Below are 72,089 nucleotides of genomic sequence, written 5' to 3' on the forward strand. Positions count from 1 at the left end.
TGTAATCTCCCAGACCTATCCCTTATAACCACAGTATTCCTCCGCCATAAGTGAGGGTAATTAATAAAATTTTGATATTTTTCCTTAAGGTTGGTAAATGTGATAGATAGCAAATTTCAAGGATGAAATTTTTATAAGGAAGGGAGAATGAAGAGACCTAGAAAATTTTAATTAATGAGAAAATAAAGAAAATAAGAAAGAAAATATGAAAGGGCAACGTAGGAAGAACTCGTCAACAAGTGTTGACCTCGTTGACGAGGAGATCCCAAGAGCCAGTAAATCTGATATTTAAAGGCTCGTCGATGAACCCCCTGTTCTCGTTGACGAGTGTCCTTCTTTGATTCGTCGATGAATATTTTATTCTCATCGACGAGTACAGCTGGAATAGCAGCCTATAAATAGGCCTTAAATCATTTATTTTTTAGAAAATTAAACATACTCTCTCTCTCTCTCTCTCTCTCTCTCTCTCTCTCTCTCTCTCTCTCTCTCTCTCTCTCTCTTAGGGCTACGAACCCTCCCCCTTCTCTCTTCAATTTCTCTCCAATTTCAACCCAATTCGACGATCAGACATCAACATGAGGTTCTAGGGACGATTCTCTGCAAGTTAATCGGAATGAATTCGTGTTTTGGGGTTCCTGTAAGGGTGAAAAATGTGTTAACTACTTAGAATTTAACTGATTAAATGGAGTGTATAGGCATAGGGATGTTTAAATGATTATAATGCAGGATTTGAGCTGATTGAACTGGGAAAAATATGATTTCATGATTTTAAGCTCCGAACATCGTGGGCATTGGTTTAGAGATCCTAGCAAACACCTTCTCAGTAAGCAGGTAAGGGGAATAAATTATAACAAATATTTTGGAAAATTAATTGGTTGATTAAAGTATGTAAAAATGAGCATATGGTATATAGTTTTGAAAACTATGATATGGATATTTTTCCTGTGATTATTATATTATGATTACCAGTCTAAAAATGTGTGGCATAAGTAATATGAAATAACCGTTTTATACTAATATATATATGATTTGCATTGAGAAATAATGATATGAGTTATATAGATGTTTTATACGGAAATGAAAACATGAGTTATTGATATGTTTGATACGGATATAAAGATATGTTTTATAGAAAATAAGATATATGTATTTATTCAGTAATGATGAAATAAGATACACATACTGGGAAATGATGAAAATGTGTTATATATAGATATGTTTCTAATAAGAAACGATGAAATATGATATATAGTTATGTTTCTATTGAGAAATGATGGTATATGAGAAATACATATATGTTTTATACTAAAAATGATGATATGTGACATATACAAAGACGTTTTACATAGAAATGATGAAATGAGAATTATACTGAAATAATGAGAATTATACAGACATGAAGAATATAAATACAGAAATATGGAAATGAGAACCCTGATGGACCAGGGTTATTCAGGGCATGGTACTATTGCTAGCATTGTGTTAGTGCAACCACACGGCTTGCATAGCATATGGAGAGGCAGTCGATTGGGCCTATGAAGGGTTGTGTTACCCCCCTAGGGTCCGGACCAGGATTGGGTAGGTCATTCGTACTACAAAAGCATTTCATGTTTTGATCTAACTGGGTAGGCCAACCACAGTTAGGTCCAGCTTTTGAGCCGCACAACCCGATCATGTGGGGTGAATACATGACGATGTGATTATCCTCAGGATGGTTTCTCATTACAAACACAAAAATGAACCGCCATGTGCTACAGACGCGTAGTGTATTTTATACTAGTGGATCCTCATGAGTTAGAAAATGTTTATGAAAAGTGAAAAGTGAAATGATCAGCCATGAGTTACAGACGCATAGTGTTTTTTATACTTGTGGATACTCATGAGCTAGACTATGAAAATGAGATATGATATGAGAAATGAACAATCATGGGTTACAGACACATTGTGCTATATTCTAATGGATACCCATGGGTTAAAATGTGATTATGAATATGAGAAATGAAAGAGTGCTTATATGATATAAGAAATGAATGAGTATGTATATGATATGAGACATGAAAGCTTATGTATATGATTATGAAAATGATATGAAAGTTTATGACACTATGTTTTATATTTATGATTATGGGTACATATCGGTATATTTTCTCAGTTGTTGTAATTATTTAAATGAATGTGATGATATATTAAAACTCGTGTGCCACACACTGTCAATAATTTATTCCGTCTTACTGAAAGGTGTCTCACCCAAAATTTAAACATTTCAGGAAACCAAGACAGGCCAGCAGAGAGAGCTCTGAGGTAGAGGAAACTATTGTACCCTGGGATTCAGGGTAAGTGTTAGAGTTGGGGTATGTAGTGTAAACCCTAGAGTACCTATGGATTTTTGGGGTTGTACATGTATATGTGTGTTGATATTATAGCACTCTGGTATTGTATTGTATTTTGGATGGTGTTATATTTTGGACCCAGACACAGTATGTATTCAGTTGTGTGGATAGTAGGTTTGATGGACTGATTACCTGGTACCCACTATGGGTTGGGTTATGTATGATATATGGTGTCTGAGTTTTTGACAGATGATTGATTATTATTGTTGTTCACTGAAAAAAAAATGGTGGAGAAATCAGGTCGTCACATAGCTCCTCCACTAAGGATGAATATCCACCCACTGGTTGATGTATGATCATTACAATCAGTGATCCAACTAGCATCCGTGAATCCTTCTAAATTAGTAGGATATCCTTCATGATGCATGCTATAATCCATAGTATTTTTCAAATACTTTAACACTCTATATATAGCAGGCCAATGAATAATCTGATATTATGCAATTTTGTAGTATTAATATGTCCTAAACGATTATGTCATTATGCAAGTGAATCAACAATATAAATAGAAACATTCACTTTATTGATATAAAGCTTAAACATGCCCTCATACATATAGCCTTTTCCCACAAAAACTCCACCCTTGGACAATACAAATTTGTCATATTCAAACACTAACTTAAAGCCAAACTTATTAAGTAGACTTCCAGAAACTAGATTCTTACTAATTTCTGGTACATGGTATACATCAGTGAGAGTCAAACTTTTTCCAAAAGTAAATTCAAAAGTGACATCTCCTTTGCCTTTGACTACAGTAGTGGACGAATTTCCCATGTAGAGAACATTGTCATCTACCACCGGTTCATACTTTGAGAATGAACTCTTGTCTTTGCAAACATGTCTTGTTACACCTGAGTCAATCCACCATACACAATCATCTTCAACAACATTGATTTCAGAAATCATTACCACAAACTTGTTAGAGTTTGTTTCATCTTACTTTTTCTTGAGAAGACAATATTCACTTTTGTAGTGTCCAGGTTTTCCAAAATGGAAGCATGAACCTTTCTTTTTCTTATTTTGATTCTTGACAGAATTGTACTTCCTCTTCAAATTCCCTTTTTTTTTGGGATGTTGGGTTGTTTAGAACTACCTCCTTCTTCCATCATATGCACCTTGGAAGTATGTTCTTCTGCACCTTTTTGGTTCTGCCTAAACACTTCCTCAACTTGGAAATGTTGGCCCAATTGTTCAAGAGACATATCATCCTTCCTATGCTTCAAAGATTTTCTAACACCTTTCCATGATGGAGGTAACTTATCAATAATAGATGAAATAGAAATGCATTCAATTATTTTCAAATTATGTTGATTAAATTGGTTAAGGATATGCATAATTTCATGAAAATGCTCTACAACAGACCTATTATCAACCATGATTAAATTAGTTAGAAATTTCTTACTAGTCGCATCATTTGTGAGATACTTAGCCTCAAGTGCATCTCACAACTCTTTTACAATAGCCATATTCTGATACAGATCGAACAGATTGTCTGACATTGAATTTCATGTGGCATTTGCAAATATAATCATCTTGTTCCCATTTTAGTCTTGCACGTCCTTCAGCCAAAGTCTCATTCTTGTTCACAACAGGTTTGGGGGTGGTCAGAACATACATCACTTTGAGACTTGCAAGAAGAAAGTGCATCTTTTTTCTGCCAGCGCCTGAAATTTCTTCCATCGAGTCATTCAAATTTGACAAAATCCGCAACGAATTCCCTCAAGGTTGAAGAACCAGCCATTTTGCAAAATAAAGTTTTAAGATTATAAGAATAAAAGTAGAGAATGCTGCAATGCTGAAAATGCTTCAAGGCACGTTACAATGTCATTTTCCTTAAAACGTTAGTTGCCCCCACCAGATTGGTGTGTATTGAGTCAGCAAATACGTTTCCAAGATACAATGAAGTCCAGAATATAATCTGATATCAGTTTGCATTATACACAAATAAAAACTGATCACAAACGCCCTTAGAGTAATCTAAATAAATTTTGTGGAATTCTATCTCTGTAGAAAATAGAATCCAAATTTGAAAAAGATATAATTTGTGGAAGTCTTTTGTAAGAAAAAGAAGGAGAGAACGATGAATTTTATGTGTCTTTTATGGAGTTAATCCTATCTTTATATAGACAAAATTATATCTTTTCCGAAAGGTTACATCTGTTCAAATCGCGAAGCAGATTCGACTTGGTCGCAGTTGGCATCGACTTGGTCGAGCCCCTAGTCAAGACTCTCGAGATTTCATATTCAATCAATGGTACCGTCGACCAGGTCGCACCACTTGGTCATGTCACTTGATCTTATAAAATATAAGATTAATTATTAACCATTCGATCATGATCAACGGTCACGATCTCACAAAGTGCATAGTGCTAAGTGCTTGTGCGCCAACTAAATGCATCACTAGCGCCCTACAGTCCACGCCGCATGCGCAAGTGTGTGTGTGTGTGTGTGTGTGTTCTTAACCAACTTTAAGAGATTATTTCACCTTATCATTTATTAATGACCTTTCCTTTTTCACTTTTTTCAATGTGAGACAAACCCACATAATATTAAATGATTTAGAAAATTCATACTTTGAAAACCCCATAAAAGCATATATTTTAGAAAATATTTCAACATGTAATACATCGTTTTACACAATGAAAAAAGCTCGTAGGAGTCTCAATGCTAACTAGAAGCCCCTGTCAACATAATCAACGGCCTTTCTAAGATCAACTTTCATAGAGAACCTTGGAGGAGCATTATTCTATTGTGGTTGTGCACTAATTCATCAACCAAGAGGATATTGACCAGTATTTTTCTTGCTTCAATAAATACATCTTGATTATTAATTAGAAACGAAGACATGTTTGCAATCTATTAGCCAAAATTTTCATCCAAATTCTTGCAACAAGTACAATCAGTCGGCTTGAAACCAGAGACAAAGGAAGGATTTCTGACTATTGGAAAAAGAGTACGGGTATTCACACGCTTTGGGAGCTTAGAATCTCTGAAAGAAAACTCAGTAGCTACGCGAAAATCCTGATCAACAATTCTCCAACGCAGTTTGAAAATTTTGACATTATATGTATAGATCGGAGGCAGGGGTCTTGTCAATTGAAAAGGAGAATATCCTATGTTGAATTCATTTTCATGCATAGGTTTGCTGAGAGACTCTATCAAAATCAGACTGCAAAATCTCACAAGTCTCTTCATATAATCAAGATGATTACAGCGTTCCTGATTAGCTTAGCCCAATAAATCTCGATCCTTAGCACGAGCTAACGACAGCCATGCACCACCTGTGTCCGCGTTCTCGAAGGCACCCCTCTCTTTCAAGAGGATTCGCGGCATGTCAAGCCCTGGTAAGGTTCTTCGCTTTGCATCAAATTAAACCACATGCTCCACCACTTGTGCGGGCCCCCGTCAATTCCTTTAAGTTCCATTCTTGCGAACGTACTCCAAGGCGGGATACTTAACTTGTTAGCTACAGCACTGCCCGAATCGATACACACAGCGCCTAGTATCCATCGTTTACGGCTAGGACTACTGGGGTATCTAATCCCATTTGCTCCCCTAGCTTTCGTCTCTCAGTGTCAATGTCGGCCCAACATGTCAAACTTCATTCTTAATACTATGAGGATTGTCAAGCTTATCACCATCCTATCATACAAAAAAACTAGTAAATTTGTCTTCCTGAGACTAGACATCGAGGGCAAAAACACTTGGCGTATTGGAACCCTAATTTAAGCCACCAAATTCTACATTTCTGATTCAAAATAGAACTGAGAAGCTCAGACAGATCCTCTGTTTGTCTTTTTTGCTTCAGATACATGTTGTGATTCATTGCTACTATAATTAAAGGTGGTTAAAAACATAGGAGTGCTAGAATTAGGGATTTTAGCATGCCAAACTCTCAACCGATGGGAGAAAATCAGAATGCATAGGAGCAGAGCTGAGTCTTTAATTGAATAAAGCACAAGGCAATGGTCACATATTCTTAAAGGAATTCAACACATGAAGCCATTTAGTGATGCACGAATTATTGTCACTGCACTGCCACAAAACCAAAGTAAAAAAATATAAATAAATCGAGAGAATAGGAAGAAGCCCGTAAATGTACTCGATAAATAGTGACATTCATTGGAGATTTATTTAGAGAAGGCCAAAAAATCCCTCGTCTTTGAAAAGTTGGGGCAACCTGTGTAATGTGTACCACCTTTGAAAGCAGAGCATGTCACTTTCTATTCATGATCGCTAAGCTTGGCTGTTTGATGGAACCCGACTCTGCATTAATGCCGTATATCACTGTAATGGACTCAAATTATGAATTTGTTCTCAAGTATAGATCCTCAGAGGCTAGGATTTATCTACCAGAGAAAAATGGAAACATTTCTAGTAGATACGTTATTGTTCACTATTTTTAATTATAATTTATGCAATCATCAATTTAATTCTACAACAAATTTAATCATTCATGAATATGGGAATAAAACCAGCAAAGGACAATGGGGCTTTCCAAATTTCCAATGATAGGAATTATTTTGGATAAAGACAAAACTACAGGTGCAGAATCCTGGAGGTCATTTTTCTATCAGCTAATCTTTCTTTCTTCACACCCTCTCTGTCCTGGCCATCCTAATCTATAATTTTACAGTAAGGCTACATTTTATGAAAAGAAATCAATAAGAACAGAGACGAGCTGAAGCACGCGGGAAAGGAACTGTCACTCTGTTTATCCACCTCCATCAAATTGAAATCAAGCTTTGCCCATGCTATTGCATGGATCTGTAGCCAGTATAAATAAAATACAAAACCTGCTCTTGCCAGACAATTATAGGGAAAAGGCTTTCCATACTACCCTTCATTTGTATAGCTGCTTGAATCTTTTGCAGGCTTCTAAAACATTGCCTCTGTGACCAAAGGCACTAACCCTAATAAAACCTTCACCACCAGGTCCAAAACCACTACCAGGTGTTGTAACCACATGGGTCTTCTCAAGAATCTCACTGAATACGTCCCAGGAACTTTGGCCAGGGAAGTGGACCCACACATATGGAGCATTCCTTCCTCCATACACCTTGAAACCAAGCGAATTGAATGTCTCCACTATTATATTAGTATTTTCTTTGTAGAAACTGACCACTTCATGCATAGCCTGCAAGAAGCAAATCTTAAATATAAATCCAGATAAGCTGTACAAACCACCTCAGGCATAACACTATGCTCAGCCTGAAGCTGACAAAATTGGGAAAATAGACAAATTGAGAAATACTAGAAAATTCAAGAGGACTTGAAAACAGTCCTCGAGATTATTCCGAGTTTCATTTCTTCAACATTTTGGCAACCAAATTAATAAAAAAAACCAAGACAATTTGACAAACCTTCTTGCCCTCTGGTGAAAGGCAAGCCAGACCACCAGCTTGGGCAATGTTGGAGGCACCATTGAAGCAAGTACACACAATACGATTGAAGTCTCTGGCGACAGGGTATCCATCAGAATACTTAAGCTCCTTCGGAACAACAGTCCAACCTAGACGAACTCCCGTGAAGCCAGCATATTTAGAAAATGATGATGTCTCAATTGCAAGCTGCAGAACCCACCACATTTCAAACACACACATATATATATATACTAACTAGACAGTTGGTGACGACAATAAATAAATGTAACATGCAAATACGCTCATGCCAGTCATGTCGGACCAAAACTTCCATTTGTGTAGGCACAATTGTCCTATCATGCAGAATAGAGGGATCCTAACCTTTGGCTGTCTTGCACAAAGAAGCTTCTCTCATGGCTCAAACCTGTAGTTTCGACAGCCTAAATTTTAACCTATGCACTAAGATGATCCAAGCATGCGTCTAATAAAAGTGTCACTTGGAAAAACAAACACATCATTTTGCAATGCAACATAGATGCTTAAAGGATCCATTAGTAGTTTCAGCCAATGCATGTCCCATGAGCAGGCTCTTGCAGAATTGGATCTGGTGACTCATAAAAATCATGAAAATGAGGGGTAGGTAACAAAGCATTATAAATCCAAAGAAAATAAATATATAATCATTGCCTCTCTTTCTCCATGCACGACAAGCCATAAATCCTTGAAATTATTATAAACAAAAGATGGAATCATTCACAACAAGAACAAACAACGAAAACAACTTAGCCAGGTCTAGAAACTTAAGGGACATAATAATAATAATAATAATAATAATAATAATAATAATAATAATAATAATAAAATAAGATAAATAAAAAGATACAACAATCCCAATTTGATTGTCCACTGGAGAAGATCATTTTTTTTATGGAGCTGTATTAAATGCTTTGGCAATTGGTACCCAACGTTTCAAAATTTATTTTTCCTACACTCTCATCCAATTGTTTTGGCAGTAAATAGATTTCGATCTCTAAAATATTTTATGACAAGAATTACAGCACGGGACAGTAAAAAGTTGAGCAATGCTATACTGTCAAACTGGATAGCAATATCAGGATGTTGTAGCAATGCTATACTGCCAAACTGGATAGCAATATCAGGATGTTGACACGTACACTCAAGTGGGTACTCATCAACATCGTGAATAGTTCGACTATAAAGCCCATCTATCCAGTCTAGTAAAGAAGTATTTTCCAAGTGCAAAAGGTGGCTAATGTTTGTGCAGCAGAAGCATAAATAGTAAATAATTGCACAGAAATAAATAAATAATGAAGATAACAGAAAGAAAATGCAAATTGCAAGAAATAATAGAAGAAAAATTATCCGAGGAAAGTATGATAGTATTTGGAAGATCATTGATAAATGTGGTTGGCAACTCCACATGCTACTTCATGAGGCAATATATTTTCTTAATCTAAAGTGCATGTCCAAAAAAACAATTTGATTACACGCTAGCCCATTAATTATGCGTGTCTAAAAATAAATTTTGATTACATGCTAGCTCATTAATTATTCATTAATCTCTATTACTTTTTTAAGGTAGGTTTTCAATATGGTGAGAATTTAATTAGGACATGGCAGTAAAAGTTTCTTTATACCACATAATTGAAGGAATGTAACAGGATGTTTAGGCAAGGATCATATTGATCAACAATTTCATAAAAATCAAGGGTTATTTGATATAAAAAATGGCTACTTAAGAGGAAGAAAAAAAAAGTACAACGAGAACCAACCACCCTATTTTATTATGATGCACAATTTGCCTTTGTGCCTTTGTGATAATCTTTTCAATTTTTAGAGTTTTTTTTTTTTTCATTAGTGTTAGGGCTTGATATATGTTGTTGCCCCACAACCTAACTAAGCTTTTGAGCAGCTATGTAGCATGGTATCCGAGCCATGGTTTCTAGGAGATCATGGATTCTATTCTTGTTGCCCACATTTATCATGTTGTGTTTAAAAAATTATTAAATTTCCTCGAATGAGTGTTATTTATCCTTTGTTTTATCTCTCCACATGCTGTCGGGCTGCACGTGCAGTGGAGTGCTAAGGCTTGATATACATTGTTAGCCCACAACCTAACAGCTTAAACTTTTAGATAAAGTGGTAATCTAACAACTAACATAGAGAGGGAACTTGTTTATTCTTTCTTCAATAAATATACAACTTTATAGTGGAGGAGTTATGGAGACAAGTGCAAGGAGCTTCGAAGGCTTGCAATATGAGCCTTTCTCCTTGCATACTTGCCTTACATATGTGAATGAAATTGGAGCACCTTAGACCATGTCCACTTCTAAAAAGGGAACTAGTTGGGACCATTGTTGTCAACACGTTCCGAAGACTCACCTCTACCAGGGTTAATCTTCAAACCACCTCAACACAAATGGCAAACTCAAATTGAGAAATTGGTATTTGGGGAATGAGATATGGGTTAAAATTTTCAATGAATCGCCACTAACCTACTTTGTCCTGGGTAAGGTTTGAATACCTATTTAATTACTACTAATTAATTTAGTCAACTAGCCATCCCTAGGGCCCAAACAACCAATAGTTGAAATTCTACCAACCAAAGTCTAACTTTGGGAGTACATTTATGCTAAGGGAAGGTATTAGCACCCCCTACATACCCGTTCTACAAATCGTACCTAATAAGCTTCATAAGATCACCAATCCATCATTATTGTCCTTTATTTTAATTACATTACCTTGCCATTAGATATTGTTCCACCTTGCATTCCCATAGTGCTCCAATTTAGAATGCAAAGCTTCCCTAATCTCAAGAAAATGATAGGGAGTTATATTGCATCCCCCTATGGCATCCATCGTCGGATTCTTTAATTAAGATGTTCCTCAAATCTCCATTTACCCAATACATTCAAGATCAAGATAAGAGTTAAAAATTTGTTTCACCAAAGGTTCAATCGCACCACGTGCATAATGGCATCACATATCATTGAGGTCATATCACACAATTCAAGCTAGCATGAACATTTCTAATCAAACCAAATAGGAGTGCTTTTTCATATAAGTTAACGGTATTTAAGCCCAACTTTAACATCTTATACTCATGAATGGAAAAATTCATGCAATACGAACACCGAATTGCCCTCAAAGCTCACTGTTTCTCATGTTGCCACCCTTCATACTCAAATTAAGACACAAATTAGGTCCAAATGCTTCAAAAATTTAAAAACTACACTGGATAATGCTCAGAAAATTTTTGGTATTTTATGGGAATTTTTCAAATTTTTTTTGGATTTTTTAACAATTTATAAAGACCAAAAAAAAGAGAAAATACAAGAAAAAACAATAAAATATCTAATTAAAAATTAAAAACCCTAAAGAAAACCTAGATCTTAGAAATAATTCCCCTCATAGTTTAATGCAACAAACTAAGTTGAACCCTAAAAGAGAACCAATGTTTTAATTAAATAACTTCAAATTAAAGGAAACAAATAATATTTCAACATATTAATAAAAAGGGCTCTGCAGTAAAATAAAATAAAATAAAAACCATCTTTTTTTTTTTTGCAATTAAAAACAAATTTTTTTATTTTTAAAACATGAAACAAAATTTAAAAAAAAAACTAAATAATTTTTAAAAAGGGGTCACCATTCGACCAGTCCAAATGAGCTGGTTGACCGGTTCACTAAACTCTAAACACGCATGGCACGCATAAGTCTATTGTTCATTGCCTTCTTCATGAACTAAGGTTTCCGTCGGAGCACCAGTTCGCTACAATTTCAATTTTGGTCTTCTCCGAACATTCTGCGGCCATTGAAATCATTTACTAGCCCCTTGCCTGCTGCCCACTGCTATACTGACGTTCGGATTCGTCTCTGTGCGCCAGCTACCAAAGACTTCTCTGAGTACAATGTCACTTTTTTCATTCAGAGAGTTGCTATCTGCCATGGCTTCTAGCGCCCCCTGCCAGTGGTCTCTACCATAGATTTGTCATCATTTAGATGTTCTAGTCACCAGGAGGACAACAAAACTTGAGAAACTATCTTCTCACCCTCTTATTCTTCTTCTCCTTCCTCTTCTCTTACTCCTCTTTCTTTCAGACTCTTTTTCTTATTCTTCTGATCATAGGCTGCCTCCAGTGTTGTTACTGTGGCTCTCCACTGCCAGCTACAAATATATGCAACCCTTTCTCAACTTTTTTCTTCTTTCATGATTCTCCATGGATATTGAAGGATGGTATCAAACATGTATTCACATGGAAATCCAAGCTTCAACATTAAGGGAGTTTGTATGCATCAATAGGGGTCTCATCCTTAAACCAACATGGAGAAAATCAAGCAAATCCAGTATGACCATGGGACAAAGAATTTGACACAATGAAATTGCAATTGTGGCACCCAAACAAAAAAGTTGTAATTTAGACCTCACTATCATATGAAAAAACCTGACTTTAGCCAAAACAAGGACTGTTTCACAGCTTTCAATCCAATCCATGGGAAAAATTTGAGCTTTAACAAACATAAGAGTAAAAAATTTCAACTTTCACACTCTCAATGCAAATATTCATGCATGCATCATATTTATGCATTGATTCTAAACATTTTTCTAGTGAATAACCAAAGTGGTACCTTGAGTTTTCTTTCAAAGCTAGTACTCAAGGGTACGTGCTTCCTTTCTCTCTCTTTCCTTCATGTTGAGTGTGTATTCTCTCTTAAGAGCCTCAATGTATGACCTATGAATGACTCAATGTGTCTTCATTGCTCCTTGAGCCTTAAACGTATGCTCCTTGTTCCTTGCCCTCTCCTTTGAGTTCAACATGTGTCTCCTCTTTTGTGCTCAACGTATCCTCCCTTCTTTAGCTGGCAAATAATCAAAGAGGTACCTTGAGTTCTCTTTCAAAGCTAGGACTCAAGGATACATGCTTCCTTCTCTCTTTTTCCTTCTTGTTGAGCATGTATTCTCTTTTGAAAGCCTCCATTGTGTGACCTTTGAATGACTCAATGTTTCTTTGCTCCTAGAACCTCCTCTTTGCCTTGAACGTATGCTCCTTGCCCTCTCCATTGAGTTCACCGCATGTCTCCTCTTTTGTGCTCAAAATATCCTGCCTTCTTGTGCTCCACCTCCCCTTTGGGCAAGAGCTATAGCTTTCTTCTTATAGAGAAGTCAAGTGAGCTCGTCCTAGCCTCAGATTTCCGAAAATGCCTTTTTAGAACAAGGAAACCCCTTCCTTGTCCTAAATGAGCTTTTGGCAACAAGAATTAGCTCTTCCAAGGATAGAAGCTTATACTCATCTAGGATAACTTCTAAATCAACCCAATTAAAGCTCAATTAAAGAATCAAATTTGAATGACATCAAGAATGGTCTAGGCCAGGAGGAGAGAGACTTCAATTAACCTCTCCTATTCTCCAATTAATTTCAATTTGGACAAAATTAGGTGTCTACAATAATTTCAATTCCAAGACTGTTACAGAATTATATCTCAGAGGTTCTCTAATTCACAATGTTACAATGTTAGACCACTTGCAAATGACAAAATAGGTTTTTAAATCCTTTTCTTCCATTTTTTTTTTTTCCACTCTTGTCCCTTTATTGAAGCTTAGAAACTCAATTTTAAGTTGATTTATTTCAGTCAGTAATTTTTCATTAAAAAAATCATTTTTGAGTTTATTTTCTTTGACATTTAGTTTGCAAATCTTTACTAACTAGGATTCAAATAAACTCAACTTTTTCTCTCATTAAATTACATATGTTCATATTCTAAGTTCTTTCATTTTTTTTTTTCTGTGTTTTTCTTACACCTAATTTGAATATAAAAATGTGCTCCATTGCTATGGATTTTGTTCTTGTTTAACATATGAATATTCTTTTTTTATTTTTTTGGATAAAAAAATCTCTATTAAAGACTAAAAGCGTACAAAAGATGGCATTCTCTATTTTATATTTCTTTATATTCATGATTTCTTATATTAGTCATTAAACTTCTATTATAATCTATGTAGTGAAAAGTAGTAAATGCACGTTTCTTCTCGCCAATAGCAACCAAAAAAAATCAAGATGACATTTAATACTTGTAATATATATATATCAGCCTATCCAAGATCAACTATTAAAGCTCTGTGCTGAAATCCATGATCAATTTATTCATTAGAGACCTCTTTGGAAAAATCCTGATTTCTTTATCAAGTTGCCTTTCCAGCTCAATGAGGATGTAAATCCAACAAAAGCCTCTCATCCGGGTATGACACCCTCAGATCTGAAAATGGCACGAGACGAATGTAAGCAGTTGCTTAAGCAAGGCCTTATTGAGCCCACAGACTCTCCTTGGGCATGTCAAGCCTTCTATGTGGAAAAACATTCAGAAAAGGTCAGGGGAAAAAAGAGATTGGTGATTGATTATAAGCCCCTAAATGCCTTCATTAAGGATGATAAGTTTCCAATTCCAAAGCACAGAACTTTATTCGTTCATCTTGCAGAAGCTTTTCGAAATTTGACCGGACTTCTTTGTAGACCGTGTGATAATGCTTATTGATTAAAATTTACTAAAAATCATTTTAAAAAGCACTGGTATATAGGATATTGGGATGACCAAAACATGCGAGTTTTTATGTTTCTTAACAAGTTTGTTAACGCAAAAAATGAATTCACAGTTACTAGTTACACAACATCTACAACGGCTGCAATTGTTACACTGCAATCATGGACTCACTGTAAATTTAAAACCAGGGTGGGACAAATGTAAAGAAGGCATAAACCATCCAAGGAATAAGGCCCAATGCTCCCCAATAACACCAAACAGACTATTCCAAATACTCTAGGAGAAGGAACAAATGCAAACAACTCTCCCCACTCTAATAGCATAGAACACACATCGGGAGAGTACTTTATTTGATCTTGTTCTCTAAAGCAAGTCATTAGTATTCATCCTATATAGAATCACAAGCCACATAAAAGCCCTTATCATTAAGGCAACCTAAGGGGCCGTGGTATCACTATCAAAAATTAGAGAAACAAAAACCAAAAAACCAGAAACAGAAACTAAAAACTAGAAATCAGCAACCTGTTTGGTTAGCATTTATAAAACTGATACAAATTAAAATTTTAATTTTAAAAGGCTAATTTTCATCTTTAAATCAAAATATTATAAAAATAAATGATTAAAACAACAAACTTACAAATAATACACATTAAAAAAAGTAATTAATAAAAATAAAATTTATTATAATTATTTTACTTAATTGTTCTACTTTCAAAGTTTACTATACAATAAAAATTTTATTAGACATGACAATTGAAAGATGGTAAAAGTATTTGGTAATTGGCTTTATTATTATTTCTTAAAATTATGTATATTTTTATTTTAATTATATTTAAATATATGTGATTTTTTAATTTTGATTTTAATTTAAAAGTGTATAAAATGAATAATTTAATCTAAAATTACAATTTCTGGATTTTAAAATTTCCGGCAACAGGTTGTCAAAACAACTGAAAACCATAAAATCTGGTTTTTAGTTTTTTGGCAAACAGCTAAAAACCAACAATAGAAACAGAAAACTGACAACAAAAACAAACACATTTTTATAATCTGTTTTTTCACTATAGAGAAACAAAAACAAGAAATGGGAAACAACAACGATACCAAAGAGGCCCTAAGTTTTCCAAATAAAAAATGCTAAGTAATAGAAATACATTAGGAGCATCAATCAAATGATTGAACAAAGACAAAAGAAAATTTCCACAAGCAGCCAAGGCTCAAATACTGCCACACCTTCCAAAAAAACATAGGGAAAAAAAACTAAAACTAAAACATACAACAAAAGAATCAAGCCATCAGCCTCTCACTCATTCAAATTCTTATCAGAATAAAGACACCATGACCCCACATTCCCTTATGTAAGAAAGAAATCATAAAATTTAAGCATTATGTAGAGTAGACAGAATAATAATTAACAGGGGGGAGAGGGGGAGCTCAAAACAAAGGTGCATCTTCCTAGAAACAAGCCCTCTCCCCATTCCCAATTTTTTTATTATGCACATTAAGGAGAAAACAAGCTAATAGATCTAAGAACCAAATTTCCAAGGGCCCCCATAGGTGACTTTTCCTCCATCCAAAGCACCCAACCATTTCTATAGAAACTCATACTCACTATGAATGACCTTATGCCAAAGGGAGTTAGGCACTCAAGGAAATAGCAATAATCATTTCCCTCCAAGGAAATGTTTTTGGACACCTAATTACCCAGATGCCTCCTTACTTCAGATTTACAATCCATATCCCAAGTCACAAGGTGATCTCTACACGTTTCCCTTACCCAAGACCACAAGAAATCCCTCAATAATTTTTCTAGCTCATGAGCCACGGGCATGACAATTCTAAATGAAGACAAATAGTACAAGGAAATAGAAGAACAGCAAGCTTGAATGAGAGTAACACAAATCCCTAAATTGAATAGAGCCTCCCTAAAACCATCCAACCTCTTAAACGCCTTGTCATACATCCGCACTCAGAAATACAAAGTTGTAGGGCTTGGATTAACCCCCAAAGGCACAACATCATGAGCCAAGATTGTACAAAGCCTCATTCTTGCCTAAGACAGCTTTTCTTGTACCCATTCACCAAGTTTAGGGAGTAAAGTATGATGTTTCCTTGTGGAAAAGTCATAATTTCTTAGAAAGCTCCTTCAAGATGGCTAAGTGTTCATCAGCTCACTAGCATCGTGTCTATATTTAGCCCACTCTGCATCCCTCTCTAAGAACACATTTTCTATAAAGGTGTAAAGAAATGAACCACTCTCTTTGCTTTCCACCATGTGATTCACCTTTTTCCTACATGCTTTGCTTACTGTTCATAGATAAGCAATTAGCCTTGGGCTAACTGGTTCAAGCTTTGCATGCCACAGCTACTACTGCACAGCCCTTACGCTAAGGTTTAAGTGTTCGGCCTATGACACACAGCTAGGTAAAGGGACCAATTAAAAACTGCATCAAATGCTTATGAGTTGGAGCTTCCTAACGGCCTTTAAATCTCTCCAACCTTTAATGTTCATGATATTTGAACGTTCCATGGCTCAAGAGCTAGATAACCTAAAGCGAGGGGAAGGAATAAAGTTCTTCAGAGGAGCAGCAAGAAATTTCCTGGGCAAAGGACAGGCTTGTTACTGCTTCCTTGCATAGAGGGAAGAGAAACCAGATGCAGAAAATTCATGGATATGTGAAGAAAACTTTAAGAAAGTACACGTACAGAGTGCTCATTCAGGCTTTCAGAATTAATCTTTCTAGTGCGATTCACTGTCTGCCTAGATTTGTGAGAGTCAATGCTCTCTAGGGGTCATAATTATGACCATTCAAGTACTTTTCATTTCCCAGAGTCAATTTTTTTATTTTCAAAGTTCAGTATACAGGTCTGGGTTTTCTTGCAGAGAAGTCTGAGACAGCTGCATTCAATAATAGCCATTTTTTCTATGAGAACTTAACGACCAAGGGCTGTCATACAACGTATACCTATACCTATATATTTGAGTCCAGATAATGAGAACTCAGCACACTTTCCCTCCCACTTATTTGTCAGTTCTGACCTGATCAGAATTCTCCCATGATCTGAAAATGTCAAGGACTCATACTGACAATTTCTATCTTCACCACAGCATTCCTGAGTGGGAGGATCCTACTTTGCTACCCAGTAACACATTCCAAATCCTAGTAGGGGTGTACAAAATTTACCGAAAAACCGAGAACCGGACCGAAACCAAACCATTTGACACTTCGGTTCGGTATTTCGGTTTCGGTCTTCGGTTTCGGTTTTGAATTTATAAAAAACCGAATTTCAGTTATACTTTTAAAATAATTATTTTAAATCTGGAAAGTCAAACTTTTAAGGGAGTGGGAAAGGATTTTATATAAGATGCATGAGATTCATGCTCCCCATTTTGGCAATGTGGGAGGTGTTTTCCGTTTGGTGGAGTGGAAGAGCCGACTATTGGGTTGAGGACTCGGATATTGGGAAGACTGAAAAGACACTCACTCATGCAGCAGTCATGATCCTTCTCCTTCCTGGTAGGCTGGTAGCTGCCGTGCGGCGCCCTCAGAAGACCTCCCATTCCCTCCCAGCCCAACGCTGACGCTCACGCCCACGCCCACACCAACCAGCGCCCACACCTTCCGTCTTCGGTCTCCAAATTCTTTCCAAGAACAAAGGTAAATTCCATCGCATTCTCTTCATACCTCCCATTTCACCTATATTTTCGCTTTCTAGTTCTGTTTTTTGTTCAATTTCTCCTCGATCCCCTCCGTTTTTGTTGATTAAATCCCCCCGGGTGTTAATTTCCTCGCAACGACTCTGCTTTCCTGATGATCTTCTCTGTTTTTTAAAGTTTTGATGTGGCTATGGTCTCCTCTTCGCCTCTCTGTTCATGCTAGATCTGGCTCTTTTTTTTGTTCACTGCAAATTTTCCCCTTCAGAACTCTTATTTTTTATATGTGCAGTTTGTTTCGTTGCATTCTGAAATTGCTGCTTCTTTAGTGTATTTTACATCAGTGATTTGGATGTTTGCCTCAAGCAAATACAAATTCTCTCATTTTTTATTAAATTTCTCTCGTGTGAATTGCCTGGTTTAGACGTGGGGCTGGACTTCTAAGGGGCCTGGTTTTTTATCAGAATGTTGAAGCAAATTTTATTATCCTATGATAATTGTTAGTGCTGCGATGATCTCGGGCTAAACACTGACAATTTTGCCTGAGCATTTAAGCCCTTCTCCCAGTGAGAAACATTTGTTTTCGTGGAAATGTTTCTATGATTGTTTAGGCCTGATCAGTGATCACTGATCAGGTCGATTATTTGTCCCACATTGGTTGGGGGAAGAATAGAACCTCCCTCCCTTCCCATATAAATGTCCATCTAGCCTCATTGATTCATTGCGTTAAGTAAGCGGTAAGCCCACCATTCACATCGTGAGGATGGGCCACCGTTGGGCCTTGTCTACTTTCAGATGGGCTTTATTTAGGGCCGGGCTCTCTTGGGCTTCAGTTCTTTTATTTCAATTTTTTTAAACCTCAAAAACAGAGTTTGATCTGAACCGAACTGCAAAAATTCAGTTTACGGTTATTTAAAACCGTCGGTGTACGGTTTAGTAACGGTTTTAGATTGTGAAAACCAATTTTTCGGTTCGGTTACCGGTTTTGGTCAAAACCGAACCAAACTGAACCGTGTACACCCCTAACTCCTAGTGCTGATTTTCTTTCATTACACAAACTGCATCAAATTGTTTCATTTCCCTGGACCTCCCAAGCAGGTGTTCAACAAGTAATCAATTTTACTTAAGCATCCATGAATTCTCCAATTGAGAAAGGCAACTGATGTTCTGAATGACCATATCACACAATCATGCGCACCAGATTGCTTATAACACTTATAATAATCATAGAGATTCCCCAAAACAGAATAAAAATTGAGTAGAATGAATATACTTATTTAAGGAAAATAATAGATTATGCGAGGAGAACAGTCAAACTAGAAGTATCCTAGGATACAAGTATTACCCCCATGGCCCCATCAGAGCAACACACAGGATCAAACTGTCAAATGCAAGAGGATAAAACACAAACAATTTAAAAGCACAAATGAACAAAAGAAACCACAATATGCATGGACCACACATACCTCTTTTGCTCCAGGTATTTCAAAAATAGACCGAGGATTGTCATCAGACATGTACATGGCATATGCAGAATCGTAGACTATAATTGACCCATTATCCTTGGCAAACTGTACCAGTTGGGTCAGTTGTGCCCTTGTTGCAGCAGAACCAGTAGGATTATTTGGTGAACAGAAAAATATGATGTCTGTTTGAGAAACTGTGGATAAATCAGGAAAGAAACCATTCTCTGGAGTACATTTCATGTATTCAATCCCTCCATACTTCTCAACATCTTTCTGAAACAGTCCAGTCTGGCCCATAATAACACTTGAATCTACATAAGCCTGCAAGTATGAAAAAAATATATACACTTAGATAGGATTTTTTTTATAGAATGAAAATATATTGAGAGAAGAAGAGAATTGCAAATAGGATAAGGCATCCTCCTAGGAGAAAAGAAAAGAAAAGAAAAAGAGCAAGAAAAAGGAAAAGCAACGAAAAAGACAAAAAAATAATGCTAATAGTTCCAATCAATCCCACGGAAGTGTCTGAAAAACACATTCCTCTAAAACAACCAGCTGAATAAGGCAACTGAGAAGTGACAAAAACAACCATCTCACAAAGAAACTGTGAAGGCAAAGAGCAAGCCAGTGTAGTAAGAGGCTAAAGTGTGATGCCAGACATTCTGACCATAATGAGGTAAAGTGTAAGCCTCAAGGTCTTAAGGTGTAATCCTTTTTGGGCACTTTATGTGAATATAAACTATAAAGCACATGAATATACTGCATATATATTGAAAAATAATAATAAAAAACAGGAAATTACAAAAAATAAATTGGAAAAAAAAAAAAAAAGGCAAACCCAAGTACAATTATAAACTACTAGTTGGTCATTCGAAGCATACACCATAGTGCCTCAAATTCACTCAAATAAGCCATGCTAAGTGATAATCATAACATTGCAAAATTCAAGTTGTGTCCATGATCGAAAATCTAACGCTTAATTGTTTTGGAAAGGTTTAGGATTAGGACTTAAGAGATTCACTTAGATTAGAACATTCCTCAATCTTTTCATATAAACATCTGACTAAATTGTGATGGCCCTAATTTACTAACCAAATCTGAATTAAAATTCAAAAACTCATAAGACATAAGCCTCAAGATAAAAAGCACAAAAAGTGAACATTTTCCATGATTTCATAAGCATTGATACAATGTGTGTTCACCTTTCAGGACTTTGGTAATTTAGACAGCCTCAGGGCGCTTTTAGGCACATCTTGTCCCGGGGCGAACCTTGATTGTGCCTTTTAAAACATTGGAGCAAACATAAAAATAGGACCATTCTTCTCTGACCAAAATGTGCAAAAGCGCTGCAAATACTGCCCGAATCAACAACTTGCTAGCATCCTTCTACTTACCAAAACATCTAAAAGAAACCAACAAGAAAGACTCCAAAGAATCTGGATACACTCAACTTTAACTGAACTAATCAAATAACCAATTCCACAAACTTCACGCCCTGGGACAATTCAAAGATGGGTGAAAATGTGACTCAACACTGCCAAAAAACATCACACAGCTATCAATAGATAAAGCCTTACGGGGCCTCCTAATCTGCAGTAGATATCGTTAGTCTAAATTCTAAGGGCAATCAACCAAACAAAGCCTTAAACATCGACAGGAAACTTAGCTCTGCAAATACAATTGACAAGAAGTAAGGGAATAGATGGACGGATGAGAATAGGGCTAAGAAGAAAATACTACAAAAGCATCCAAAGTCCAAACACCTTAGAATCCCTTTACTACAAAGACAAAAAGAATCCAAATGACTCTCTACAAAAGAGAGTTTAGCAGCCTTCTTATTATTCATGTTCCTACAAAATTGAAAATCAAAAAATATATATCACACACACACACACACACACACACACACACACACACATATATATATATATGTTGGGCGACGAAGAAACATAATATCTAAAAAGTAAAAGTTGCCGAGATGAGGATACTTAGATGGATGAGTGGTATAACATTGAAAGATGAATTAAGGAATGAACATATTCGTGGTAAGTTAGGTGTAGCTCCTATAGAAGATAAGATAAGGGAGGGACGACTCATATGGTATGGACACTTGCAACGTAAGCCAAATAGTGCACCTGTGAGGAAGAGTGACTTAGTTATTGTGGGGGGCAATCATAGTAGTCAGAGGCGCGAGGCGAGCCGAGGCGCAAAGGGTCTTTGAAGCCGAGGCGTGAGGCACGAGGCAAAGGCGCGCGCCTCGCGAAGGTGAGGCGCACAATTATTTAAATGGTGTAAAATATCTATTTGGGGTAATTTATATATGAACATATGAATATCTAGTGATATTAGAATTTAAAATGCCAAAACATTCAATAACAAAATTGGAAATTTAATAAAATTGCCAAGACGAAACCCAAAAGCATCAACAATTCAACATCAAAAGAAAAGAGTACAATAAAAGATTTCAAAATATAAAATCTAAAAATCCTCCTCAATCATCACTCATCACTCATCATCAACTAAGTCGGCGAAGATATCATCATCTTCCTCTTCATCATCCGAACTGTTTTCTCCAACATCTTTTTCCTCTTCCGTCTCCTCTACACTATCCACTTGGATTTCATCCTCATCTACAAGTTCCAACATTGTGGTCCGACCCCTAGCACTGGTTGCACTACTAGATGAAGCCCTTCCTCTTCCTCTAGACAATGATGGCATATTTGTACTTATTATTCATCTAGTGTGATGCGGGGGGTTATTTAGTCCAGCAGCTCTAGCAACAGAATCCCAAGTCAAATTATCATCTTCAAACACAAGTTCATCATCCTCATTAGAATCACCATCCATCCTACCAATCAACCACTCATCACTATCATCAATGTCCTTTAGGAGGATGGGATCAAAGGTGTCACGTTTGTCGTATCGATGCCTCAGAGTTCGATTATATTTCACAAATACCAAATCATTCAAGCGTTGCTGGGATAGCCTATTTCTCCTTTTGCTATGAAGCTACAAAAAGTTTAAAGTAATATGGTTAATAATGATTCTAAAAAGCAGTAGATTGGTAGTTCTTGTTCTTTAATAATTAATCCATGATATACTAATGACTTACATGTTGGAATATGCTCCAATTTCTTTCGCAGCCGGTAGCACTACACGTGAGGCCAAGAATTTTCACAGCAAACTTTTGCAAGTTTGGAGTTGTTGATCCATATGCCATCCACCATTGCGCTGTTATAAAAAAAAATTTAAATGAATACCTACTAGGTAAATAGCAAAAATAATTTTCAAAAATAAAGAGGAAGTACAAATGCCACTTTACCTAGTGCTTTTGTCTTCCTTTGTCTCACTACCAAACTAATTCCAAAGACGCCACTAGCGGCATTGTATTTTTCCAACTCATTTGAAACTTTATCTTGCATTTCAATAGTTGACAGTAACCTTGCAATACATTTGTACAAACCCGTCATAATTTCTTCATCTTGCAAAATGTTGGGGTTTAAATAGAAAAATTCTGGATTCAAGTAGTGTGCAGCTACATGCAACGGTTGATGGAGTTGGCATCCCCACCTCGTATCAATAATTTCAAATGCCTCCTTGAATTTATCCTCTCTCTCACCAAAAGCCTTAGCTATGGCTTCCTTAACCCTATCGCTTCATAAATGTATCCCATTGCAGGCTTCTTTTCCCCATCAACCAAACAGAGTACACGAACAAGTAGACCTGTTAACTTAAGAGCATAGACGATGGTACTCCAAAAGGTAGGCATCAAAACAATAGTAGCTGCTCTTTTGCCAGCCGCCTCCTTTGCCCATTTAGTAGTATTCCAATCTTCAGAAGTAAACATCTTCCTCAAGTTGTTCTTTTGAAGATGGATTGAACGAAGGGTGATGAAAGCAGTTGCAAATCTTGTAACTGCAGGTCTTAGTAACTCCTTTCCACCAGTGAACTGTCTCATCAAGTTGACAACGCCAACACAATTATAGATATAGCCATTCAAAAAAATTGCCCTTTTCAAAGTTGCATGAATTGAAGGCATCTTCCCAATATCCTCCAAAATTAAATCAATGCAATGAGCAGCACACGGTGTCCAATATAAATGTGGCCTCTTTGCTTCCAACAATCTCCTTGTTGAAAAATCAAGGAATGAAGCCATTAAAATATTAAAATAAACAATATATACACTATAGAAAGTGTTCTAAAAATAAGTTTTTACCTGTTGCAACATAGTTTGACGCATTGTCAGTTACCACTTGAATCACATTTGATTCTCCAATTTCCTCTACCATCTCATCAAGTAATCTATACATTCTATCTGCATTCTTGACAATATTAGAAGCATCAATAGACTTGATGAATACTGATCCCCTTGGAGAGTTCACTAAAAAGTTGATTATGTCCTTATTAGCAACCAAATCTCTCCAACCATCAGACATAATTGAGCAGTCATATTTTGTCCATTCCTCCTTATGGACCTTCAACAACTCTTTCATTCGACTAACTTCCTCCTTTAGGTAAGGAACTCTCACTTCATGATAGCTAAGTGGCTTTATTCCAGGACCATATTGTCCAATCGATTCAAGTGCCACTGCAAAGCTGCTCAAACGTACAGCATTAAATGGTATCCCAGCATCATACATCCACCTAGCAAAATCTCCCATTGCCTTTTTTCTTAGTTCTTTCTTGCACGCTTCATTTATTGATGTTTGCTTCATCTTCCCTTCTTTCCTAGCTTGAACCGCTTTCTTTGGATCGGGAGTAAAAAACAGGTCTATAGGCCCCTTCTTTTTTGGTTTCTTCAAGTTGGATTGGTATGATCTTTTACTTCCATCACTAGTAAGCACTCTCTTGCCACGAATGTCAATTTTTTGAACTTCATCTTCTTCATCTTCACCGTAATGATATATATCATCAAAGTCGGGCAATAACTCATTTTCCTCTTTTTCCATATCTTTCTTCAACATATACTCTTTAATCTCCTCACGTACATGAGCAGGGCACTTAGAGCATTCTTTCACATTTCGAAATCCTCCGACAATGTGTTGTTTTGCCCGAAATATTCCTCCCCTTGTGACTTTAGCACAAAAATTGCAAGTCAAATTATTTCTATTTTTTTAATCCTCCAAATGTGCATACTTCCATGCAGGATCTTTCTTTGCCGAGGCCTCACATCCAGAACTAGAATCCATTTAAGATTTTAGACTTGGTATCCCGTATCCTAACTGAAAAAACAATGCATCATATATTTAAAATTTAAGACTTACATAATGCATTTCCAAAAAAATTAAAAAACTGTAGCTAAATTTCAATAAAAAGAATAAATATTATGTATTAGTTATAATTTATAAACTTACATTAATTAAACTAAATATTATAAATTAAAAAACAGTAGCTAAATTTCTGTAAAAAAAATAAATATTATGTATTAGTTTGTAAGCTTACATTAATTAAACTTAATATTATAAATTAAAAAACAGTAGCTAAATTTCTGTAAAAAAAATAAATATTATGTTATTAGTTATAATTTATAAGCTTACATTAATTAAACTAAATATTATAAGTTAAAAAACAGTAAGCTTACATATAAAGAAGAAGAAGAAAAAGAGCAGGCTGCAGTCAGCAGCACGCAGCAAGCATGCAGCAGGAAGAAGAAGAAGAAGAAGAAGAGAAGCAGCAGGCAGCAGGACGCAAGCAGCAGCAGCAGCAGCAGAAGAAGAAGAAGAAGAGAAGAGAAGCAGCAGGCAGCAGGACGCAAGCAGCAGCAGCAGCAGCAGCAGAAGAAAAAGAAGAAGAGAAGCAGCAGGCAACAGGATGCAAGCAGAAGAAGAAGAAGAAGAAGAAGACTTACAAAGGTTCGAAGGCTTAAAGACGATCTCCAGCTGGTTCGAACTGTTGAAGGCGACGTGACAAACTCACGTCGTGCTCGAAGGCAGTCATACGAACTCACGACTGCTTCGAAGGCAGGCAGACGAACTCGCGAGGGCTCCGGCTGGTTCGAAACGAAGTCGCGCAGGTCGTGCTTCTCCAAAATGTCGAAGATGAACTCACGATCCTGGTCGAAGCTCGAAGACGAAGTCGCGAAGGCTTCCAGCTGGTTCAAAGGCTCGTAAACGAACTCACGAAAGGCTTCAAAGGGTCGAAAGGGGCTAGGGCTCTGTTCGTTTGAGTCGAATGAGGGATACGAGTCTAGCTTGGGCTATTTCTCTCCTTTAAATGGCTTAAAAATACACAAGGCGCGCCTCACTGCGCCTCGCGCTTCACTGCGCCTCGTCTCGCCTGGGGTCGCCTCTTGCAGGTCGCCTCGCCCCACTTGGTATGAGGCGGTAGACTCATCGCCTCACTGCGCCTTGCGCCTAGGTGCGCCTTTTAACTACTATGGGAGCAATAGAAGGGGTAGGGTAGACCTAAAATAACTTGGAAGGAGATGATGAGTAAGGATTTAATATCCTTGAATCCATCAAAAGAAATGGTCCATGATCGCATAAATTGGCGGAAAAGGATTCATATAGCCGACCCCACTTAGTGGGACTAAGGCTTGGTTTTGTTGTTGTTGTTTTGTTGTAATTCCCCTCAACAACCATGAAAGAATAAATAGGCGCCTTCTGTAGAATAGACAAGCGAACAAACTATGGAAACAAGAAAGTGAGAAAAAAAAAAAAAAAACATCTTCCCTCAAGGACCCCAACCATATATCCTCCCAACACCGAACCTAAGAGCTACCTCCACAGACTCCCAAAGGAAAGAATACGAAAGAAATCTATGAAATGAAAACTTCCAAAGACTCCCATGAGCCATCCTATTGTCTATATCCGGGAAAACAAATTAGCCACCTCCCACTTTTTATTTTGACAAAGAAAAAGAGTACAAAAGAAATCTATGAAATGAATTTCCAAAGACTCTCATAAGCCACCCTAGTGCCAAAATTAGCATCCCACTCACTCTCAAAAAAACCAAATATTTTATCACATTATGCCACAGAGAATTAATTTCCAAGGGAATCACCACAACCATTTACGACTAAGGAAATATTTTTTTAGACACAAAATTACCAACATTCAACCCCACATCCACCCCTATCCTCCCAACCCATTTAAATGATTTGTCCTCTCACTAGCATCCAACCAAAGTCAGTCCCTCACCATGTAGCCACCTAAACAAAATCTTAAACCAAGACAAAATAAAAGAGCAATAAAACAAAAAGAAGCTTGAATCAAAGTAATACGCCCACCCTTCCGACAATCAAGATGCCTAGGAACCATGGTTTTTAAAACCCGGAACGGTGTCCAACCCGAAAAAGGCACTAGGTCGGTTGGACCAGTGGGTCAAACTGGTGGTCAAACCGGTGATGTTAGCATGATATTTTATATATATATATATATATATATATATATATATATATTGGTGGTACCTCAATATCAACGGGTTTATTCGCTAAATGGCAATTGGCACATACAATACAACCAGTCGCTTCTCACGGATTTTCATAACCTTGTTGTGCAAAAATGGGATATGCATTTGAAATGGATCCCTGAGTTACTATATATATTATGAGTGATACGGAAATAGATCGAGAAATCTCTTTCTTATCCAAGAAATCCACGACAAGGTATATATATATATATATATATAAATAGAAAAAAAAAAGTGGTTTCATTAGAAAGAGGAGAATAAGACATCTCTCATCAAAATTCTGGAAAAATTCAGAAAAAAATATATATAAAAAACTAAAAAAAAAAAACTTTGAAGTATCAAACCAAAAAATTCTTCCCATCTCGCTGAATTTCCGAAAAGCTCACTCCCTAAAAAAGACACCAAGCAATGAATATTCTCCAGAACCAACTTGCCTGTTCAATTTTTTCCCTAAAAAAACTGTGCATTGTGCTCCAACCATAAACCCCACAACATTGCAAATATTCCACATTTCCAAAGAGCAGCCCTATACTTCCTTCTTCTAAAACCCTCAAAAGAAATAGCCAACATTCCTTCCACCAACACTGGACACACCCAAGATTCTCCCAACACACCAAATAATTTAATAATACTCCAAGCAAAACCACAATGTAAGAACAAATGAGGAGACGACCCAAAATTCATATAACAAAGCACACAAACATCTCGAGAAAAAGCCTCCAAAGGTCTCCTGATTTGCAACAGATTATTAGTATTGATTCTATTAAACAGAGTCAGCCAAATGAAAGGCTTAATCTTCGGAGGATCTTTGGCCATCCAAATACATGAGAATAGAGGAAAACAAGAGTTAAGAGTGGGTCAAAAACTCAGAAAAATATTTACAAGATTATACCCCCGAATGATCCAAAACCAGACCGAGTATCCCTAGCTGAAAAAAGATGAAAATTGTTCGATAACGACAACAATGAAGAGTGTTCCATCAACTCTCTATCATTTAAAGATCTTCTTAAATGAAAGTTCCAAGAAATCAAAGGGCTAACAAAAATCAACCACAAAGAAAGAAATCATACTATCTTGCCCTGAGCTCAATCAAAGGAGGTGAGGATAAGATATGGATAGAACTCCTTTCCCTAACCCAAGATCTTTCCAAAAGCGAATCTGAAAACCCCTCCCCACCACAATGGTGTCCCACCCATTCACACCCAACCCATGCTTATTTCTAATTAATTTATGCCAAAGGAAATGATCTTCTAAGGGAAAATGACAATCATTTAGCTAGGACAGCAATGTTTTCAGACACCAAATTTCCAAGACCCAGCCCTCCCTCCATTTTAGACCTATAGAGCTCCTCCCACCTAAATAAATGATCCCAAAAACCTCCAACTCAGAACATAAGAAATATCTCATTATTTTCTCAATCTTATCTACAATCCCCACTAGAATTTTAAAAATTGACAAATAATCGAAGGGAATACTAGATAAACAAGCCTAAATAAGAGTGATTCTGCCCCCAAGGGGAAAGAGTGCCCCCCCTTCCAACCATAGAACCTCTTGGCCACTCTTTCCACCAGTGGGTTCCAAAATTCCATGGATCTAGGATTGCCCCCTAAAAGGGATCCCTCGGTAAGTCAAAAGCCACTCTAAAAGACCACACCCCACCTCAAAATCTAACTCCCTAGCACGTTCAAAAGACATATTAATATTGCTAGACCACTTTTCCCAAAATTATTTTAAGCCCCAACACCCTCTCAAAGACAGGGAGGATACCCAAAATACATCGGAAAGAAGGCCTATGATCCTCTAGAAAGAAAATAGTATCATCTGCAAAATGAAGATGAGAAACCGCCACACCCTCTCTCTGCACTTCCAAACCTTTCACCAGCTCCCGATCCACAGCCTTATCCACCACTCTACTCAACACATCATCTACTAGGAAAAACAGAAAAGAGGAGAGTGGGTCCCCTTGTCTAATGCCTCTTGAATCCCTAAACCAAGACTTTGGTTCCCCATTCACAACAACCAAGAACCACACATTAGACAAATAACCCCTTAAACACTGTCGCCAACGCTCTCCAAAACCCTTTCCTACAAAAAATTTGTCCAACTAACTTTGTCATAAGCCTTCTTAAAAACCAGTCTGAATAAGAATCCCCTTTTCTTCCTCCTTCAAATATCCTCCACCACCCCATTAGCCACCAAAATGGAATCCACTATCTGTCTACCCCCCAAAAAAGCACTTCGAGCTATAGAAATGGTCTTATCAAGCACTGCACTCAGAATTTTGGTGATAATCTTATAAACAGTAGAGACTAGACTAATGGGTCCAAAGTCCTCTATCTTAATGTACCTTGATTTCTTAGACACAAGGGTAATCAAAGTAATTTAATTATATACCAATATAAGATAATAAAAAACGGTTGTTTGATCATTTATTAGCCAACTGAAATAAATAAATAATTACTAATACATTCTTGGAAAATTTGTATTTAAAAAAAAACTTAAAACTTATTATTATTAGAAGTCAAACAAATATTAAAATATATTTGGTGCAATTTTATTATTTAAATTTAAATCATTTAATTTTTTGTTGTTAAAAAATAAAATTTGTATTTTATAGAAAAATATTTTTAAACTTATTATTATTAGAAGTCAGGCAAATCTTGAAATATATTTGGTCCAAATTTTTTATTTAAATTAAGATAGTATAATTTAATTCGATGAGAGAGTTTATATTTAATTTGGTCTGTGTTTACTATTTATTTTATAATTCCTAGATAATGACGCAACAACAAATTTGGGGTATTGGCAGTGTCATTTGGGTAGTGTGTCGGGGGACATGAGTTTGAATGCCCAGAGCTGCACATTGCCCCTTCAATATCTTTTTTTCTCAAAAAGGGTTAATTAAGTGGTAAGGAGTTGTCTTGACCCATGGTTGCCCTACTTTAGTCCAATTTAAGTCAGTTCTAACTGGGTCAGCCGGGTCTTTACTGGTTCATGATAAATTTGGTTTGAAGGGCCTGACTGGACTGAACTGGTGACTGATTCCAGCCAAACCAGGTAGGACCAACTGGTCCAGTCCAAGTCATGCTAGAAACCTTAATAAACACAGGTCTCACAAACCAAAAAAAAACCAAGCATACAAGCAAGAATTACCACCCAAAAGTAAGTCCCAAAGTAAGACAAGCACCACTAAAAACCACCCTATTGTCTACTAAAGAAGCAAAACCTATAATCACATTAAGACTCAACCAAATGGCTACTGACCCACTTTTACCCATATGAACCCTCAACCATGAGACACTCTCACAAACCTATAGAAGGGCTGTCATCAACAAATTGTAAATGTGAAACAACATCATCTCTGACCATGGAAGCCTTTACCAACAAGCACTATATCCGTCTCAAAGTATATATGCCAAAACAACAACAACAACAAGAAGCCTTAAGTCCCACTAGGTGGAGTCAGCTATATGGATCCTTCTCAACCAATTCACACAATCAAAGACATTTTCCTCAGCTAGCTTAGGAGCCATTAAATCCTCCCTCGCTATCTCATCTCAATTTATTTTTGGTTTACTACTGCCCCTTCTACTAACAATAACAGTAACTCACTCTACACGGGTGCACTGCTTGGCCCATATTTTAGATGCCCAAACCATCTATAATTCGTCCCTCTTTTATGTTCTACTGGTACTATCCATAACTTATTGCGAATATGTCTGTTCCTCAATTTATCCTTTAACGTCTGATCACACATCCACCTTAGGATCCACATTTCGGAAACATTTACTTTTTGGATATATTGTTTCTTAGTTGCCAACATTCTGATCCATAAAGCATAACTTTTCTTTTAGTTGTTTATAGAGCTTTCCTTTTAGTTTTAAAGGTATTCCATGATCACACACCATACCTAAAGCACTCCTCCATTTTACCCAACTTGCTTTAACTCTATGAATTACATTCTCTTCAATCTCTCCTTTTATTTTAGATCCAAGGTATCGAAATCTACTAATGCTACTAATTTCTTGATTTATCAAGTTTAATCTTTTCTCCAGTATTCCCCCTTGTGTGGCTGAAGTTACATTTCACATATTCTATTTTATTTCTACTCATCCTAAAACCAACAGACTCTAAATTTGTTCTCCATAGTTCTAAAGTATATTCTAATCCGCTCCTAATTTCATCAATTAGAACAATATCATCTGCAAACAATATACAGCATAGGATCTCATTTTGAATATTCCTAGTGAGTTCACCGATTACTAAAGTGAAAAGACAAAGAATCAAAATAGAACCTTAATGTACTCTATTGTGATTGGAAATTCTCTAGACTCTATTTCAATCCTAATGCTAGTTGTTACTATATCATACATATCCTTAATGACCTCAGTATATCTATTGCAAACTCCCTTCTTTTCCAAAACCCACCAAAGGACTTCCCTAGGTACTCTATCATAGGCTTTCTCTAGGTCAATAAAAACAATATGCAAGTCCTTCTTCTTTTCCCTAAACTTTTTCATTAACCTTCTTACAAGATGAATAGATTTTGTTATCGACCTCCCAGGCATAAAACCATGTTTATTCTTTGAGTCCCTCGTGTCAAATCTTATTCTTTGTTCAATTACCCTTTCCCACAATTTCATCATATGACTCATAAGTTTACTATAGTTATACAATTTTGAGTCTCACTTTCTTTTTTTATAAAGGCATTTAACATACTTTTCCTCCAATCTTCCAGCATTTTCTTGGTTTTTATACATGTGTTGAATAGATTTGTTAACATATACTTCCAATATCCCCTAAGCCAATCCAAACTTCAATTGGGATGTTATCCAATCCTATAGATTTCCAACCTCTCATCTTTTTTAAAGCCATCTTTACTACACTGACTCAAATTTTGTGGATAAATCTTATATTTTTAATCTTTTTCTTATTTGTCAATTCTAAGTTCAAACTTTCAATTTGGTATTTTCATTTAAAAGCTCACCAAAATATCTTCACCACTTCTCTTTTATGTCTTCTTCTTTAACCAAGACATTATCATTTTCATCCTTTATACATTTTACATTACCTACACCTTTGCACTTTCTTTCTATAGCTCTAGCAAGTTTATATGTCTCCTTCCTCTATGTCTAGCCTAGTATATAAATTATCATAAGCTCTACGATTAGTATCACTAATGGGCTTTTTTGCATCTTCTCTTCCCTCTTTATACTTTTCAAGGTTTCTCTTTTGCCATGTTTTGTACCAAATTCTTTTTGTTTTTACAGCTTTTTGGACATCTTAATCCCACCACCAACTTTCTTTATTGTGCCCAAGAATCTTCCTATATATTCACCTTGAAAAGTATATATGCCATGAGAGGAAAAAAGAGGAGGAGAGGATGGATCTCTTTGAGGCACCCCACAAGATGCTAAAACCAAGCTTTATATTTCCCTATTAATAATCATTGAGGAAGTAGAAGTACATAAAAATCTCTAATCCACTTCTCCAGCAAGAATCAAAACACCTCTGAACCAAAAACACCATCCAGAATACTCCAACTTGCCTGATAATAGGCTTTCTCAAAATCCAATAGAGAAATAAGCCCTTTCCTATTTCTTCTCCTAGCATCCTCAAGAACCTTATTATCCACCAATATAACATCTAGAACCAGAAATAGTTTCTCCCTAGAGCTCACCCAAGCTATAAGCAAGAAAAAAATGGCAGCTTGATGCACAAAGCTCGGAATCCAGGGAAGGGTCAGACCATGATGGGTCTAAAGCACGCAGCCTTACCTTGCATTCTAAAATCCTAGACACACTAATAGTCAAGCTAATAAGCCTAAATCCTTCCCCTTAGTAGAATGATCCTTCTTAGGCTAAGCTCAGGTTTTGTAGGACTCCTCAACTAAATAGTGTTAGATTGGATTGGCCTGGCAATGATAATTATCCTATGCCACATTTGGTTTGCCATCTATATAAGGGGGTGTCTAGTTTGCAGCATCTTTCAAGATTCCCCATAAATGTAATGCCAATGGCATTTCATTACTGCATTTGTTTAAACATGGGAATTTGGTGTAGCAAGAGTGTTCAAATTCTTGGAAATGAAAGGGTTCCCACAAAACATGAGCATCCTACTCCCACCCTCCCCCATGGCTAAGTTTCTTGGGAATCCCATTCCTATGGGAACCCTATTTTTTGGACCAAATTGCCTTCATTATTTTGGCAAATTGGATAAAAATGCCCCCATGATATAGTATTATCACACTATATTATTATATTTAAAATAATAAATGAAAGTAATATTATTAGAAAGCATTATATTATTATATTTAAAATAATAAAATAATAATAAAATGAAAGTAGCATTATCATTGTGTTGTAATATCAATAAAAAAAAATATTATACCCCCAAGGTGTGGTTCAAGTGGTAGTGCGGGCTGTGGGAGTGCCTCTCACGAGGTCAGGTGTTCAAACCCTGCCGGACTCGTTTCCGCTCTTGAACTCCTGAATTTACCCTCCCTTTAGAATTGTGGGGTCAACTTCAAGGGGCGCAGGATTAGTCACGTGGACCGTAAAACGGACGCGTGGATACCCGGTGCGTAATCTAAAAAAATAAATAAATAAATAAATAAATATTATTGAGTTGCAATAATTTAATGTAATTGTTAATATTTAGACACTATTAAAAATGAAAATTTGATTAACAAAATCAAAACAGTAACACCTTCATCAAATAAGGAATTATAAGTCATAACAAAACAGTCTTATGTAGTAATATGACAAACTCAACCTTTTTTCCTTGAGAAACCGTGATCCTTGAGGAATAAAAATTAACTTAAAAATAGACATCAAAATAGGACAAGAATAAAAATATAAACACAATCTACCGGGTAAGATGGGTCTTGCACTGCCATTGTAACACTTGACCCAAAAACAACCTACCACAAAGGAGAAAACAAAAGAACACCAATTAATTTTAATTAGACAAACCAATGCCATTAACCAAACTACTTCTCAATTTTACACCAAATAAGTACACATCAGTACTAAAATATAAAAACTGAAAAAAGGAAAGGCACAAAACCAAAATACCTGAAGGCGGGATATATCACATTTTGCGCCATCTGAGACAAAGATATCATCTTCCTCTATACCAAGATCACTGTAAAAGGTTGATGCAATTGCATATCTCAACGGCTGCGTAAATCAACAATAATGATCAGTTGTTATTACCATAAACATTCTCATTGAGACACAGAAGCATAAAACTGCACAGAATTTTGCATTCTTATATAAAAAAAATAAGAATTTTTTATTGGTTCAAAAAATACACCAAAAAAATGTGTGAATTCTGAGTCCCATTAGCATAAGGTGATCCACAATAAATATGGAATATTTCAAAATGGATGGGCTACTGAAACAGGTGTCAACTGCACTCATGTGAGTCCTTGGAAGTTTGTATTTTAGGTTTATCATCTTTTATTACCTTGGGTGAAGTATCATATTGGCTATGGGGTGAAAGTTCATTTGAGGGAGGATCAATGGGTTAAGGATATTTTTTTTGTTCATTATCCTCGCCTATAACTCCACCTATGATGCACTTAATGTCCTAATTTTTTCACACACAGCCGGTCCCAAGCCAGCGTAAAATTTGTCAAATCACTATGATATGAATCCTTATTGCATAAATTGGCGGAAAAGGATTCACATAGCCGACCCCACTTAGTGGACTAAGGCTTGGTTTTGTTGTTGTTGTTATTATCCTCGCCTATAGGCTTTATCATCCATACAGTTGTCATAATGGTCCCATTTCTCGCCTCTATTTCAGATCAGACAGTTATGTCACGGAACTCTTACTTCAACAGAAGTTCAAATGAGAGTGATGAGCTATTTTCAGTTGTTGAGTGGATTCATGAGAAAAGGGTTGAACTTTGCAGCTTGAGAGAACTATTCTTGTAAACCTTCGTTGATCATCTCACCCATGGTCCTAATGGTGATCATCTTTTGCGTTCACATAAGCCAATTGGAAAGCTAAGACCCCATCCACAATCAAGGCCCTTACCTGACCTCAGCAGCCTGTAGTAGGAGTAATATCAGTGATTGTAACCCAAAAAAAAAGTTGCATAAAGATTTACATCCACATGTTTCTGTTCTTCGTCTCCAAAGTGCCAAGACTAAAGCTCATATTTGTATGCATTGATCTCTCTCATGGTGCAATTGAAACGAGGTTTGTCAGTGTTCAGAGTCTTTAGGGACAATTGAGTTTGCCCCTCATCTTTGAATGGCTTATTTATTCAAACATGTAAAGCTTTTGGTAATGGAAAGATAGTATGACTCTTAAGAGGTGTGCTGATTTTGCAAGGTTCAATTTGGTCCATGATTTTTAAACCCGGGCCAGCCAGTTTGACCCATTTCAACCGGAACCAGTCATTAAGTCAGTCCAATCAGCACTCCAAAACCCAAAAAAAAGTGACCAGTGTTGACCTAGCCAACTTGGTCCAGACCAGCATGAACCGGTCTGAAGTGGGTCAAAGGCCAATCATCCTGGCTGCTCACTTAAAAAGAGAAAAATTGATGCGAAGGGGCATCCAATGAGCTTGAACCCCTGACCCAGTTATCAGGAGGCGCCCCTTCCTTACCACTAGACTAGATTCTTTTTTTCTTTTAATGGATTAAATGATATATATATATATATATATATATATATATGCACCTAGAAATACACATCATCATATAAAAATAAAATTCTAATAATATAATAATTAGTTTTAATAATATTTTCAAAAAATAAGAAACCAAATAAAACTTTTATTTAGATAGTTGCTAGTAATTATTTTGGTTTTAATTAGCTAATAAGTTACTTTAATTAATATTTTATAAAACATTTATATGAGATTGGTGTGATATTATTTTTCTAATTTCAAATATATAGATTATAAATAGAGTATAAAAAGAGAAAATGAGGAATCCTCCAGAAACAAAGGGAAAATCAATGACATAGAGAACCAAAAATGAAAATTTAAAAATTAATAAAGTGCAGCTCACTAATCCTTTTGCAAGTCAGAGTCAAAGAAATTCCTTTTAAAATCCATTTTTTGTAGTCTAAAATGATTAAAGTAACACCACCTTACTGACATGTGATCAACATAAGAGAAGTGCCCTGAAAATTCTAGTGTTGTGCTCCTCTAAAATACACCAAATCAATGCAAACAAAGCACTTCTCAACAATGCCTTCCTCTCCTTCCTTGTACCAAAACCCGTAAAAGAAAGAAAATCCATGCTCTCCAAAGAAGAGCAAACACATAGCTCCCCAAAAACACTAAAGGCCCAGTTTAGTTGCGGAAAACATTTTCTATTTTCCATTTTTCAGTTTTCCAAAGAAATATTAAAAAATTGAACTTATTTTTTAGTTTTCTAAGATTTTCATTTAAAAGGTAGAAAACAAACATTTGTTTAGTTGAGCAAATTACAGTTTGTTTAGTTTAGCAAATTAATTTTTATTTCTAGAGTTCAAAATAATTTTTCAAAAAAACTTGTTTTCCAATTTTCCAAAAATTATATAAAGTAGCATTTGGGATCATGGATGCACAATCCACACAAGTGAAAGTCCAAGATCCGAATTCCATGCTCCCATAGCTAAAATAAGAAGTTAGAAATCTAGAAAATAATAAGATGTTTTCCAACTTCTCTATGCAAATTCAGAAAATTAGAAAACAAGGTGGCATTTTTGTAATTATTTGAAAAATTAGAAATGAAAGTACAATTATTTCCACAAGACAATAGTACCAAAATTTCTTATTGTTGTTCATTTATTTTATACAAATGTTGTAAAACTGAAACACTAAGTAACTTTTTTGTAGTTCTTTGAAAATATAAAATGGAAATGAAAACTATTTTCCACAACTAAACGGACCCTAAAAACTATTCCCATCCAAAGTTCCAAACCCCTCCCACACATAGCAGCAAGCAATGCAAAAACAGATAAGAATCGGTCTCACCACTCTTATAGCAAAGCAACACACATCTGGAGATATAGCTTTACAAAATAGATCCTTTGTACGATTCTTTTAGGGAGTGTGTTGATTCAGTGGCTAGGCTAGGCAAAGGACTCTAAGTCCATGCTTGGTGCAATGCACCAGTGGGATTGACTTGCCAATAAGGGAGGCTTCAGCCCTTTTATGTAGGGGAGGGCTAGCCAGTCCCCCCCACCTCCACTGGCCAGCCCTGGCTAAGAAAAAAAAAAAGGATGGATGCTTACACTCATTCACATTGGTTCATCCGGCTACATCCCAGGCCTTTTGCTCTTCTAACATAAAAGGTAGACGGCCATTTGTCAAGGCCCAGGCTTGCTCATCTTCCCTGGCAACACTCCCTCAATTGGCCACCAAATCGTTCACTCCCAACCTCCTCCATTGCAGCTAAAATTTTCCACATTCACTACATCACAACGGCCACCATCCTTATCACAGGAATGGAACACGACCACACAGCTCCCTGTTCTGAAATCATCTCTCCACTAAATACATTCACCACCCATCACCACTGCAGCCCCACTTCAGCATAGTGCCACACCCATTCCCACTTTGCTACAAGAACAAAAGGAGGAAATAGGAAAGGAGGAGCTAACAGTAGCAGCACCATCTCCACTGTTAACACTTCCCCCTCCCCCTGCTCCAGATGCCTAGCCAGAGAAGACGAGAAGGCCATCCTTGGTTACATCATACATTACTTTTGTTTCTGTTTGGTCCCTGAGAAATGGTACTTTGTTTCACTTGCGTGATTTTTCTCAGCAATCAGACACAGTCAAGTGAAATAAATGCTCGAATGATATTCCCAGAAGTTGTTTTTAGTTTTTTTTTTTATTTGGTCCCTTTGATTTGATTAAGAATTTTGCACCCATTAATCTGTAAGGAAACACTTTTTAAAACATATATATAAACAATCTGAGAGTGAATTTTATGAGGATTTTTGGATGGAGTTTGTATAGATTTAGATGAAATTAGAACGGATAAAAGGGAAGATTGGCCTGCAGTCTAGAATATTGCTTTTTATTGAAGGCATTTTGGTCTTTCGAGCAGTTATCCTGTGTTTTACAGATGGCAAACCAAACATGGGACAGGATAACTTCTATAGTTAGTCCATTCAAATCAAATCCAATCCTACAAACCTTAGCCACCAAACCAAACGCACCCTTGACAGCTATGGTCCACATAAAGCATTGATTTTGGAGGGAGCCTTAGATTTCAAAATAAAGGAATTTAACTAGGAAAAAAGTAATATTAAGAAAATACACCAATTAAGTAAAGAACAAATGACAAGAAAAGTTTCATGAAAAATCCAAAATCCAAGATCTATGATCCCTCCTTACCATTTAAAGGCAATTCCCCTTGCCAAAGGAAAAAAGCAATAATGGGAGAATCACGGAGACTAGATAGGAAATAAAAAACAAAAGGAATATTTTGAAGGAAAGGAGCTTTTCCAACCCAACAGTCTTCCCAGAATTGAACCCTCTTTCCAGAACCAACTTTATACCTCACCCAAGGGAATAACTTGCATGAGGCCTGGAAAATAAATTTCTAGGGACTAGAATGACTAACAGCTCTAACATCCCACCCATTCTATTGAAGCACATACTAATATCTAAATAGTTGCACCTCAAACATTCCCACCTAATATAATATCTAAAGATTCTAAACAATATTTATCATGTTGTTTACCAAATTGTATGGTGTATCCTAAGAAACAAAAATAGTTTTAAATAAAATTCGAAAAGTGAATATGCAGTAAAAGTCCACAGTTATTTGCCTATTGTGATTTTTTGTCCGGGAGGAAAAAAAAAAAAAAAGAAGGATGTAGCTAATAAAATGAGTTTCATGAGTGTCTGCCTCAAGTTACTAGTATAGAACTTTGAGTATGCAACTTCCAAGTTCACATGCCTACACGGTATGCATGATTATGTTGATGATTCCATCTATAGCATCATGAAAAATGCAATTATTGAGCACCATAGAACATCATAGACAAGTGAAAATATTTTTTTTAATAAGAATGGAAAAAAAACATGAATTGCATTGCACGTGACATGATATATTCTGTATCAGAATCCAGAAATTTGTAAGCAAACAAAAGAGGGGGGGAAGGGAGGGGGAGAGAGAGAGTTTTGATGCATTATGCATTCGATTAATATGACCATAGAAGGCCACATACCATTTATATGATAATTTTTTGCTAGAGTAAATAAGGACATAGAGTAGTCAATGGACTATGAATCTTTGAACTAGCAACTAGCTAGATAAAAAGGATTTTAAGTAAAAATAACTCATAACACCATATACCTTTTCACCTTGTTCAGGTCCATAACCACTGTAACCCTCTAGTGTTGACAATTCATGTGCCCTCTGCCAACATAAAAAAGATTTACTTATGTGGTGAGAAAAAGATTGTTCAAGACATAAATTTTGTTAGATAGCTTGTTTTTAAAATTAAATTAAAACAAACATGTCCATTTAAAACATGCCCATAGCACAATTCAAAAGCATAGTCTCAGAAGTCAGGAATACTAAGCCAGGCATTGAATAAATTGCAATAGAGAATCAGAATTTCTATGATTTGCAAGTACCAGATCAAATTATACACTAATTAAAAATTTGCAAGACATTAACCCACAAAGGTGAGGGGCCAAGAATATATTTTGTTATCTACTACACCCACTCACACCCCTCACGCACAAGAACCAGTCTTTTTTATTCTCTAAAACTACATAAAGAATGAGGGCCTCCATAATTCAAACTCTGAACCATTCAATTAAAGAAGCCCTGATACCATATTGAATATTGTCAGTTGATTAAAATGTTAGAAGAGAATAGGCTATGTTAGTAATTAAGTGGTTTGAAGTGGGTATTTTTGTCTTCCATGTTTTTTATCATTAACAAATAAGTGAGGGCGACGTCGAGCTGTAACTAAGGCTAGAAAACTACAGCCAGTTTTTCTCTCCTCTTTCTCTTATTCTCTTTTTCTCTTCTTCTCTTATTCTCTTCTCCATCTCTAACTTTACAACATGGTATCAAAGCACTGATGATCTCCTCTAAATCTGATTTTATCTTAGTTGAATTTGGACACTCAGTTTTTCTTTCTGGATACTCTGTTTTTCTTTTTTCTTATATTTCCCTAACCGGTTCTTGATGCAATGCTGCTGCAGTGAAGCATCAGTTAGTATTTTCTGAAAAAAGTCCATTCTTTGCTTTTTTGGTTGCAATAATAGCTATTAAGTATTGTTATCTAGGAGTAATTATTATGGTGCAGTCAAAGTGCGTCATTTCCACCAAGCTCATTTATGAGTAAAGTTCCAAACTTCATCCATAAGGCTGCTCGAGCCTAGAGAAATCAAACCAGTTGTAATCAAGAATAGTCATTTTCCTAGGCAAATTATACAAGGCTGTCATGTACTCAAATATACATTAGTCAAGATGATGAAAAGGAATATGGATTTTCCCTTCAATTTTCTTACCAATTCTGATCTGTTCAGAATTTCCTGAGAAAGTTTGGATTGAGGATGCACCCAGTGGCAGCTTACAAAGGCCTCCACCACTGCGAGAACATGGAAGTGTCGATTGAGGTTTCAGGCAGTGGCAGCTTCCATGCCATCCACTGCCGCATTTCTGTGCAAGAGGATCTTCCTTCTTTGGTTTGTTTCTGTTTCTTGCTGTTTGCTGTTTCATCTTCTATTATTTTGTGGTGTTCACATATTCCACAATTTAGTTATTCTTCAGGTGTTTTTAAACCGAGTCCATTGGTTTGTTTCTCAGATTTGCATGCTCATATTTTGTTCAAGCTTCAATAATTAATATGTCTGCCCATCCATATTTCAAAGATAATTCATTATGGATTTCAAGGAAACCTTTAGTTATTGCTACTAAAATGAAGACCTTGATTGATAATATTAGTAATGTGGCAGTAGCAATCTCGAAATAAAAGGAAATTAGAAATAGTGGAATGATTTAGATGAAGGATGAACAGCTGCAGAGGACACTTTTAGAACAAAACGCACAGCCACCACCATATCACCTTGTTTGATCCAACAAAGGGAAGGAAGTATTGTGACAACAAGCTGTATAATCTATTTTTCGATTGGAATCTCTTATAAAGAATCCGTTTGGTGTGACATAGTATCAAACAAAACATGGCATATTTAACTTGGTCATCCCTTGCAAAGTGACCATAGTGCAATCCATGATAAGCATGACAATACCAACTCTTTCTATGTCAAAATGGTGACAAGAAGGAGTTAGTTTTGAAGCCTATGAAGGATGTTGATGTGACAAAACAATAAAAAGGATGAAATGCAAGCCAGCAGTTTTGATAAAAACAAAACAGCATGTCACTGAAAATGAGAAGAGCTTAATGAAGCTACTCAATGCTTCCTTCTTGAAAATCAAGTTACAGCAGATGAAGCTTTTGGCACATTTCCTCTCCCCCTAAAGATACAAGTTTTGTTACAACAAAAGCAAGCTGTGTCACTAATGTTGATCTAGTTCCTATGAATAGATGCCACAAAAAATAATGTTTTTGATGATCATCCACAAGAAAGTGATGAAGTAGTGGTGGCTGGCAATGGAAAGTTTTGGCCCCTACAGACTTTTACCAGAGCCCACTGTTCCATGGGTAGACCTGACTTCATGAGTATGGATTTTGTGGTGGGATTGACAAAAACAACAAGAAGTATTGATTCTGTATTTGTCGTGGTTGACTACTCCTCAAAAATGGCACATTTCATGCATGCAAAAAGACATCCGATGCTACCTGCGTATCACATCTATTTTTTCCCCAAGAGATTGTCAGATTTCATCTTCTATCTGATTCTATCTGATATTATCTGAACAAGATAATATTGGATGGAAGCAGCAATTACAAGGAATATCTTTGCTTAGTCTATTCAAAGCTTACTGAATTTTTCATAGAATCAGCAGCTGCAGAGAGTTAAACAGGAACAAGAATCAGTAATTAAATAAAACAACATTGTTTTACCAACCTACTTGACAATGTTCACTAAACTTCAAGCATGCTCAAAGCAGGTTTCAAAACCTTACAGAATTCCTGAAGCTAATAAAAATTCAGTTAATTAAATCAGCCAAAGATTTACAACTGATTTGAAGTTCTTTAAAAGATTGACCTGAAAGCCATGTCTCAAACCACTCCCACCACAAGCAGAACTATAACCAAGCCAATCAACATGAACCCAATCACATAAATATAATTAGGAAGCATGGGTGATAAGGATACCTTGAGATAAGTAGTTCAAATTTTAATTTAAATGATCAGTACCCTCACCAAGAAATGCAAATTTCAAAGGGAGAATATCAAATTCAAATTGAGGATGACAATTGGAGTAAAGGGTGCATTTGTTTCAGTACCTAAAGTTTATGGGACTGGACTGGAGTAGACTGGCTATGATAGTTACCATTTCCCATGTTCACATTGTCATCTATAGAGGACAAACTAACCATTCAAAAGACAAAAATGCCCTTAATGAAAAGAACAACATAACAAAAAAACCGAAGGGTATTCAAGTACTTTTTTATTTGGTTCAAGATTGCTTTAGCCACTGCTGGCTGGCGTGATTGGCGAGACCAGCCAATCCTGTACTCCTATCCCACACTTGTGTTGCACCAAACACAGGCTAAGGGTTCTTAGCCTAGTCTAACCAAACCACCAAAAAGAACGCACCCTAAGGTGCCGTTTGGTTTGCGAAATCAAAAATATTCCCATGGAATGACAATCATGGGAATATCATTCCAGCAAATAGGATGCCTTCCATAATATTTTTTATTCGGTTTGTGTTGTAAGATTCCGAAGAATATACGAAGGACACCCATGTCAGTGTTTGGGTATACATGGCAATCACCATTATCCTTGACCTATGCATGAACAATCATGTTTTCAGCACAAAAACCTATAAGGAATAGGCACCTAATTAAATCCAGGTCTCCAAATTTCCACCATAAATATAAAAAAATAAAAAATAAATAAATAAATAAATAAAAGCTAAGCATTTAAATAATTCAATTAACCAAAATAATTGGGGCAATATGGTGTCAATTTTTCAACCATATAATTTCATCCTTTACTGATTTCTATTTTTTTTATTATAATAATTTATTACTTTAAATATAATAATAGCATGTGATGGGGCATCAATGTCAAGCTAAAATAGAGAGGGCAATGTTGCCCCAAAAATAGGATTTTCCAATCAGGCTAGGATTCCAAAACTTACCCATGGCAGAGGAAGGGAGTGGGAGTTCCATATTTTGTGGGAATTATCCATTCTAAAGGAATGTGAGGTTACCACTTACCATCATGTCAGATTCCAGCCTCAAAACAAACACAGGAATGGGATGCAATGGACATTTGCCTCAAGTGATAACTTTGATCCCAGGTCTCCTTGCAAACTCTAGTTCAATGTTATTTGGTTCAATTAAAGTTTAACAAAAAACTAAGAATTGTTAATTGTCTCAATCTCTCAGCTAGCCATTTGGATAGCTCCTATGATTGGGTGCATCCACACAAGCTTGTACAAGAGACAGGTACATGCAAGGAGTTGCACGAAACATCCAATCTCACTAAAATTCGTTTACCTGGAAAATGATCCCATGTAACATTGCACACTTGCAAGTTATGCCAACCGGCAATTTAATCAACAAATAAATCATATGGCCATTTGTTTCCAAAAATAATTAATTAATGGCCTTAAACCATAATTTTTTTTAATTGGATCATCAAATTCTAGTTTCATCCTTTTATCAAGTGAGACATCAAATTCTAATTAAAACGTGTCCACAACTACATTCAACTTGAATCAGCTGAGGGTATGTAGGCAACCCATTGCTTAAATGCATGCAGTCATAGATATCTCACAAATTTACAAAATAAAAAATATCAAACGCATGCAGTCATAAATTTCTCACAAATTTTACAAAATCAAAAATATTATCAATTTGTCAAAATTTACAAACATAATGGACATAAAATAACAGTCTGTCAAACGGTTAAAGTTTCACTACAAGTCAAGTGGGTCCTATAAATAGACCAAAATGATAAAGTTAATCATAAATCAAAAGGATATTCCGACTTCAAATGAAATGGGCCAGCAGCCTGTGAAATCATGATTTATTACCCATATAATTTGATAAATGTTCTTTCAATAAACCAAAAGATAAATTGACAAATGGTTTTCTTATAGACCAAAAAAAACATTGACAATGGCACAACAGAGTGCAGGAATGGCACATCAAAGATGCAAACTACCATGGCTTTACAGGCAAACTTTTCCATAACCATTGATGTTTATTTAATTTTTATATTTTATGGAACCATGATTATTACTAAATCTACCATCTTTCTTTTCTTTTTTAACAAATGTGTCTCTCTATCTCTCTCCCTCTCTCTCTCTCTCTCTAACATCCAATTAAGCATTTCATGAATGATTTGAGTCACTATCTAAATCTAAAAAGAAGCATTTAACTTATAGTAATTAACATAAAGTGCAGCCACGACTGCATACTGCTTCAAGTAATGGACATTTGGATGACAATTGAGGTCATCATGATACAAGTGGATCAGAAAATAAAAAATAAAAAAAACCACTGGTTTACGCTAAAATTTCAGTGAAAGGAGATGTCTAATTTTTATAAATTATTTCTAATTTTCTGTAAAACAAATTAATAAATAAATGAGACATTCAAAAACAACCTCCCAATCTATGTCAAATTTATCAAAATGAATGTCAAAAAAAAAAATGTGACATTAAAAATTTATTGAAAAAATCCATCTATATGAATAATTAAAATTTTTTTTGGCCAAAAAATAATAAATAGTAAATTCTATAATAGTTAGGATTACATAAAAGAAATAAATAAATAGTTGCAAAAAAAAAAGTAGTTAAATTGAAAGGAAGAAATACCTTTGCCATGGCAGAAGTTATGTTCTCTGGAATTGGCTCCGTAGTGTCACCAATTCCAAGGCTTATTACTTGTGCATCAGGGTACTTCAGCATGTGTGCAGCCCTTCTTCTAGCAACCTGCTCTCCCAAAAGATAAAAAATGAACAGAAGAAAGAACAAAATAAATTCAAAAAATTGTAGATTTCTCATCTAATATATGATTAGAGAAGAACAAGAAAAACATAAAAAATTATATTTTATAGCAAAAAAATGTAAAAATTTATAAACACCAATATAATGATAGACGGTATAGAAGATTTAGAATAAATAAATAATGTGGACAAAGTAGAAAGCAGTAGCTTAACTGTTTGTCTACATACATGTACAACCCAACCAATCACATAAAAATTGCTGCACAAAATTGTCTTCACTCAGTCATGTTTAGAACGGCCATGATACAATCAAATAGTGCAAAAACATCCATATAGAAACACACAGACTGATAATTTCCATGAGAGTATTCAAAACACCAAAGGTGAATTTCATTTCCATTTCAAATTTTTGGTATGCTACCATAGTCAACCTTGATTCTTTACTTTCCCATTAACTCATATAATTATTTTTCAATTATGAGCCCATTGTGCAACAAAAAAGTGGTAATTTTCAAAGGGTCAATAAGACTGTAAAATCGAATCTGCAGGAAAAATATCCAAACACATAAAGTGACTCCATGGCAACAGGCATATCTAATTACATAAAGCAAACTTGATGGCTCAACATGTAATATTTTTAAATGATTTAAGACAAGATGAGCTTTCTCCAAATTAGAGAACTAGGTCAAGAAAAAACATATTTCAAATTTTCAATATCTCATATGGAAATCTCTGAATTAGAGAAGTAGGTCAAGGCAAAATATATTTCAATATCTCATTTGGAAAGATCAGGGAAGAGAGATGCAACCTATAAAAATTTCTATAGTGCATCAAAAAGACAACTAGTCAGCTACAACTATCATATATACATGATTAAGATCAAGTAATAAGCTAAATTACTATAGCATGAATTGCAAGTTAAGCACACAGTGTTCATCAGTAAAAACAGTGCAGCATCATAGCGAAAAATTTAAATGCCATTACAGACCTCTGGAAACAGATAACCAGCTTGAAGTTTTGCCATATTTGCATTGCGCGAGACATTTGTCCTATAAACTTCACAACATGACAAAGAGCTCAAGATAGTCAAACAATTGTGAATTTAAGTTTAAACAGTCAAACAATTGTGAATTTAAGTTTAAACACGGAGATATTTTTCTCCAAACAATTTCCAAACATCAAAATATTTCCAAGATTTTTATCCTTTTTATTTGTACACGGAACTTGTGTTTTATTCCCAAGTATATGATTGTGGCACCACTAAGGAAGATCGTGGATACATTTCTATCCAATAAAAGAGTCCTTTGATAAGATAGTTCATCAATTTGCCAATAGTCAGCCCATGTTCATGCAGGCAAGTAACTTAAAACCTTTAAACATGCATCCAATGAGGGACGGATTAAGGAATCGTCCAGTGGGAGTTCAAAAGGTACGTATTTTTCTTTGAGGATCAAGTATAAATTTTGTTCTAAAGAATGTTTAATAAATAAGTGTAAACTATAATAGGAAAATGTACTGTTTCTGCCAACACTTAAGGTCACTTGCCCCTCGAATCCATCCCTGCATCTAATAAAATATGTTCATTGGCTAACACAACTGTACATGTAGGATGTTCCACATGGTTGTGTATCCCATCACACAACTGCTGCAGCCGCATAATGGTATTGCACACAGGATAAGAACATTTTATCTTCAATTGCTGGCGCTAAGGTGTGTTTAGATGCACAATGAAAATTGATTTCTTCCAAGGACACAAACTGTTTTTTATAGTTTTCATGCAAAACTATCATCAAAAATGTTGCAATAAAGATAATGGAGTCATCATAAAAAATTATACAAACATTAAAACTGCGGCATTTTATGTAATCTTGACACTAGTCACATTCCATACAGTGGTCATGGCTCCCATTTTCATCAATGGACAGTGGCCATATTACAAATAATTGCGACTTCAAATGCTAAGAATTGGGGCCAATGAATTTCATAGATAACACAGAAATAAATAACACATAATTCACAAAAAAAAAATTGCAGAACTCCCTAACAATATAACTTTTACAGCTATACAAGTTCCTGAGTAGAATAATTGCCTTCTAATAAAAATAGATTCAAACAATTCCATTCACCCAAAAAAAAAAAAAAAAACATGAAGTAAATATCTGCATCGTGATACAAATAAAATTGAACAATAAAATGGAAAACAAAATTCAACCAGGCTTCTCTGTTTGTGGCGTTGCAACACATCTGCAAATCCCATTGCTTTTCCCCAGAAGCGACACATTCTGAGTCCTGCATCGCAAAACCACATCTCAATCGAATGGGAGACTCAATTACACAGTAAGGAAATCATTGCTGAGAAGATCGAAGTAAAAAGAAAATTTGCACCCAATACACAATATTGAACCAATGCATGAGAAATGAAAACCTTACAATGTAAGCTATGAGAAAATGAGAACTTTACAACGTAAACTGAATGCCCAACTGTTGCATTATAACCACGCAACCAGGGCGAAGACCTTTGTTTTCTCGGACGAGAGACATGAGATTCATGAAAACAGTCATTTCTTTTTTCATGTGTTTTCCTACAACTTCTCAGCAACCAAACGGAGAATGCTAAATGAAGAAGGGAGTCTGGAATACCTGGGATTGTGATTAAAGCTGGTCTCGCCTAAGAAAGCAGAGGAAGAAGAAGAGATTGAAGCCGGAAAATGACGCATCAGCGACATCTTTGATTTGATGATTTCAACAGAACTGAAAGAGCTCGAGACCAAAAAAGTAAAAAGAGAGGAACTGAAGAATACTGTAGTTGGTTCAGCGTGTATATGAAAGCCGCCGTTCTGGGCAGGGTTGTCCAAAACCCTAGCTCTACTTTACAGCTTTAGGATTTGGAATCCATGAATAGACAATTCCAATTCTTGAAATATGCAAGTTTGAATTTGAATTATTAAATTTAAATTCATACTATGTACACTTTGGAATCCTCTAAATTACTTTATGGAAAAATATATATATTAAAAAAATTTATAAGATAATTGTAAATTAATTTATGGATAAAAGTATTTTTATTTTTTTAAAAAAAATAATAAGACAAATATTTCTTTAAAAAAAATCTTTTTTGTTATAGAAGATGCAAGAAAACAAATAAAGATAAAACAAAATTTTATGTGATTCGGCTATGCATACTTCACGGGCAAATAGGATCAAAAATTTCATTATCTCATGAGGAATTACATGATGTTTTAGAACCAGCCTTTTACAAAATATCTCTCGTCTCTCTATCTCTCATCTTCTCGCATCCTTTATATATGTCTACTTAGTTCGAGCATGCAATGTGTGTGTCAAAATGAGAGGGAGAGAATGTCCTTTTATAAAAGCAATGAGGATAGCAAAGAATTTATGATAGTAGAAAACGAGTAGGTGACAGCCATTATTCTTTTATGATTTTCATAACATTTATATTATATATAGAAATATGGATAATATAAATTATTTTATTGACAAAAATATTGTTGACTTTTTAAGTCTAATCCCTATTTTGATGCTGACAAAGTACTTAGAATATATGTGTGTACTTAGTGCATGAGCGGGTTACATTCCAGCACACACATAAAGAGAATGAAAATAGAAGTTTGAAAGACGTAAACACTATACACTCAGGCGCATTCCATGATGTCAAATGAGCAAAGAATAAGATATTTTTTTATTTTATTTATATTGCATTTAAGTTTTTATTTGATCTGTAACAATGCATGCATCTGCATGACATGACTTAATGCTTGGATCAACCATAAGACTAACCGTTGGGAATCAAAGGTTCTAGACAGACCCTAGGGACCAACACTTTTCATAAAAAAAATATTTTTAATAACTAATTAGTTAAGATAAAAAATTATGGCTAAAATGAATTTGACAAAGTCGACCGATGTTGAATTTTTGGGTTAATTAATAGCCCCAGTCGATCGACCCATTGAGGTTTAAATCACCTCGGTAAACCGACCACACTGTAGGCCAGAAGTCAAAATGTTGATCATGTCTCGAGCGACCGACCTAAAATTAACATACCTTCCACAGTTGATTGAACCATGAAACTTGGCATTTTTACCTTCCCCGGTTGACCGACCTTATAAATCAAAAGGGTTCCGACCGACCGACCGACCCTTATGAATTGGTAGACTTAACTCTAGGACGGGCGACCGAAATCACGAAAGAAAAAGAAAATCGCCCAAGGTCAACCAACTGGCCCTTTGCTCGGCCAACCGAACCCCTTCAGACTTTTATGAGTGTTTAACCGACCGACATCTTGGACCAATCGACTGAACCCCTTAGGTTTCAGCAATTACCAACAATAAAGACGGTTAATTTTTTAATTAACTAAATTAAAAAATATTGAGCGTGTCCCAAAACGGTCATATTTTCTGAAAAACTATAAATTCTTCTTCATTACTCCAAATTAACAACTTTGATTAACTTCTAAATCCTCTCAAAATATTTTGTTAATCAAAGTTTCTCTAACAACATTTTTATTGAAAAATCTTTTCTTTAGGACAAATTTTTTTTACTCTCTCCTAATGTCTTTCACTTATTACTTTGGCAAAATCATTTTTGAAAGATAATTTTTTGTGTGGGCATTTATTATAGATCATCAACTCTTACATAAGCTTTGGTTTTCATAAAATTATTTTTGAGAGTTGGATTAAAGTTTCTCCCAATTATTTTCTTCATAAATATTATTAGGAGAAATTTTCTATTGCACAAATATTTGTGAGCTTAATCTCTGATTCTCCAAATAATTTTTATTTGCAAAAATCTCTATTGGAGAACATAGTTATCATATATATAGTCACACATACTTTATTTGTACAAAAACTAATTGAATGCAAAACCCTAGGTTCTCTAGTTATTATTTGAAAAATATTTTTAGGAGAATACTTTTGTTAGGATCAATATCTGTGAGTTTTCATTATACAAATTATTTTCAAAAGTTGAAATATTATTTTGAAAAATACCTTTACTCCCTTAGCACAATTTCATATCGTATTAGAGTACATGTTTTAAGAGTTTTAATGTTGTACATCTCTGCCTATACTTAGAAGTATTTTTATATGTACAAAAATTGTTTTAATGTATCGGTTGGGTTCAGCCCGTTAATTGAACTGGGGAGTCTCTGCCCCGTAAAGAAGACCGGTTGGGTTCAACCTGTAATTGAACTGGAGAGAGTTTTTGCCCCGTAAGGGAGACCAGTTCGGCTTAATCTAGTAATTGAGTTTGAGTTTTTCTCGCCTCGTAAGGAGAGACTGTAAGGTTGGGGTCAACCCTATAATCTGACATGGAGTTTACCTCGCCCTATAATGAAAGGTTGTAAACGACTTCTATTCCGCCCGTTTAAGTGAGTAAGGATAGTGGAATTTTTGAGAGGTATGCCCAAGGTGGAGACATAAGTTGGTTTGACCGAACCTCGATAACAAATCTTGCTTCGCTCTCTCTCTATCTCATTTATATTTCTGCACTTAAATTTTCACATGTATATGTTTTCATTTATTATTATAATTATTTGCATGCACACCTCTATTTTAAATAAAAAATGTTTAACGTGTATGTTTGCATTTATCGTTTTATTAATTTACATACACACGTGAAAATGAGATATGATTTGTGGTGAATCGGCGTAAATATTTAATTTAGTCAACATATTTTTAAAACTCAATTCACCCCCCTTTTGGATCATACAAATTTCAACAAATAATCTTATATTTTAAAAATAAGACTAAATAGTCTTTAAAAAGTAAATTTCTATAATATATGTACATATACATTAAATTCAATCAAAATTATATGAAAATTAATTTAAAATTTCTAAAAATTAAGGCTTGAACTTAAAGAAAATGTTTTTATTTAATTTAAAAATAAACAAACATTATATATACATATATATATATATTTACATCTATATTTATATTACAATAAATAAATAAAATATGAATAAAGTAAATCATTTTATAACAAAAATATCTTATTTAAAAGTAATGCAAAACATTTCTAAAAAAAAAATTAAACCAAAATTAGATAAAATTACATTTATAAAATTTATTTTAGACATAGCAAAGTTAGAACATTAGAAAAAAAAAATTATATAGCCAAAAAAAGGCTATATATATATCAAAAATAAAAAGTACAAATAGTATAAATAATTTTGAAAATAAAAATATTATCATCATTAGATGTAAAACAAGTATTGCAAAAAAAAAAGTAAAAATTCAATAACAATAGATAAATCTGTACTCAAAAAAATTATTTTGAATAGGTTAAGATTTGTAAGAGTTATGGTGTGATCCCAAGAGGTGGGTAAATTGGGATTTAAAACATATTTTTCTAATTTAAACTTCACCGATTCTTCACATTAAATCTCATTTAAAAATTAAAATATGTATAAAAAATAAAAATGACAATAAATTGAAGTATGAAATTTAAATGAGATAGAAAGAGAGAGAGAGAGACACACACACACTAAAGATTTGTATCGAGATTCGGCCAATCCTGCCTACATTTCCATATTGGACAAACCCCCAAGGATTCCACTAACCTGCTCACTTAAACGGACGAAGTAGAAGCCGTTTACACATCTCTTTACGGGACAGAGTCTCCCTAGTTAACTTATCGGGTGGAGCCAAAACCTTTTCTCCTTACGAGGGCGAAGTCTCTCTAACTCAATTCACTAGGCTGAGTCAAGCTGGTTCCTCCTTATGGGGCGTAATCTCCTCAGTTCACCTAATCGGGCTTGAGCCAAACCAATACACCTTACAAGACGGTGTATTCCTCTTATAACGATACCACATACCGGGAATACACATGTAACAATTTTTGTACAAATAAATGCTTTTGAAAATAAGCATAGATGTACACAATGAAAGTTTTAATATGCACTATCAAATGATTAAAACATGAAGCTTAGTAGAATATATAAAATTTCCCTCAAAATGTTTTTCAATAAAATTATGAGAGTATGGAAAATGATTTTCTTTAAGCAAAATGACCTTTTAATTTAAAGAGCAAAATATATGAAAGTAAATAAGTGCTCAAACCATTATCAAGAAACTTTTCAAGCACAATATATATATATCAATGAATATATATGCTCAAAGCATTCTTGAACTAACCCCAAAAAATATTCTCCAAAAATATTTTAAAATGAAAGTGTAGGAGAATCTAGGGCTTTCCTTTTAAAACGTTTGACCTTTAAAAATAAATATTAATAAGTATTTCAAGCAATATATGCTAAAACTCAAGACTTACATGAATAATCAAAAAGAAATTTCTCTAAAGTAATTTTCAAAATAAATGAGTATGGGAGAAATTTTGATCTTTAAAGAATATTTGAAAATGAAGGCAATCAAGCATAATCAAGGCCAGCCTAACTATAAGACAACTGAAGTGTTTGCCTAGGGCCTTAAAAAATTTTGGGCCTCCCAATTTTTTTTTTAATGTAATAATGTTAATATTATTTATGATGCTCTCTTTCCGTACATTGACTTCCCAACTAATAAGTAAATGAAATTGTATTTTAAAATATAGAATAAATGCAATTTAATTTTTTTTTTCAAGTCTCAATGTGTTTGACACTACTTTATTATGTCTCTAATTCTCTATTACTCTCATCTTTTTCTCTCTGCCTCTCTCAAAGAATCTCTCCATCTCTCTTACTCTCATCTCTCAGTCTCTCTATGATTTTTGCTCCGACTTTGTGTTCATCATCTTTGGGCCTCTGATTCTCTGTAATTTTCATCAATTAAAATTTTGATTTCAGTGTTTGTACATTATTTTTTTATTATTTTCACTATGATTTTTTTTCTATTTTTTCTTAGATTTTGGAAACTTTAAGGTTAGAGCATTGTATCTGGCAAGAATCCGATATCTCTAAAGCCTCGCTCGCCGATCGATTTGCAATAATAATAATAATCAGGTTATAATATTATTTTAATCTATTATTTTTATAGATTTATTAAATTTATTTTTATTTGTTTACATAATTTGTCAATTTATAGTTAGTGTTAATTTTGAAATTTAATTATGTCAACGAGAAAATATGAATCCAGATATAAAAAACGAAGAAAGAAAAATAAAATAGAAGAATTAGTGTCATCTCAAAAGGGAGCTCTTGATAAATTTATTTTTAGTTCTAAACAAAATATAAATGAGTAAGTTAAAAATCTTCCAAGAAACGAGCAATCAATTCCAGAGATAGAATTAAAATCTAATATGATGATAGAAAATAATAATAATAATAATAATAATAATAATAATAATAATAATAATGATGATACAGATAACATTGATATACAAGAAATGCTAACTATTGATATTTCCTTTGAAAGACATTTTAAAAATATAGAAAAAGAAAAAATAAGTAATGTTGATAATATTGATGATAATATTTTTTATCTAAAATATTAAAAAAATATAGATACCAAATTACGAAATTTATTAGTTGAAAAAGGTCCTATTAGGGATAATGATTTAATTTTTTCCAAAAGATGAAAATTCAAGATATTTTTCAAATATATATTATATTCGAAAATTATCAAATGGAGAGAAATATGATAGAAAATGACTTATATATTATAAAAATTTAGATAGAGTATTTTGTTTTTGTTTTAAGTTATTTGGCTAAAAATTAAATAACCAACAACTAACTAATGAAGGGTGTAAAGATTGAAAAAATCTTAGTACTAAGCTTAAAAGTCACGAAATTACTGAAGAATATATTTTCAATACGAGTAAATGTACTAATTTAGAGTTATGATTGTTAAAAAATACAACAATTGATAAAAATATGGAAAAACAAATTAACAAAGAAAAAGAACATTGGGAAAAAAGTATTATTGAGAATTATTTCTATTGTGAAAACTTTTGTTAAAAAAAATTTGGCATTTTGTGGGAAAAATGAACGGATTTATCAAGATAATAATGGGATTTTTTTTAAGTATGATTGAAATGATAACAGAATTTGATCTAATAATGAAAGAATATATTCGACGTTTTCAACATGATAAAATTCATAATCATTATCTTGGTCATAATATGCAAAATGAATTAATAAATTTGTTAACTCTTAATATTAAAAAGAAAATTATGAAGCAAATCAATGAAACAAAATATTATTCAATCATTCTCGATTGCACTTCGGATGTAAGTCATCAAGAACAAATGTCTTTAATAATACGATATTTGAATCTTTCTATAAGTCCAATTAAAATAGAAGAATATTTTATAAAATTTCTAAAAGTAGATGATACGTTAGGAGAATGACTTTTTAATGAATTAATAAATGTCATACAAAAATTTGAACTTGGTATTGAGAATATAAGAGGGTAAGGATATGATAATGAATCTAATATGAAAGGAAAACAACAAGGTGTACAAAAAAGACTATTAAATATAAATCTTAGAGCATTTTACACTTTGTGTGGTTGTCATAGTCCTAATCTAGTACTTTGTGATATGGCTAATTGTTGTTCTAAAGTTATAACTTTTTTTGGAGTAGTACAACGAATATATACATTATTTTTTTCTTCTACGAAACGATGGAAAATTTTAACCGAATATGTACCAAATTTAATTGTAAAATCATTATCACAAACATGTTGGGAAAGTCAAATAGAGAGTGTTAAGGCAATAAGGTTTCAAGCTTCTCAAATTAGAGATGCTTTACTTCAATTAAAAAAAACTAGCGATGATCTAAAAAGAAAGAGTGAATCTTATTGTATAGCAACTTATAAAATGGAAAATTTTAAGTTCTTACTAGGAATGATTATTTGGTATGACATACTATTTGCTGTTAATTGTGTTAGTAAAAATTTACAATCAAAATATATGTGTATTGATGTCGCCATTAATCAATTAAAAGGTCTTATTATTTTTCTAAAAAATTATAGGGAGAATGGATTTATATCTTCTATGATTTCAGTAAAAGAAATTGCACTTGAAATGAATATTGAACCTATATTTCATAAAAAAAACGTGTAATTAGTAGGAAAAAATAATTTGATGAGAATGTTAATGATGATATAACACACTCAGCTGAAGAATCTTTTAGGATTAATTTTTTATTATACATAATAGATCAAGCTATTATTTCACCTGAGAGTAGATTTGAACAATTTCAAACATATGAGAATATTTTTGGTTTTTATATGATTTAAACATATTAAAATCATTAGATGAGAATAATTTGAAACAAAAATGTTTGACACTTGAAAATATTTTAAAACGTGGAGCACATTCAGATAATAATGGTTTTGATTTATTTTCATATTTGAAATTTTAAAAGAAAGTTTGGAAGAAGCGAGTACAACAATGAAACATTGAATTTTATAAAAAAGATAGATTGTTTTCCAAATGCATTTATTGCTTATAGAATTTTATTAACAATAACTATGACAGTAGCTTCTGCAGAAAGAAATTTTTCAAAACTTAAACTTATAAAAAATTATTTGCAATCAACTATGTCACGAGAAAGATTAAATGGATTGGCTATGTTATCAATAGAAAAAGAAATACTTGAAAATTTTGAATATAAAACTTTAATTAGTGATTTTGCATCTCAAAAAGTTAGAAAATTAATTTTAAATAGAAATAAAAATTAAACAAAATATTGAGGGTTGTTGATTAAATCATTCGCCTAGGGTCCCATATTGTGAAGAGCAGGCCCTGAGCATAATATATATGAAAGATAATACATGCTTGAGCCTCTTTAAAATAAAACCCCCAAAAGATTTTCTCCAAAAAATATTTTCAAGAAGGAGTAGGAGAAATAGAGAAATTGAAGCATACCGGAGAATAAAAATGGAGAGAAAATCAAAAAATATTTTTTCTAAGCTTTCTAAAGGATTTTCCAACATTTTTCAAGTGTTTTGGGCTTATATTTATATGCAAAAATCACATGTAGCCATTATATATCCAGAGTTTAGGAAAGGATTTGAGGTTTTGTTCTACAGTCTAGAAGCAGGACTTCAGTGGTAGTTTCTGTGTTTTTTCTGGGGTGAAGATTTCAGGAAAACCATAGTAAGCTATTGTCAAGTTGTGTTCCTAGAATGTGGGACTGGGGATTAGAAATGAGTTAGAGATGTTGAGATAAGTGGCGAGGATAGGTGGGTAAATTATGAGGATAGGATTACTGAATTGCAACTGCTATTTTCCAAGATGGATCTAGAAGGAAATAGTGCCCATGCGAGTGGCAGTGATGGAGTAGGACCATCAGGTGCAGCTGGAACCGACTCTGATGCTGTATTACGTAACGTGGCTCAGCAGGTTATGGCTGAGATTGCTAGGAGCTCGAGGGAGCAGAGTGGTCCATTTGCAGGTCATGAGTGCACTATAGAGAAATTTACGAAGATGAATCCTCCAGCGTTCTCAGGTGGAGTTGATCCTGTAGCCGCTGAGAATTGGATGCAAGAGATTGAAAAGATCTTGGTTGTGCTACAGTGTACTGAGGAACAGAGGGTCTTCTTTGCCACCTATAGACTGACAGGAGAGGCTGAGAGGTGGTGGATTGCGGTGAGACTATTGGAGCAGCAGAGGGTGACTTCGATAGCTATGACATGGGACCGGTTTAAAGATCTGTTCTTTGACAGATATTTTTCAGCTACTGTTAGGGAGGCTAAGGTAGAAGAGTTCCTGAGTCTGAAGTAGGGACAGCTATCCGTCCAACAGTATGCAGAACGTTTTATCGAGCTCTCTCGATTCGCCCCATACATTGTTCCTGATGAGGTGAAGAAGGCGAGGCAGTTTGAGAGAGGCTTGAGGCGGAGTATATTTAGGCAGGTGGTGGTGCTGCGGATCCAGGACTTCGCTGAGTTGGTCGATAGGGCGGCCTTGGCAGAGATTGGTGAGCGTCTTGATTCGGATGAGCAGGGATAGAGGAAGAGATCTGCAACTACGAGCTACCAGCAGGGTCACAGGCCGGGTCAGTGGAGGAGAGGTAATCATGGTAGAGGGCAGAGACAGGATACGGGAGGACGCGAGGTGCAGACAGGACAGGGTCCTCCAGTTTTTTAGACTTGTGGTAGGAGGCACTAGGGAGAGTGTTGAGCTGGTGGTGTAGTATGCTACCGCTGCGGTAGATCGGGACATATAGTGCGAGATTGCCCTATCCCGCCAAATGCAGCTTCGATGTGCTATCGCTACGGTCTATCGGGGCACATGGTACGAGACTGCCCTATTCCACCAGATGCAGTTCCAGCTCCTAGACCATACCAGGGACGTTATCAGACGCCACGTGGGGGCCAGCAGAGGAATACGGCTCCAGCTAGGGTGTTTACTCTAACGCCGGGTGAGGCTGAGGCGTCAGGTGACAGGTATGGTCATTATGCTTTCTTTTAAAGTTATTGCATTATTTGATTCAGGAGCTACACACTCGTTTGTATCCTTAGAGTGTATTAAATTATGTGAGGCTGAAACACAATCATTAGATGTTGAACTGTTGGTATCTACACCGACTAGGTCGGTAGTAAGATGTAGTGGGGTACTTCGAGATTGTCCAGTTAGTATGCAAGGGAAGACTTTATCTGCTGATCTGATAGTGTTAGACATGCACGGATTTGATGTTATATTTGGCATGGATTGACTAGCGACTAATTTTTCCAGCATAGATTGTCGAGCACGAGAAGTGATATTCAGACCTCCGGGGAAAGCAAAATTCAAGTTTGTAGGGTCACGTGTGCAATCCCCGCCTCAGCTCATTTCAGCTATTTAGGCCAGGAGACTACTGTTGAGTGGTTGTTAGGGGTTTGTGGTTGTTATGAAAGAGATGTTAGAGAATGAATTGAAACTTGCTAGCACGCCTGTAGTAAAGGAGTTTATAGATGTTTTCCCAAATGAGTTACCAGGCTTGCCACCTGATCGTGAGGTAGATTTCTCCATTGATCTACCTTCCCGTACAGCGCCGATTTCTAAAGTACCTTATCGGATGACGCCAGTGGAGTTAGTAGAGTTGAAGAGTCAATTGCAGGATCTACTTGATAAGGGCTTCATACGACTCAGTGTATCTCCGTGGGGAGCTCCAGTTTTATTTGCAAAAAACAAAGACGGGACTATGAGGATGTGTATAGACTATAGGGAGATAAATAAAGTGACAATCAAGAATAGGTATCCTCTACCCTGTATCGATGATTTGTTTGACCAGTTCTAGGGTACACGGGTGTATTCGAAGATTGACCTCAGATATGGCTACCATCAAGTGAAGGTGAAAGTAAAAGACGTCTCGAAGACGACCTTCAGGACTAGGTACAGGCATTACAAGTTTCTAGTGATGCCGTTTGGTTTGACGAATGCTCCTGCGGTATTTATGGACTTGATGAATAGAGTCTTCCACCAATACCTAGACTAGTTTGTTGTTGTTTTTATTGATGATGTACTGGTCTATTCTAGGAACTATGAGGAGCATGAGACGCACTTGAGGCAGGTTTTGCAGACACTTCGGGAAAAGAAGTTGTACACCAAGTTCAGTAAATGTGAATTTTGGCTTAAGAAGGTCGTGTTCTTGGGCCATGTTGTATCTGGAGACGGTATTTCTGTGGATCCTAGCAAGATTGAGGTTGTAGTGAATTGGGCTAGACCGAGAAATGTCCAGGAGATTCGGAGTTTCTTGGGGCTAGCAGGGTATTACCGTCGTTTTGTTGAGGGATTCTCAGTGCTGTCAGGACCTTTGACATGACTGACGAGGAAGAATGTCATATTTGAGTGGGATGATAACTGTGAGTAGAGTTTTCAAGAGCTGAAACAGAGGTTAGTCACAGCACCTGTATTGATCATCCCGTCTGGTGGTGAGGGGTATACCATTTACAGTGACGCGTCCTTGAAGGGACTTGGCTGTGTATTGATGCAGCATGGCAGGGTAGTGGCGTATGCATCCAGGCAGTTGAAAGAATATGAGAAGAACTACCCTACCCATGATCTTGAGTTGGCTACAGTGGTACATGCACTGAAGATTTGGAGGCATTACCTGTACAGTGAGCAGTGTGAGATCTTCTCCGACCATAAAAGTTTGAAGTCTTTCTTTACGCAGAAAGAACTGAATATGAGGCAGAGAAGGTGGTTGGAGCTAATTAAGGATTTTGATTGTACCACCAGTTATCACCCAGGGAAAGCAAACGTGGTAGCTGATGCGTTGAGCAAGAAATCCAGGGAGCTAGTGTTGGCGGCTATGGGGATCTAGCATCCGATCATGATGGATCTAGAGAGACTCAGCATAGAGTTGGTGGAGAGTGATCTCCCAGTATGTATTGCCAGCCTAGTGGTACAGCCTACCCTGCATAAGAGAATTAAAGCTGCCCAGAAGGAAGATCCAGAGCTAGTAGAGGTGATAGACAGAGTACACAATGGGCAGGGGGAGGAGTTTAGTATCGCAGATGATAGAGCTTTGCGGTTCCATTCCAGATTATGTGTTCCTACCGATACTAAGATCAGGAAGACTATTCTAGAGGAGGCTCACATATCTTTGTATACAGTTCATTCCGGTAGTACGAAGATGTACAGAGATCTACGAGAGTCATACTAGTAGAGTGGTATGAAAAGAGAAATTGCCGAGTATGTAGCGCAGTGTTTGATGTGCCAGCAGGTAAAGGTTGAGCACCAGAGATCGGCAGGGCAGTTGCAGCCGTTATTCATCCCGGAGTGGAAGTGGGATCACATATCGATGGACTTCGTGTCAGGACTGCCGATGGCGTTACATGGCCATAATGTCATATGGGTGATTGTTGATAGATTGACGAAGACCGCCCACTTTATTCCTATCAATATCAGCTACTCCCTCTGCCGTTTAGCGGAGATTTACATTCAGGAGATAGTACGTTCTCATGGGGTGCTTGTATCTATTGTATCGGATCGAGACCCACGATTCACATCACGATTTTGGAGGAGTCTACAGGAGGTTCTGGGGTCTCAGTTATCGTTTAGTACAGCATTCCATCCTCAGTCAGACGGGCAGACTGAGAGGACGATACAGATATTAGAGGACATGCTCAGAGCGTGTGTACTAGACTTTGGGGGTAGTTGGACTCAGTTCATGCCATTAGTAGAATTTGTGTATAATAGCAGTTATCAATCTAGCATTGGCATGACACCATTTGAGGCTCTGTACGATAGGAGATGTCGTTCTCCTTTGTTTTGGGATGAAGTGGGTAAGCGGCGAGTAATGGGGTCAGAGCTGGTTCAGCAGGCGTGTGATAAAGTTCGTTTTATCAGGGACAGGATCAATGCAGCTCAGAGCCGACAGAAGAGTTATGCCGACCATCGCCACTGGAATTTAGAGTTTGACGTAGGTAATAAAATGAGTAGATCATTTTTCTTGATTAAAGGATGGCGAGTTACGGGAACAGTAAATTTCGAGGACGAAATTCTTTTAAAGGGGAAGGAATGTAGTAACTAGGAAAAATAAAATTTTAAAAAATAATAATAATAAAATAATAACATAATAAAATAAAATTAATTAATTAAATTAGCAAGTAAAATGAATAGTATGATAAGGAAAATATATATATATAAGTAAGTTATTATGATATACATTTAATATATAGGTTAAAGGTATATATATATATATATAAAGTGTGAAAGCTTCTTGAAGAAGCTTTACTTTAACTAATGTTTAGTATGATATTAATATATATATGTATATATATATATATATATATATATATATATACACACATAATGGTGTGCAAGCTTCTTTAAGAAACTTGCTTAGATTTTTTTTTTGGAAGTGCTCTCTCTCTCTCTTCTCTCTCTCTCCTACGACTCTCTCTCTCTCTTCGATTCTGGGCCAGTTTTACGCCGGATCAACAAACCGAAGCCACCATGATGCTCTTGGCGAAGTTCTTTATAAGTCTGCCGAAGCGGATCGTCAGGGAAACGAAGTTGGATTTCATCCCAAATCCAAAGTAAGTCTTTATACTTAATATTTGGATTTTTGATAGTTGAAAAAAGTGATATAAGCGTAAAAATACTGAACTTTAATACTGAAAATTTTCATTTTCAGGGGTGTTGATTGGGAACGTTGGGAATCATCCTTAAGTTGAGGTAAGGCTTTTTAAGTCAAATTTGAGTTGGTGGTAGTTATAGAAAATGTTGTACGTACGAAAATACTAAACTTTAATTCTACGAGTTTTCATTTTCAGGGTGTTGAGTTGAGAACCTTGTGGGTACGGGGAAGATTTTCTTAGGGGCTTTTCAAGAATCAGGTAAGGGGATAAACTAAGTTAGTTTTGTTTTGAGAAAATGCATGTATATATATGTAGCATCTGGTTTCAAGAAAAATAAATATATTTATATATATGATTTATATTTGAAAAATACTGTTTAAATGATGATATGTTGAATACGTGGAAAATTTGTTTAGTGTGACATGAATATAAAAATGTTGTGAAATACTATTTTCTAGGAATGGGGACGATATGGATTTCTATGATGGAAAACCGGCGTATGGGTCGAGATATTTATATATATATATATATATAAATATGTGATTTGCCGATGTACGGGCCGTGCTATGTAGATATATTTGCCGGCGTACGGGCTGTGCTATGTGGATATATTTGCCGGCGTACGGGCCGCGCTATGTGGATGAGATTTGCTAGCATACGAGCTGTGTTATGTGATTTGCCGACGTACGGGCCGAGCTATGTGATTTGCCAGCGTACGGGCTGTGCTATGTGATTTGCTGGCGTATGGGCCGAGCTATGATAAAATGTGTAATTCCGGCGTACGAGCCGATGATTTTCATGAAATATGTATATGTGAAAATGATATGATTGATTTGATAATTATTGATATAAGATATCCATGTGTCATGATTTTAGTATATGTATATGATATCAGAACCTAGTTGGCTTGGTTTAGGCTAGCACTTGCACGGTACCGTTGCTATATGTCCATGGTCTTCGTGATCATGATATTTGTGTTAACACCGCTGTACGGAGTGGTGTGAGATTGGATGGTCGATGTGGTTATTTTCAAGAAGTGTGCTGTTATCGCCCCTGATGTACGGACTAGTCTGGGTAGACCCATCGGACCTACAGACTACTGTTTGACTTGATAGTGGTCGGCCAACCATTGTCAGGTCCCGCCTTCGAGCCACACAACCCAGTCATGTGGGGGTAATACATGACAACAGCCAGCTAACCTACCAGGATTGTTTTATGTTATTATTATGATATGAGATGAGATATGTTTATGAAATGCAGTATGTTCTGCTATGTTTTGATATACTTATGCTTTTCCCAGATTTGATAAATAGTATTGAATATGTTATGTATGTTATACGTAGAACACGAATTACTCATGTTGCCACACACTAATATTAGTTTATTTCCCTTACTGAGAGGTGTCTCACCCCTAAATCTTACAAATTTTTCAGGAGCCCCAAATAGAAGAGCGGGAAAAGCCCCACTGATCTACTTGAGTTGATTTGATAGTCAAATAGGCACCAGAGAGCCTTTTGAAATGCTCCTTCAGCAACCTTCTCGGGAGGGAATCTTCTTGCAAGCCATTTCACCACCTTTTTCCACAAAAAAAACACCCCACCAAGAAATGAACCCCAATACACACCGATTCGCATTACGGAACAGGTCTACCAAGTTCCTCGAAATAATAAAACAAAAACAGCAGAGCTAATGCAGACATCGATTAGAACAGAAATCAGAACCACAAAACCCTCCCAACACAACGAAAAAGCAAAGATCAAAGCTCGAGAGAAATCGGCGGATGAAGAAATGAAATTATCGGCTAAAGAGAGAGAGTGGGAAGTGATGCAGAGGCTTTCAAGGAGAGAATGAGAAGTGAGATTGAATTCAAGAATGGAGAAGATGGGCTTGTCGTTGCCTTATTTATAGGTGGGCCTTGTTAATGTTACGGGGAGGGTACCTATCCCAAACCTCTTTGGTAGAGTTCGATCTATGACCATGGTCGCGGCCTCAACAAGCCACTCTCTATTCTTCAAATATGCCCAAAAGGTTTCGGGATTCTGTCTGAATTCAAGCTCTATTGAATCACTTTTATCTCATATGCCATGGAAATGGCTTCCAGTCCTCAAACTATAGAAGAGATCTTCAAGGATTACAATGGTAGACGAGCTGGTCTTGTTCATGCCTTAACCTATGATGTTGATGATTATTATGACCTCCGTGATCCAGATAAGGAGAACCTGTGTTTATATGTATAGCCAAATGAAACTTGGGAAGTTACTCTTCCGGGAGAAGAAGTTCCACTTCCTGAACCTGTGTCTGTTTAGGGATGGGGTTAGCAAGTCTCAGTTCAACCAGGTTTTGAACATTGAGCTGGATCAAATTATAGAGGTATTTGTGCTTATCCAAGTCCTTTTTTTACATTTGTTACCCACACTATTTCCTTGGATTAATTTGAAATTGATATGTGATTATAAATTTTTTTAACAATGTTTCATATGTGCAAGCATGTTGGTTAACAAAGATAGCCTTCTGGTTTGAAATTTGAGTTTGTTTGGTACATGCTTGAGCATGCATGTTGAGTTTAGTTGGGGGGGGGGGGGGGAGGGAGGAAGGGAGATATAGGGTTCAAATTTTAGGAACAAAGTTCAACCTTCTAATTATTGTCAACCTTCATGTATGTAGTTGCACTGATATGCTATGCTTATTTGGTAACAACTTTCATTCACAATTCATGAAGTTTGACGTCATCTTCTTTTTTTCTTTTGTAGTAAGTATGCAGTTCTTGACCTACTTTGCAGGTATGAATTGTTTTCACATAAACCATGGTATATGTCCAATGAGTTAGTGTATATTTATAACGTATGACTGTTATATTGAGTTATTTAGTTCACTACAAAAAAACTGGCTTTTAGTGACGAAATTATTAATGACGGATTCAATTTCGTCCCTAAAGGGGGCTATTAGTGTTGAATTTGAGAACCGTCACTAATACTGAACCATTAGTGACGAAATTAAATCCGTCACTAATAATTTCATCACTAAAAACCGAAAAAATAAGCGAGAAATAGTTTTTTGTGCAAAAATTATCTCGAAAAAATAATTGCGACAATTGTTACAGTATTAATGACGAATAAAATCCATTATTAAAAGATTATTATTAGTGACAAATAAATAACTGTCACTACTGCTATTTAAAAAAAAAAAAATTATCTTAGAGTATTAGTGACGAATATACAAATTCGTCACTATTACCTCAGTATTAGTGACGGATTTGGGAACCGTCACTAATAATTCCTGTATTTAAAAATAAATAAGAATTTTTTTTTCAAAGTATTAGTGACGAATAAAGTAATTCGTCACTATTTGCCTATTATTAGTGACGGATCTGGGAACCGTCACTAATACTTCACGTATTAAAAAATAAATAAGAATTTTTTGTTTCAGAATATTAGTGACGAATTCCTATATTCGTCACTATTGCCCAATATTAGTGACGGATTTGAATCCTTCACTAATGTCATAATATTAGTGACGAAATTGTAATTCGTTACTAATACCCTACTATTAGTGACGAATTTGAATCATTCACTAAGGCCCTAGTATTAGTGACGAATTACAAATTCGTCACTAATACCCTACTTTTAGTAACGAATTTGAATTCTTCACTAATGCCCTTGTATTACTGACGAATTTGTAATTCGTCACTAATACCCTACTATTAGTGACGAATTTGAGTTGAACCGTTCTAGACTTTATAGTGACGGTATTAGGATTTTAGTGACGATTATGATCCGTCACTAATACTCCATTATTAGTGACGAAATTTTAATCCGTCACTAAAAGTTAATAGTAACGGTACATATAACAACTATTTTAAAACTATTACCAATACCCTGATTTTTTGTAGTGGTTGTTGTTGACCCAATATTCTATAATATGAATAATAGTAATATGAGTATTGGAACTCAAAATTTGATATACATTTAATGTAGTATGGGCGTCCAGTATGTTCACAACGTTACATTCACCAGTTTCATACACGTCCAACATATCAAATTACTATAAAAATTTCGGTAAAGTCCCTTTTTAAAATTGAGCATATCCATCCATGTACCTGTTCAAAGAAAATATTTATCAAACACAATTGATACCAGTATGTTCACAGCGTTACATTCACCACTTTCATACACATCCAACGTATCAAATTACTATAAAAAATTTGATAGAGTCCCCTTTAAAAATTGAGCATATCCATCCATGCACTTGCTCAAAGAAAACATTTATCCAACACAATTGATACCAGTATGTTCACAACATTATATTCACCAGTTTCATACACATTCAACATATCAAATTACTATAAAATTTTTGGCAGAATCCCCTTTAAAAATTGAGCATATCCATCCATGACCTGTTCAAAGAAAATATTTATCCAACACAATTGATAGCAGTATGTTAACAACGTTACATTCACCGGACCCATACACATCCAACATATCAAATTACTATAAAAATTTTGGCAGAGTCCCCTTTAAAAATTGAGTATATCCATCCATGCACCTGCTCAAAGAAAACATTTATCTAACACAATTGATATGAGTATATTCACAATGTTACATTCCCCAGTTTCATACACATCCAACGAAATTACTACAAATATTTCGGTAGAGTCCCTTTTAAAAATTGAGCATATTCATCCATGCATCTGTTCAAAGAAAACATTTATCCAACATAATTGATACCAGTAGGTTCACAACGTTACATTCACCAGTTTCATACACATCCAACCTATCAAATTACTATAAAAATTTCGGCAGAGTCCCCTTTAAAAATTGAGCATATCTATCCATGCACCAGTTCAAAGAAAACATTTATCCAACACAATTCATAACTAAATTTCATTCACATATACATCCTGTGGAAAATGAATAAATATTTCTAATTATAGATAAATAATACAATGATGCTCTTTACAATTGAAAAAAGAAAAAAAATATAATAGATGCTTGCCACTTTAAATAATACGGTGATCTATACAAATGAAATAATGAACAAATACATAATATACAAATGAAAGAATGAACAAATACATGTTGTACAAGTGAAATAATACAACAATGATCTCCAACTCGATGCCGCAGGGAGGTCGTCTTCGATGTCGGGGTGGCTGCCGTTTGCGTTTGCCCTCTCCTGGCCACTCCTTTACATCTGGCATCCAGGCTCGTCGATGTGCTCCATGCCTGTCATCTCCGCCAATCAGTACTGCATCATCTACATCTATGCGAAGCTGACGGGGAGCTAACTTGTATGAAGTCTATGGACGAGTCTGAGGTGGCAAAGCGGGTGCATCCACCTCCTCCACATCGAGAGGGTCATCTAGTAGGTATGGCATCGACGGGGTCAGGGCAGAGTCAGACGGGGTGTCTACCTGTCTACTAGAGGAGCCTACAATAACAGCGACTGTCACTGGTTCATACGGTGCAGACGGGCTGAACACGAACTCCTCCTGTACAATGGGCGGCGAGGATGCCGGACTCGACGAACGACTGAAGAAAGCTGCTTAACCTTCTTGTACTGGAGCTGGTCGACCTCCTTGTGTTGTAGAGGCCAATGGTGGTATAGGGATCCGTCGCCCGTCCCCGTGGACAATGTCTAAACCTGCTCTCGCTAAAATTTGGACATCAAGCTCGGAATAGAGTACGTTGACCTGGTGTAGTACGTTCGCCTGCAGCATACGAAACAAAGTGATTACCACATTGACATCATAATGTAGACGGTAAAAAATTACGTGTGCGTTAGAGTATGCAATCTTACCTATATGTTTTACTCATCATTTCAAAAATATTTTTGCATGCATTTAGTTGTTTTCATCTTAGTACATGGTTACTTTTTTGGGAAAGTTCTACCGAAATTTCGGCAGCATGCCATCTGTAATTTAAACATTTGTCCATTTTTACCATGTCCCTGAAACGTCTGCAAGCAATGTAATAATTGAGTTTGAGCATGCGAGAACCTATAATATCTGTCAGCATGCAATTCACATCATTGCATCAACCTTGCAAGAGGCATTCAGTTCAAATTGTCACCCGATTTACAAATCAAATTGCAATAAACTAGTAAGTGACAAAAAAAATGTTATATAGCATCACTACATTTTGTCGCTAATCCACATTTGTATCAGTAAACAATGTTAAATTTACATGTTTAGATAAAGTTACATTATATACGTTACGCATTTTTTTTTTATTGTTTGATAACTTAACACTATTATGTGTATTAAATTTTGTTAAAGCATTATTTCAAAATTTTTGTTAAAACATTAAATTTGTAAGTCATTTTTAATTTTTACTTTATGCATCATTTAAAAAATTATTTATTTAATTTATTTTTAATATTACTTAATATATAGTGTTTTTCTTATGCATTTTTTACAAATTTACAATAAATATACCCATTTACGATTATATTGATCTTACGTTTTTTTCTTATTTTTTACATTTATTCATTTTGTATATGCTAATTATAATGTTATTCTCATTTTTGAAATATATATTTTCACTGTATATACATAATTAATTTTAATTCAATACATTTTTTTGTAATGTTTTTTCAGGTCATATTATTGATAAATTAACATCATATTGAGCGTCAATAGCATTTTAATTTCTTCATTTACATTTTATCATAAGTACGATGTTCAGATATTTAATTTTATGCTATTTTTATTATCATATATTCATCATTCACATTCGTTTATTAAATTGCATAGTTCTTCATATTATTTATAATATTATTACATTTCATTGAATATTACTACTTAATTGCATCACATTGTTACACTTACATACACACTCATTCAACGTATTTATTTTATCTATTCGTATTTATTGACTGATTTTCTACATTCTAAGCAGTTATTTTTAGTATAATTTTTATTTCTTTACTTTCACACTAAGTACTATTCATTTTTTTTTTTCACAATTATTACATTATTAATTATTCATGTGTTATGTTCATTCAAATATCTTTGTGATTGATCAACTTAACATCGTTTCATAATTTGACAACAGTATCATAAACATATTTATGCTTTCATTTCTAAAATATTTTTTATTAGCATTTATAAAACTATATTATCATGACCACTTAATTATTATTTTTTTCTCATTATTAAGTTTAGGTAATCAATATTTGATAATTGTTTTATACATTACACAACCCAATGCAATATAAATTAAATTGAGTTATAAAACCTACATTACATAAGTAATACAACATCACTGAATTTATCAAAGTATATTATCGCTGAAAATATGTGTGTGTGTGTGTGTGTGTGTGTATATATACCAAATGTGATTTGAATCAAATAACCCATATCAATTAACAAATAATCTATGATTTGTAAGTATAATTTTTTTTACCAAATGTCATTTCATAGCATAATAACTGAAATTATTTTTGAAATTATAATGACAGAAGAATTAAATATTTAATAACTAAAGATACAAGTATAAATTTATTGTAAAAACATTCCTTAAATTATAAATATTTCTTGATACATTAAGCGGTGTAAGATTGAACTATTAAAGATATGCAAATGCACACAAATGTTATAGTGTGATTCTTTAGGTGTATATATAAACACAACTTGCATATAGTAGCCCTAGGTTTTTTTCATTTTTTTTTTGTAATATAATAAAATAAAAAAATTAAAGAAAAGTATTTCCTCAATGGGGTTCCAGATGCAGCTTCCAAACAAGAAATCAAAACCAAAATAGTAAACTTTGAATCTTGAATAGATAAGTGCTTCAAGTAAATTTGAATAATCAATGAAAATACTTGGGATTTTGGGTAAGAAAAACATACCCCCATTCCTACGAGTTTTATACGTTACTTGATCGAACTCCAATGCAAATGGTCACCTACTTCACCAACGGCAACTTGCTAGCCTTTTCCGTCCTCCTCTTGCCAGAAGCTTGCTCTCTGCACTGTCCGTTTGTGAGTGAAGAGAAGGAGAAAGGCCTGCTTGAATAGTCAAGGCAAATCTTGTTAGACGAAGTAGTGAGATTTGCCTTGACACGCGTCAACACCCAAGTGCCTGGCCCCTTTAAATTTCACTACTTGGAGTAGCGAGATTACGCCAGAGTCATTCTAGGAAATACTTCCTAGAATAGGGTTTTATTTAATATTTTTTTTAAAAAAATGGATAAATCAGGAAAAAAAAACTCTTAGTAGTTGCCTTTGCAATATAATGAGCTAGAGTATCATAGTGTATTGGAATAAAACAAATCAAACAAAAGAATAAGGATTTAATGATAACTCTAATATCTTTGAACACATCCATGACTTCTCAATGACATTTAGCATGGTCAAAAATGCTTGAAATGACATTTGCATCTAAATAGATGAGGACCTTGTTGGCCTTCTTGTCGTGTGCAATCTAAAGAGCTTCAAAAAGGGCCAACACCTCTACCATCATAGGGGACGCTGCTACAAATTTTAGTCCTTTGATAAAAGGAAATAGTCTTTGGGACATGCCTTAATACCACTATAGTCGTAACCTAAGGAAGAAGGATGTCAAGTAGAATCACATGAAAAGGATGAGATCGAACTCTCTCAATGCAACCCAATCTTTGAAACTGAAAGTAGGGTGGGTCTCATCATACCAATTGTTGAGAGTATCCAGTGGTTTAAGCGACTGAAAGCTCAACATAGAGTCAACCGAAGACTACAGGCAACTGAACCCCTTGTCCAAATGACCTGAACACCTATTGTGTTAGGAGTTTTTAAATCCCGAATGTTTGAGCGACCGAACTTGCAGTTCAAGCGATCAAATCACACAGATATAAATTCTAAGAATAGCGAAAACCCCTAACTTTTAAGCTCTTCACCTCCCTGAATCACATTACTATCTCACCCAAACCTGCGTCTTACTCTCTTTTAATCGCTAATTTGGTTGTATAGCCCACATTATAGAAAAGAATTAAAGCTGCTCAGGTGAAAGAAGTGGCGTTGATGAAGATCATGGTTAAGGTGCATAGTGGACAGGGAGCAGAGTTCAGTATTTCAGATGACGTAGCTTTGAGGTTCTGTACCAGACTTTGTGTGCCTGTAGATGCTGAGATTAAAAGAACCATTCTCGATGAGGAGCACCGTTCCTTGTATACAGTACATCCAGGGAGTACAAAAATGTTTAGGGATTTGAGGTCATCCTTCTGGTGGAACAATATGAAGAGAGAAATTGCTGAATATGTAGACCAGTGTTTGATATACCAGCAGGTGAAGGCTGAGCATTAGAGACCGGCAGGGCCATTACAACCACTTCACATCCCTAAATGGAAGTGAGAGCATATTTCTATTGTAGAGACCCGAAGAATTATAGCAATTAAATAATAAAAGAAAGGAGAGAAAAATGAATTTTCAAAAATGGGATTCAGCAGGGTTTCGTCAACGAGTGCAGAGTGCTCATCGATGAACAGGCTTCTTGGGCACATCGATGTGGATGTGTGTCTCGTTGACGAGACATTACCGAGAGGGTTATTCTCAGGGCTTGAAATTCGTTGATGAGGGGTGGTGCTCATCCATGAACCTCCTTCTTGGACTCGTTGACAAGGCGTCGTGGCTCGTCAACGAGACCACGTGGACAACACTCTATATAAGGCCAAAAATCACATTTTCCTGTGAGAATTCTGAATGCAACCTCACTTTCTATCTCTTTAAACCTCATCTCTCTCTCTCTCTCTCTCTCTCTCTCCTTCTCTCTAGATTTTTGACTTTGTCCTTCGCTGGTTCGACGATCGAAAGTCGCCACGCTACTCTTAGGAAGATTCTCTTCAAGTCTGCTGGAGTAGTTCGTTGGTTAGGCCAACTTGGGCACCATCCCAAAATTTGGGTAAGTTGGGTATTTTAAGTTTTATAAGGTATTTGGTGTTTTTGGACTGAGAAAAATACTTTAGATAGAATAATACTAAAGTTTTTTTGGGGGAAAATGTAATTTCAAGGTGTTGAGCTGGGAACACCACAGAAGTAGGTTTGGTAAAGTTGTAGGCTTCTCAGTAAGTCAAGTAAGGGGACAAATTAAGTTAGCATTTTTCATGAAATTATTTATTATTATACAACATTTATTTTCAGGAAAATATGTCTATTATAAAATTATGTTTGGGAATACTGTTGTTGAACAGGGAAATGATTTTAACACATTTTATAAGGAAATATGATTTCAGAATAAATTATGAGTTTATAAGGCTACTTACATTTGTGTGGCATGATTATAATATTTCCATGAAAATTATGCTATATTGAAATATTATGATTTTTCCAAGATAAGCATGTTATAGCAACTTTCAAGAAAACCATAAAAACAATACAAAAACTATGGTTTTAAGAATATTATATTAACAAGTGCAAGAATTTCATGTACAAGTATGTCATGTTATGCCGGCGCCGGTGTCATGATTTTTACGTTATGATATGACGGTATAAATGCCGTGATTATGCATGTTATGTCAAGTTTCAAGAAAATATTATCATGTCATGTTTTACTCTGAAATATGAAACTGCTATGTTCAATATCACGAAATGTATTATATGCTATCACAACCCGGATAGCTTAGTTTAATTTCACGAAGCACGGTACTGTAGTTGTATGTTCACGTTTACGTTTACGTTTACATTAGTGCTACCACACATCTTATGTAGAGTGTGAGAGATGACAGTCGATGTGGCTTTATGGGAGTGTCATAGTTCCCCTAGTAGTGCGGCACAGTTGGAACATGCCCATTGTACTTACACACCTATGTTTGACTTAGCATGGTCGGCCAGCCATTCCTAAGTCCCCCCATTTGGGCTGCACAACCCTGTCATGTGGGGGGGTAAGACATGACGATAGCTAACTATCTTTCTATCCTGGGTAATAATTCAAGTATGATATGGTTATATAAGATGATTTTTCAGTACAAGAATTTAGTATGTTAAACTATGTTATGTTAAATCATGTTTTATTCAAATATAATACAATTGTTTATACTAGATATGAATTATGTACTGTTTATGTGTATATCACGAAAAATACTCATGTTGCCACACACTGATATTAGTTTATCTCCCTTACTGAGGGGTGTCTCACCCTAACATTACAAACATTTGAGGAAACCAGATAGGCAGGCGGATCGTGCTCCATAGCAGTAGAGATTGACAGAACTACCTTTTCTGAAGGATAAGTAG

The 72,089-nt window shown here is 35.3% G+C and overlaps 2 protein-coding genes across 2 annotated transcripts; both read right to left on the reverse strand.

The window, feature by feature from the left end:
* Window positions 1-6,884: 6,884 nt before the first annotated feature.
* Window positions 6,885-47,894, reverse strand: LOC131163989 (LL-diaminopimelate aminotransferase, chloroplastic). Its single transcript, XM_058120856.1, has 10 exons — window positions 47,554-47,894; window positions 47,126-47,202; window positions 45,902-45,969; window positions 44,783-44,899; window positions 39,162-39,224; window positions 33,919-34,023; window positions 33,714-33,764; window positions 19,433-19,753; window positions 7,754-7,960; window positions 6,885-7,527 (listed from the first exon to the last, which is right to left on the reverse strand). Exons 1-10 carry the CDS (start codon window positions 47,637-47,639, stop codon window positions 7,234-7,236), a joined length of 1,389 nt encoding a protein of 462 aa, XP_057976839.1. The 5' UTR covers window positions 47,640-47,894; the 3' UTR covers window positions 6,885-7,233.
* On the reverse strand, window positions 21,815-22,659 carry LOC131163990 (uncharacterized). The gene is made up of 2 exons (XM_058120857.1): window positions 22,545-22,659; window positions 21,815-22,441 (listed from the first exon to the last, which is right to left on the reverse strand). The coding sequence occupies exons 1-2, from the start codon at window positions 22,650-22,652 to the stop codon at window positions 22,166-22,168; spliced, it is 384 nt and encodes a 127-aa protein (XP_057976840.1). The 5' UTR covers window positions 22,653-22,659; the 3' UTR covers window positions 21,815-22,165.
* Window positions 47,895-72,089: the final 24,195 nt, after the last annotated feature.

The sequence above is a fragment of the Malania oleifera genome, chromosome 9 (assembly GCF_029873635.1).
Source record: "Malania oleifera isolate guangnan ecotype guangnan chromosome 9, ASM2987363v1, whole genome shotgun sequence".
NCBI lineage: Eukaryota > Viridiplantae > Streptophyta > Magnoliopsida > Santalales > Ximeniaceae > Malania > Malania oleifera.

Excerpts from the sequence above, each read along its gene's own strand:
- LOC131163990 (XM_058120857.1), bottom strand. The coding sequence starts at position 22,652 with ATGGCATATGGATCAACAACTCCAAACTTGCAAAAGTTTGCTGTGAAA. Across the intron at positions 22,442-22,544 it reads ATTGGAGCATATTCCAACAT|CTTCATAGCAAAAGGAGAAA; the intron begins GTAAGTCATTAG and ends AACTTTTTGTAG.
- LOC131163989 (XM_058120856.1), bottom strand. The coding sequence starts at position 47,639 with ATGTCGCTGATGCGTCATTTTCCGGCTTCAATCTCTTCTTCTTCCTCT. Across the intron at positions 47,203-47,553 it reads AGCTTTAATCACAATCCCAG|GACTCAGAATGTGTCGCTTC; the intron begins GTATTCCAGACT and ends TTTGCGATGCAG. Across the intron at positions 33,765-33,918 it reads GTGATATATCCCGCCTTCAG|GTTGTTTTTGGGTCAAGTGT; the intron begins GTATTTTGGTTT and ends CCTTTGTGGTAG.